The sequence below is a fragment of the Mytilus californianus genome, unplaced genomic scaffold, assembly GCF_021869535.1.
Source record: "Mytilus californianus isolate M0D057914Y unplaced genomic scaffold, xbMytCali1.0.p SCAF_7, whole genome shotgun sequence".
NCBI lineage: Eukaryota > Metazoa > Mollusca > Bivalvia > Mytilida > Mytilidae > Mytilus > Mytilus californianus.
The window spans coordinates 51,794,472-51,859,473 of NW_026262723.1; the positions used below are offsets into that span (position 1 = coordinate 51,794,472).

The 65,002-nt window shown below is 30.8% G+C and overlaps 1 protein-coding gene across 4 annotated transcripts; it reads left to right on the top strand.

Annotated features, from left to right (window-relative positions):
* Positions 1-7,312: 7,312 nt before the first annotated feature.
* On the top strand, positions 7,313-54,437 carry LOC127709734 (pro-neuregulin-2, membrane-bound isoform-like). Of its 4 annotated transcripts, none has more exons than XM_052215406.1 (9): positions 7,313-7,521; positions 18,780-18,990; positions 40,383-40,477; positions 46,461-46,644; positions 47,196-47,257; positions 49,466-49,568; positions 50,139-50,229; positions 51,052-51,120; positions 53,178-54,437. In XM_052215406.1, exons 3-9 carry the CDS (start codon positions 40,420-40,422, stop codon positions 53,322-53,324), a joined length of 714 nt encoding a protein of 237 aa, XP_052071366.1. In that variant the 5' UTR covers positions 7,313-7,521; positions 18,780-18,990; positions 40,383-40,419; the 3' UTR covers positions 53,325-54,437. The 4 variants fall into 4 exon arrangements, with proteins under 4 accessions (XP_052071366.1, XP_052071365.1, XP_052071367.1 ...); XM_052215405.1 differs by lacking the exon at positions 7,313-7,521 and adding an exon at positions 10,982-11,123; XM_052215407.1 differs by lacking the exons at positions 7,313-7,521; positions 18,780-18,990 and adding an exon at positions 31,632-31,764.
* The last annotated feature ends 10,565 nt before the right edge of the window (positions 54,438-65,002 follow it).

Sequence of the window (65,002 nt, forward strand, 5' to 3'; positions counted from 1 at the left end):
AGATGTTGACCAAGTGTTGTTACTTTGCAGCCGATCCATCATCCAAGATGGCCGACAGCGGGGGACTTAGTTTAACATAGGACCCTATGGGAAATACATACAATTGTCTTCTTTTAGAGAACCACTGAATGGAATTGAACCAAACATGGCATGAATGTTCCTTATGAGTTGCTGACCAAGTGTTGTTACTTTGCAGTCGATCCATCATCCAAGATGGCCGCTAGGGGGGGGGGGGGGGGGGGGGGGCTTAGTTTAACATAGCACCCTATGGGAAATACATACAAATGTCTTCTTTTAGAGTACCACTGAATGGAATGAAACCAAACATGGCATGAATGTTCCTTATGAAGTGCTGACCAAGTGCCGATTTACTGTTCAAGATGGCCACCAGGATATTTTATTAAATAACGGGACCAATATTAATCAAAATTTGGCCTCAATCATTATTTGGGTATCTGTTATGATTTTTATCTATCTTTACATGATTTCTAAAACCAAAGTAGAGTCAGGTGAGAGACACAGGCTCTTGAGAGCCTCTAGTTTATTAAACTTTTTGGCTTAAATTTCAACCAAAGGAAGCACAATGTTGCTTATGGGGTATACATCTCTAAGTTGTGAAGTTATTCCAGAGGTTGATGTTTTTTAACTCAGAGTTCTTAAAGAATAAGTTGAAGTTGAGTCTTTGTTGACTGCCAAGTAAATCTGTATTACAGATGATTACAAATATCTTCATATGTATTATCCACAATTCCATTCTCCTTCCCTTTCCAGCTATGTGACTATCATAAAATGGATAACATTGAGAACTGAGATTTTGACTGATACATGTAAGATTTACCAATATACCTGATTAATTTAATGATTTTTGTGCAGTATGATGTCAATAGCCCAAGTAAACAATATACATAAGCCAAAAGAACAATGATACATAAGCCAAGTGAGCAATGATACATAAGCCAAGTGAGCAATGATACATAAGCCAAGTGAGCAATATTACATAAGCCAGGTGAGCACAATGTTCTTGATTTTGGTGATTTTCAACATAACCATAGAATTTGAATAAGTTTTTTTTTTTAATTTATTTCATAGATTAATATGTATTGCTTAACTTGAATTGCTGAACTTTTATAAAACTGTAAATTCAGAAATGGTTGTGATGTTTTTTATTATTTCGGAAAAAGTTAGTGGATGGGATTTGCAAAAATAAAACCTCGCATTCAAAATTTGAAAGCTATAGTTTTATACAGCATTAATTACGGTATCTGAATTCACAGTTTGTGTGCATTGTTCAACAAATTTTATAATAGATGCATACAAAAAATCTGAATCTACAGTATTTCCATTTCTTTTGCACAGCTCATAACTTAATTTGCTTTAATGTGCTTGTTGATTTACTTTCATCATATCAAGGGAACATGTGGAAGAAAATTCCCCCCTCCCCCCCGTAGGGTCAGAACCAAATTCAAGTAGTCTATAACTTGTATTGAAATAAAGAATTTATTGAACATATCCTTGCATATCTTTACAAACAAATCAATTCTGATTACCAGTGGAACAGAAACTGACATACTGTTAGACATATTGAAATCAATTCCTGTTACATACATTTGTCTTTTGAATCATCCGAGATATCATGTGATTCTGTATAATTGATGAAGTTTTCATTGGAAGATGTTATGTTTTGTAAAAGTGCATGATATGTGTCAATGATTAACTGCCCAAGGTCATTGCTTTTATTTATATTTTTTTTCAGACCAGTTGAAGATTGATCAGCCTGAAAGTGAAGAAGAATTAATATTTGATGGTACAGTTCAGGACATCCTATACTATGCAGTAGATTAGTAATGTAAACAAGATTTTGGAAATTTCTTTTGGTTTATAATCCATAAACAATTTTAAGCATTCAGTTAGAAATGAAGTTAATTAAGGGGTCATGTCATCGAGTTTCAAGCTGCCTTTTCAAAATCCAATGAGTTGATGGAATTGATTTACTGTGACTTGACTGTAAGTGTTGCTTTCCACCTATTGCAGTTAATTCAAACTTCTGATCAAATCGCAATTTGTTTTATCAAACCAAACTGTTCAACTGGACAGAAAGTTTTAACAAACTGCTGTAGAACACCACAGTCAAGACGTGAAAGTGCAAGGTGATAAAATAAAGCATACTTACAATCCTATTAGACTTTAAATCCACTTTATTGTTTATTATGAAATTGTTTATAAGAATTTGTATACATTCTTTATTGTAATTTTCATCCAAAAGGTGTTAGGCAGTATTTTTTTAACAAATTGCATTTTGGTCAGAATTTTGAATAAACTGCAATAGGTGTAGAGCAACACTTACAGTCAAGTCACAGTAATACAACATTTTATTGTTTTAAAATATCCTAAAGTACAGAAACAATTATTATTCATTTTAGCTCATCTCGTCAAAAGGGCCAGGCTAGCTAATCTCATCACTTGGCGTTGTCTGTTGTCATCAGTTGACTTTTACAAAAATCATCTTCTCTGAAACTTCTGTGCCAATTGAAACTTAACTTAGTCACAACCATCATTGGGCTATTTAGTTTTTTAAATGTGTCTCATTCCCCCCCTGCCAGCAAGACAGGATCAAAGAATAAGTCAACATGGTCGAAATTGCCCTTAAATGAGGATTTTTGTCTGGCTTCGACAAAGTAAAATAAGCGAGACTTAGGTGTGCTGTTGCCAGTGTAGGCAGCGCTGTAAACAATGAATTTGTTTGTGATTAAGTTAGTTTTATGGGGAACCACTAGTGGTAGATCAGTAATATATAGTATGCTGTTGTATTAGCATTGGCACATCTCATTCCCATTGAGATAATTGGTCCCACCCCCTCAGTCATTGTCTATTGACTTTGAAACTTTTGCTTACTTTACATGTATTAGTTTGTGATTAGGTCAATAGTTTATTACCAACTTATTTGTATTTTTGCTTATTATCTTGAAAACTATAATAGATAGATAGAACGTTAAATTGCAAAAATGATCAGTAAGACAAGTCTTCTAATAGCTTAACTAGTCAGAAAGATTTGGTCAACTCCTCATATTAGTATGGTAGTTGTTCCTAAGTGACACTAAAAGAAGGAAAAAATTATCAGCAGGACAAGATCTTTAAATTTTCTAATATGTTTTAATTGGTCAACTCATAATGTGGGTTATTGCTCCTAAATGAAGATTTTTAACTTTTTTTTTTGCATTTTTGCCTAAACTACAGTAGTTAAAGAAAAACTGTACACAACAAAAATTATAAGCAAGACAAGGTCTACAAATATATCAACATGGCTGAAACTGTCAGTCAACTCCTTATAATATGATAGGATAAAATTAAATTGATATATAATATGATAGACTGCCAATAATTATATATTTATATATCTTCAAAATCATATCAGAGGTAAATTATTGATGAATGTCAAAGGATACAGGTTAAAGTATTAGACAAAAACCTATACTGATCATAATGTTAGGTTTGAGTACTGCATCTCATCACTGGTAAGCTAGCGTCACACTGCTATCAGATGTCATCACTGGTAAGCTAGCGTCACACTGCTATCAGATGTCATCACTGGTAAGCTAGCGTCACACTGCTATCAGATGAATAACAGCAATAAAAGTTTTGTTTGTTTGATATACAGTTATTTTTTGTATGATTCCATTGATGTTGTTTTGTACATCCATCCAATATTCAGTTTAAACTATACAAATATATCCAGTCTGTATTTTCTTTTTTTATTATTTAACAAGAGTCAATGGAAGAAAATAGACAAATTAGAGATACATACATACCATAAAGAATATTCATTGACTAAAATAGTGATATTCAAAATCAACATGAAATGTTTATTGATTCAATAATAAACAAAAAAATCCAAAAAAAAATAAAGTAGTTATGCAATGTGTAGCACATTATATTTTGTCCAAAGTATAATGTTTTTAGTTCAGATAATTGTCTAGATTGGACATTTATAATTTATGACCAGAAAGCTTTCAAGATCAGAATATTAGACTATTTTAATATTCCCTGATGGATTTTGAACTGGAATGGTTAATTTTACTATGTCATAAACAATTAAGCTTAATATTTCAAATTCCTTTCATTTTGATTATTTTAGCATGCAGTGAAAGAAGATTTAGCATAGAACAACCAAGAATTTAATTTGTCAGAAGATAAGTCAAAGACACAACAGACACAAGGTAAATAACTCAGAGTACAAAATCTCTGTTTACTATAGTATATCCTGACAACCTTAGAATTATAAACCAGGAGGTTAAACAAAGTTTTTATGCCCCTGCCATGGCAGAGGGGGCATTAGGTGTTACTTCTAAATTTATTTTTTCTAAACTGAAAAGAACCTCCCACCTCTCAAACACTCCTTGAAAATAAAAAAATCTGATACCAAAAAGATAATTTTAGAATAAATCTGTTACATATGATTTTTTATGCTATGCTATTTAAATATATATAACCTGCTTGATTGTATAGATGTGTACAAAGGAAATCATCTCTGTATTTACCAGTGTTTTCACAACAATAAATCAAGTGTAAATTATACACATATTAACAATGGTTAGTCACTATTGCATTGAATTGTGAAACTTTGTATCAAAGATCTTTACTACTGTGATATTACAAGATAATATTCTTTTATCCTCAAATGATATACATTGTAGTAGGAGTTGTTTCATAAAAGTATTTCTTTGATAAAAGCTTAGTGGGTAGATGTATGGTGGATGCTACTGGTTTTGTTATGAAAATACTCAACTAGAGGTTGAAACTAGCACAATTTTATCAAGGTCCAGGCCTCAAAATTTGGAGTACAATTATCATACTCAGACTCAGAATTCAAATAATCAAAATACTTGATTTGGTGTTTTGAGCACAAATTTTGTACTGGAATAACTGAGTAAAGTGTTATGACTGCAGTCTCAGGACTTGAAATAAAATTCAAGAAAGATTCTAGTTTATTTGTTTGTTTGTGTATAACACCACTTACAGATTCCTTAGCTATTTCATGGCAACCAGTTTATTTTTGTCATTTTGTTGTGGATGCAAGACATAGCGCTCCTTCATTCCATCTTCAGCTTCAGCAAACATTTAAGTTCAGTCTGTGGTTAAATTTTTGTAGTTATCAATAACTTTGTCAAACCTGCATGAAATTTTATGGAACTTGATCAGAAACTTTTTTGTTATTAAGAAATAATGTCCAAATCCAAATTTTGAAAATATATTTTTCAGTTTTCAATTTTTTACTGATAAGTAGACTTCTTTTTTCTTGGCAATTAACATTAACATAGTCTCAGACTACATTTTTTGAACATCAATAAATTTGTTAAACCTTTTAATGGCATGTTTTCAAACTTTGAAATAAGCTTCTTCAAAATTTCAAGAAAAAGCACCTGAAGAAAAAAGTTCAATTTAAAAATTTTGTTTTCCTGTAATTTACTGATAAATGGACTTACTTTTTGGTGACCAACAAAGTTCAACTTTACACTTTTACACAGAAGCAATCACAGGTGAGATACAGGGTCCTGCAGAACCCTTTACAAATTTTTGATTTAGGAATTGGACCTCTGGCAGGAAAACCATCAATCCTTGTCAATTAAGATCGGAGTAAACACCTCACCATGACCAGGGTTCAAAAGCCTCAAGGTTCACAACCTCAAAATTGACAGGCTGGATTAGGCAGTTTCAAGAGAAATTCTGCCAGGCCTTGTGCCTATCATTATGAAATGTAATGAATTTAAAATATTTTGAATATTGCATTTATGATTGTGGAGTTCTATTTGCCTATATAATTAACTTCTGGGAAACATTTTGGCAGGAAATCTTTCAGAGTTGAAGAAAAACATATTTGCATTTGAACCTGAAAATGTAAATAGTTTTCAGACTTTTGATTTCTTTTTGTCCACCGCGCAACGTGTTGCGGGGGACATAGAAATACAGGGCGCCCGTTTGTGCATATGTCCATCGGGTCTTGTTAGCGCTCTCACGTGTACACTTCTTGCCAGATTTTTACGAAACTTATATCATAGGTTTATATCAGCAATGTCTTGGAAGAGTTCCAAAATCAGTGCTGATCATTTATTTTTAAAAGAGTAATGCCCCTTGGAAACATTAATTATATGGAAAATTGCATCGTTAGCGCTCTCATTTGTTCAATTCTAGCCAGATTTTTATGAAACTTATAAGATTATATCAGCAATGACTTGGAAGAGTTCGAAAATCATGGCCGATCAATTATTTTTTTAAAAGTTATACCCCTTGGAAACATTAATATGGAAAATTGCATTGATAGCTCTCTCATTTGTTCAGTTCTTGTCAGAATTTTATGAAACGTATAGAATAGGTTTATATCAGCAATGTCTTTGACACTTTCGAAAATAAGTTCTGATCAAATATTTTTAACAAGTTATGCCCCTTGGAAATATTAATTATAATGGAAATCACATTGCATTTGCTCTGAAGCCTTCAATTCTCTAAAATATTAATAAAAAGTCTTATAGAACCAAAAAAAAAAAAAACTGCTTTTTTTAGTTATTGCTCTTGTACCTTGAATAGATAACATATGTGCAAAAGGGGGACATTGGAACTCTGTTCTTTTATTCAAATAGATTTCATCAGAAAATTGTTAAAAGAATCAGATCTGTCCTATTTTCATGTCCTTGCCAAGTTGTCCCTTGAGTGACCAAGTTGTGATTATGATATTTATAGTGGAAAACAAGTATATTATATTCTGAATATATTTAGATGGAAATTGCATGCAAAATTTTGATACGGGTATGATTTATAATGGTTTATAATAAAAAATTTATCCCATTAGAAATTATACAAAGACTTAGAGAAGTATTATATGAAACCTGTAAAATATGTATTCCAGTGAAAAAATGCTTAAATGGAAGTTAAAACCTTGCCAATATATGATTTTTAATCAAACTTCTAAATGTCACCTGAACTGATCTAAACCAAGAGAATCGTGCCTTCAAAATGTTTAAAACAAGTTTTATTTTAGGAAATAGATTTCCTGTTTAAAAATTGGAGCAGATATTGGCCAAAAATCTGTCACGGAATAAATGTATAAACATTTTTTAAGTAAAGAAAACCTTTTAAAAATTACTTCAGAATAAAAATGTCATATCTAGTAATTCTATACATAAATAGCAAACACCTTCATGATGTCAAATGTGACCTTAAAAAGTATAGAAGAGTAATTATTTTATAAAGTACATACATGTGTAGTCTATTTAATTTATGAATGGAACCACCTAATCTCCTTTTCAATCTATTACCGATGACAAACACCAATGAATACAAACATTTATGAGGTTTACTTACCTGTAAATAGTTGTGGTCAGATTATACAAAATCTCTCCAAAGACAATTTGTCTATGATAATCCTATAACAGGTGTTCATGTGAAATTCTCATACAAAGCTTAGTGGACCTTTGTTTCATGGAATAATGTTTTTTTGTGAAGGATTTATATTGTTAAAGAAATGACCAGGTACCTTAAATATGTAAATATATGTATGTCAGAAGATAGAAGCTTTTATTTTATGTTGGTCATCAGTGTAATTTTTGTGATGCTGATTTCAAAGTTCCTGTAAAAACTTAAGACAGTAAAATTTTATAAAGACATGCTCATATGAGTTTGAGAAACTTATACACTCTTCAGGTGACATTATTGTAGGAAGAGATTGGATTGAGAGAATTTGAAATTTAGAATGAGAACTTGGGAGTACATGTAAAAGGATGTAAATGAATAAGGATACTATGTCGAACCAATGATAATTGATTATCAACATGAGGGAAACCATATGCCTGGCCAGCACCTTTTATTAAAGCATAATCAGGTTTTTCTGCAGAACTGAAAAAATTTGAATTTTGTATATGGAAATTGGATAATGTATATTTCTAATTTAGCTTAAAGCTTTCAACATCTTAAATCATTATAATTTTAGAAAACAAGAATTCAAACTTTCAATTAAAAAATTCAGTTCCTCCACTGTTCTAAATATGGGAGGTTATACTGAATATGAATAAAAGAAGACATTAGGAGGTAAAGCATGCAGTCTTATATATATAGTTGATATTCATTGTTTATGCATTTTCCATTTGCTAAGCACTGGTATTTTACATATATGTAATTTTTGTTACCTTCATTTCAACTACAAATCACATCATTGATCTTTAAAGCATACCATGAGATGTATTTTTTGAAATATTCCCTGGGGTATTTCATGTTTGCCAGATTATCTTTCAAATAACAGGAGCAATAGAAATATGTAATTCTCACAGCATGCATCTAGTTTAAGCAAGATTTTAAGATGCAGGCAAAAATAATAATTCCAATAATGACATTCAATTTTTTAAAGTTCTGTGGTCAATTTGTTAACCTAAACAGTAAATTTCTAAGGTTAAATGATATGGAAAAGAAGAGATATGGTGACACAATAATCCCAACACGAACTTGAAAGAAACCAAAAGCATAGGATCATGTACATCATATCAAAGTCACAATGATGCCTTAAACACAGCAAAAGCTCACAGCCCACTGCAGTTGAAGACAGCCTCTAGCATATTTTCTTTACAAGAAGCAGAAAGGGGTCTAAAATTGGAAAAGTAAAACAAATGTTGTTGTTTGTTATTGATGATAGTAAACCATAACTTAATATAGAAAAATTCTAAATCAAGTCAAAATTATTAGGATTACAAGAGAAAACAATAACTCTGTTATCAGTGCGTTAAGTTTTTTTGACCATACACTATAAGTATGTCACAATATATAGTATAATTTATATAATATACATTTTAGAGATCATTATGGTATTATAAAACTGTTATGTTTCGTAATAAAAGTGACAAACTCATAAAGTTCTCAATCAAATTCCACTGGAACTGATCAATATATGTGATCATGCACATACTTATATTTATACCTTTAGGGGGGAGACTAAAATACTATATGGTTAGAATAGAAAAGCAAGTAACTTTTCAGTGATGGGTCCAGGATATTCTATTAGGGCGCCCTTAGAGACCCATTGAGAAAAGGAGTAAAAAATCAGCAAAGTGAACTAAAAACAAATTTTGGGCCAAAAAATGGTGAAAGTGTTTTTTTAGGTAATGTTTTGTAAATAAGTGGAAACAGGATACAAGACATTCTAAGTTTCAATTCCATATAATGCTTTCTGGAAGGTAAAGTAATTCCAACTAAATAAAAAAAGGGTCTTATAAGAAAATATGATACATCTGTAAATAAGAGGGAGAATATAATAAGGTAGTATTCCTCAGAGCATGTTGAAAATAGGTGAACATTACACAAAGATGATATCTATAACCACTGTATGAGAAAAGAATGAAATTCCTAAAAGAGATTATTTCTCTAATTAAAATGAGGGTAAAAAATATGTGAAAAAATAAAAAGTAGAAGAATAGGGACAAGATACGTAGGATAATAGAGACAGACAAGTAGGAAAATAGGGACAAGATAAGTAGGAGAATAGGGACTAGATAAGTAGGAGAATAGGGACAAGATACGTAGGAGAATAGGGACAGATAAGTAGGAAAATAGGGACAGATAAGTAGGAGAATAGGGACAGATAAGTAGGAGAATAGGGACAGATAAGTAGGAGAATAGGGGCAGATAAATAGGAGAATAGGGACAGATAAGTAGGAGAATAGTGACAGATTAGTAGGAGAAGAGGGACAGATAAGTAGGAGAATAGGGACAAGATACGTAGGATAATAGAGACAGACAAGTAGGAAAATAGGGACAAGATAAGTAGGAGAATAGGGACAGATAAGTAGGAGAAGAGGGACAGATAAGTAGGAGAATAGGGACAAGATACGTAGGATAATAGAGACAGACAAGTAGGAAAATAGGGACAAGATAAGTAGGAGAATAGTGACAGATAAGTAGGAGAAGAGGGACAGATAAGTAGGAGAATAGGGACAAGATACGTAGGATAATAGAGACAGACAAGTAGGAAAATAGGGGCAAGATAAGTAGGAAAATAGGGACAGATAAGTAGGAGAATAGGGACAGATAAGTAGGTGAATAGGGACAGATAAATAGGAGAATAGGGACAGATAAGTAGGAGAATAGGGACAAGATAAGTAGGATAATAGAGACAAGATACATAGGAGAATAGGGACAAGATAAGTAGGAGAATAGGGACAGATAAGTAGGAGAATAGGGACAGATAAGTAGGAGAATAGGGACAAGATAAGTAGGAGAATAGGGACAGATAAGTAGGAGAATAGGGACAAGATACATAGGAGAATAGGGACAAGATACGTAGGAGAATAGGGACAAATAAGTAGAAGAATAGGGACAAGATAAGTAGGAGAATAGGGACAAGATACGTAGGAGAATAGGGACAAATAAGTAGAAGAAGGACAAGATAGGGGAAGAAGATACCAAGGGGGAAATCAAAACACATTAGTAAAAATTAAACGTAAAAGACTGATGAAAATAATAGTCCATTCTCAACAAAGCATAGCACAGAAAGCTAACGATTTAGCAACATGAGCACACCAAAAATTGAGGTTTGACTTTGGTGTTCTGGAAGAATCAGCAGTTAAATAAATGTAAAAGAGGAGACAGACAGAGAAAAAGGAAGTTTCTTGTATATGTTATATTTTTTACTGGTGTGATAAAAAGATTTACTAAAAAATGACAGTATGATTACAAATGATATAAGGAAACAATTATTTATTTATGATGTTAGTGACGCAGTTAGAAAAAATTGAACCAAAAAAGAAATCTCAGAGGTGTTAAAATCTACAGACATAACATGTTTAGTATATTAAACTATCAAAATATAGCTAATAAGTTATGAACTAAATACTATACAGGTAACAACTTTTATTGATACATAGCTTTCATACCAGGTAAATAAAGTTTTACTATAAGATTAAAAACAAACAATCATAGTACACAAAACATAGGTAAAGAGATCCCAGGTGTACCAAGACTGGGTTATTGCAATGACTTTTAGATGTTTGATAAGGGCATGACTTGAATACTGGCCAATTTCAATTTTAGAAAGAAACATTGTTTCAGTATGGAATTTTATAATTGGATGTATAATATATTTCTATAAGGTAAGGTTGTTTTGCACATATTCTTCAACCTTATACTTCTTGGTCAATTACGTTTTTAGTTTACTTAAATCTGTAAGTTTTGAAAGAATCGCTGCAATTAAAATTAAGTATATCATGAATTTCCAAATTTATTTCTAGTTTGAAGATATAATTTGAAAATGTTAAACATTTAAAGGTCAAGAATGAAAGGTTCACCAGTTCCCTTCATAAAACTTCCTTCTTAAGTTTTACAACCACTAAAATTGTGAACAATTGGATTCTTTTATAGTGTATATTACTGTATCTGTATTTTGTTTAAGTGTTACTACATGTAGTATCATCATTAAATTTGGTGGTAATGTGTTCAAAAAGGATAAAATAGCTCAAGAGTTGTAATATCTGTGTGTGTCATTAAAAGATAACCATAAGATAGTAATGTTGTGACACTTCAATTTTTGATAAAATCTCTTAAACTTTACAAACTGTATAAACTAGCACTCAATCTGTGATACTTTGTCCCTGCTTTAATCTATGGAGGTTGATCTGGACCATTGAGGGAGATGAGATATGATAATGTTTAGGATGGTTAAGGATTTTGTGGAGTATATACTGTAAATTCAGATATTTTTGCAATGTTATTATTATTGCAAATATTGGGAGGGAATCTGTTTCTTAAAAAAAAATTTCAGACCATAATTTTTATGCAGCATTTGTTCATTTTTGAAAAATTGCAATAATAGATGCATACAAACATTTCTGAATTTATAGTAACTTACATTTACTTTCACCTTTCTAAAGTATACTTCTTTGTACCTTTGATGTCCTTTGTTCTGGTTTTTAGATTTTCTGTATTCGTACTCCCCAAAAAGTATATGTCTGTTGATCCTGCCTCCAGACTGACCTTAAGTTTTATTGCCATTCCAAAAAATTATGGATTTTAATGCCTCTTTTGTCTAAATATTTATATTATAAGATGTAAATAATGTTTGAAGAAATTATAAAGTACCCAGTATCCTACTTTACCATGATTTTTGATTGACAGAAATATACATCTGTAAATTGATTCCCACCCTGGTTAATCACCTTAAATCTCCATTGAACACCTGTTTTCTAATTTCTTTAATCTTGCACAATGCCTTCAGGTTTCACTGTGTAGGTGTTCATTTATGTAAATTACCTGAATTTTTGACATTTCAGAAATGTTTTTAATAGATGATATATTAGATAACATCAGCTAATAATCAGGTACTTACAGACTAATATATGTGGAATTGAATATGATTTATACTTATAACAGGCTTTGACTTTGTTAAAGTACTGGAACACATCATTTGTTAAAAATCTAAATTCTTTGTTTTGTTTTTAAAATTGACCTTTGCTTTGAATATTGTATTCTGATGTGAAATTTGCCAAAAATCTAATATTTTTTTGCTTTTTTATTGTTTTAAAAAGCTTTCATGATGAATGTTTATCGTCTGTTGGGGTATGGAAAAAGGCGGTTGATTAATCATTTAAATATATATTAATACTGACAAAAATCATTTTTTTGTTCATTTACTGTAAAGCAAGATAATGGTAAGTGTATTTCTGCTACCAATAGCTACAGTAAGATTCAGCATTGGAAGAGGACCCATTTGCAGTTGGTGTCTGTATCTTCATTCATAAAATGATATTTCCATGATATAAGATCAATTCATACTTCCTTAGAATAAGATTGCCATCAGACTGATCATTCATTTCTTGTTAGGGATCTGATTTTAGGAATTCTAAGATGGTATTTAACTTGGGGTGAATATGGTGAATGTTTAATCCCCTGTAAAGTAATATAATCTGAAATAAACATTTCTAATCAACACACTGGATAAATTCCAGTCAAACTATTTTTTCACTTTTTCTCTATTGTTTAACTTTTTGCACTTCAGATTCCTATATGAGACTTCAATGAATTACATATTTGTTTCTCCTCTGTTGCTACTGCAGCTTCAAATCTTATAATTGGTTACTTCTTTCAGGATTCCTATGTAGTGATCTTAAGGTTGAATGAATACAATTATGTTTTTTTTTCATTTTGTGTCTTCATTTAGAATTTATTAAAGGGAAATAAAGCAGACCTGTTATTAAAGCCTTTAATTCTAGGGACAGGGGTATAAGTAGACCCCAGGTTCTTCTGAATCGGTGTTTTGTAGTTTCATCATTTAATGAAACTAATATGTTCACAGTTTTTGTATTTTTATTCCCCAGGTTGGTTAGTTGGAGGCTTCTTTACATCCGCGTAAGGAAAGTTTATTAAATTGATGGCTGCTTAACATCCATTTAAGGAAAGGTTGTTTGATTGATGATAGCTTCACATACTACAAACAAAAGTTTGTTTGGTTGATGATAGCTTCACATACTACAAACAAAAGGTTGTTTGGTTGATGATAGCTTCACATACTACAAACAAAAGGTTGTTTGGTTGATGATAGCTTCACATACTACAAACAAAAGGTTGTTTGGTTGATGGCTGTTTAACATCCATTTGAGGAAAGGTTATTTGGTTGATGATGACTTAACATCCATTTAAGGAAGGGTTGTTTGGTTGGTGGCTGTTTAACATCCATTTGAGGAAGTTTGTTTGGATGATGACTGCTTAACACCCTACTAAGGAAATGTTGTTCGGTTGATGATGGCTAAACATCCATTTAAGGACATTTTGTTTGGTTGATGATGGCTAAACATCCATTTAAGGACATTTTGTTTGGTTGATGATGGCTTAACATCCTACTAAGGAAGTGTTGTTCGGTTGATGATGGCTAAACATCCATTTAAGGACATTTTGTTTGGTTGATGATGGCTTAACATCCATTTAGGGAAGTTTGTTTGGATGATGATGGTCTAACCTCCTACTAAAGAAAGGCTGTTTGGTTGATGGCTGCTTAATATCCTACTTAGGAAATGTTGTTTGGTTGCTGATGGCTTAACATCCATTAAAGGGAAGATTGTTTGTTTACGGCTGCTTAGAGCTATTTTTCTTATGCTTGTAGTTTGAAGGTTTGGTTGGCTTGCTTACTTTGTTTGTATAATATTTGCTCAAGCATTGTAATTAAGATTGACATCTGCAATCAATAGATAGGCGAGGCTTCAGCTTGTATACATTATACTCTGCATTATACTTAACATCCAATAACATTATACAAGCTGAAGCTACTCCTAACTGTTGATTGCAGATGTCAATCTTAGTTACAATGCTTGAGAAAACATTTATACAAGCATTAGGAAAATAGCTCGGAAGGGTTGTTTGGTTGATAGCTGCTTAACATCCTAGTAAGGAAAGGTTGTTTGGTTGATGAAGGCTAAACATCCATTTAAGAAAAGATTGTTGCTGCTTAACATCCATTTAAGAAAGGTAACAATGTTTGGTTGATGATGGCTTAACATCCTACTGAGGAAAGGTTATTTGGTTGATGATGGCTCAACATCTATTAAAGGAAAGCTTTTAAAAAAAAATTTCTATCTTGTTCATTAATAGTCAAGATGAAATAGTTGATGTATGTACATATAAAAGTAAAGGATAAACCTGGAATTATCTTTATTTCTTTATTTCCTTATTCTCAGAAATTACCCTTTTAAAAGGTCATAAATAAGGTCACATTTGTGACATTAAAGGTATACAAGTTTAACCTTTCAGAAAGGTGTTTTGCAGTATCGTTAATTAACGTCAGTTTTTATTTTTGTGGTTTTTTTTGGTGATTTTTAGAGAAAAAAGAAGTTTTTTTTTCAGAGGTATTGGGTTTTTTTTTTTTTTATTTGTGGATACTCTTAGGGTTCCAGTTTCATATTTTTATTCAGTTATATGATGCAAAATGCGACCTTACAGGGAATAGCCTTTATCTGTCACAAATACAGGACTGTGAAAGGAAAATATAACATAAAATAGTTATAAAATAACAAATTATTGAGGTTATATTCGGATCTCATTGATTAGACTGACACAATGCCGTTAATTCTGACTGATTAATTTCACTCTCTCCAATGAATTTGATTACTTCTCAGTCTTCTGTCAGGTACGAGTAAATTGATACCCTCCACTTCATCATCACCTTCAGTACACAGCTACAGTAACTCATAAATTGATGCTTTAATTTAACCATGTTCCAAAGGTTACTGATATATACTTGTGTGTTGGTTGTTTTGTTGTACTGTTTTTTAAAGTGCCGTTTTAGACCCATTCTTAAATGTGATAGTTTATAACATCATATGATAACTCAAATTTAACAACAAAGTTGAAAATGTTTTATTTGCTGGAATGCTTGAAGTTTTGTTATAAAGCACATGTACATAGACTTTCTTTTAAATAAACTAATGGTAATGAAAGGATAATTTAATAGAAAAACAAAGAAAAATGGTCTATCATATCACTTATTTTTCACATGCACCATGAATCTGTGGTGTTTGTTTATCAAGGTGACGATGATACATCTACTATCATCTACGGCACAAAAACCAGAGTGTTAATTAGTAGTCTTAAGTTTTTAGATCAATAATCAATGAATGAAATATGTTTTTTTCAATTATGGATTCATATAAATATAAAAAAACGTACACAGAGGACTTGGTTTAATATACATGCATGCATTGGTATCAATTTCGACTGTCAAAGCTTATCCAGCAATATCTTATTCTACAACAACATATTCATTGATCAGGGCTCGAATACCCATACTGTCAGATTATCTGTATATTATTTCTTCTCCCCTTTTTATCATCCTCCCAAAATTATAACTCATTCTAGCCAATGGAATCTTATTAAGGCACACCAATAAGCAACCAATCAGAGCTAACTGTTGTTTAGTTATTGTTTCAAGATGGCATGTATATCAACTGAAACTAATAGCTAAAAGCAAAAAGGATTCCAATTTACTTATATTTTTCATCAATTTATATACAACTGTACAGGCATTGCAAACCCTTGAAATTTCATATTATAATTGTAAACAATTTTTAAATAAAATAGCACTACAAATTTTTAGAAACAAGGGTCACAGATTGTTGTTTATCTAACAAAGCATAAACAAATGAATTCCAGGTCTTCATGTAGTCATTAGGGTGGGGATGGATGCATTGTATTTTGACTCTAAGTGACCTTTTCTAAACATTGTATTTTAGACCCTCATTGTACTGAACATACAGATCAAAGAAATATGATAATCCTATTTGAATTGATTGCTTTTTCATTGGAATTTATTTGAATACACACAAGGTGTATAAAGTAATGTCAATATTTGTTGAATAATTGTTTAAACCACAGTAAAAATCTGTTACAGTGGTATCAAGCTTCACAAACTTTCATTTCTTTCCTATACCAGTGCCTTATTTGGAGGAGAATCTCTCTTCTTTTTTCCTTTTGTCTGTATGTCCATTTCCTTCCTTCACAGGAGTTTAAGGGTTCTCTGTTCTTTGAATTAGAATGAACAGAGGTTAGAGATGTGAAATTTTCTATATTATTTAAAATGTTATAGAATTTATCAAGATAACTAGTTTTTGTATCCTAGAAAATTCCATAAAAATGAAGAATATAATTATGATTCTACATTTGACTTTAAATTTTAATCAAAAATTGCACTTTTTTTATTGCACATTTTTTATTGCCCATTTGTATTTACATTTATTAGGGCCCCGCCGAATGGCGGCAGCCCTATAGTGATCAGTCTGTCCGTTCGTCCATCCGTAACAAATTGTGTCCGCTCTATATCTAGAGAACCTTTATTATTTCAAAGTTTATACTTGACATGTATATTAACCAACACCAGAGGGTGTGTCATAATGTATGTTCAACTTCCTAGGTCAAAGGTCAAGGTAAAAAACTTTGGTCTTAGTTGACAACCCCATGTCCTATGGTAAAGATCGTGTCCGCTCTATATCTTGAGAATTATGATTTCAAAGTTTATACTTGATATGTATATTAACCAACACCAGAGGGTGTGTCATAATGTATGTACAACTTCCTAGGTCAAAAACTTTGGTTTTAGTTGACAACCCCATGTCCTATGGTAAAGATTGTGTTCGCTCTATATCTTGAGAACCGTTATGATTTCAAAGTTTATACTTGATATGTATATAAACCAACACCAGAGGGTGTGTCATAATTTATGTACAACTTCCTAGGTCAAAGGTCAAGGTCAAAAACTTTGGTTTCATTTGACAACCCCATGTCCAATGATAAAGATACAAATTTACAAATTTTTTACCACACATTATTCACAGCGGGGCCCACAGAGATGGCTCCCATCTCAATGATATCTAGTTTCACATATTTTCATGGTTATTGGCTGAAGTTACATGTGTATTTTTTAAATATTCTGAAATGCAAGTTATAGGCCTAGATTTTCATTTTCATTTTTTGTTCTTCTATATTCATCTCCTTCCATCATAAACAGATAATAACGTTACGTCATTGTCCTGAAATTCATGACTATCAGACTTTCGTCATTTTCTTTCTTTTTTAATTCTTTTTTCATTTGGATTTGTTTATGGCTTGCTCTAAACATATCCGCCTAAAAAAAGGCTAAATTACAAGACAACATTTAATAAATCACATAGAGAAGAGAAGATGTTTGGTCATTTATTGCTAATTTCATAAATAACCTTAGATAGATGTCATAATTTGTATAAAGTACACAAAAGAAAAGTTTGTTTTGTTTCCTTAATTTGTTGATGTAAATGAGAATTAGGTAGGATTTGGCTGTAGTTTGAAAGAAATAATGAACTGAATCTTTTAATTGTTTGAGGCAGATATTTTCCTCTGATTATTCAACATAAAACATTTTTTTCTCTCTCACTTGTATGCATGTATGGAAATTTATCAAAAAACCTGACAAATTGTCAAAAAAAGAGGAGTAGTCATCTTTTTATGTCAGAATTAAGTTGGTCATTTTCCAAACTTTTGTTAACCAGTGTTTACATTTTTGGCATTGTGTTATAAAAAAAGAGATAAAATTTGTTGTCTGGTGAAAAATTATGTATTTTTATTTGTAATTACAAGTAAGAATGCATGTCTGCATTGTTATATTTCCAACAAAAAAAAAGAATAGACATTTAAGTTGCTCTTTGACCTGGAATATATTTTGGTTAAATATGTAGACTTGATTGTTTCCCCAAGGAATGTATATAAAGAATGTTTATATTTAGTCCTTAATGTATATACCAATATAAATTCAACCTATGCATGCCAATAATTCTTCCAATATAATTTTTTTGAAATTTAGTTTTTGTTAATTTATGAAAAAAGGAACTATCCAGGTTTTGGTTGGACTGTTTGGTAATTAATTTTTGGCATGTTTAATTTGGACAAAACAGCATCAAGATTAAAGTAATAAGTAACATGTAGATAAAATATAAATGGTAAATATATGAATAAACAGATTGATAAATAAACAAAAAGTTAGATAAAAGAATTTTTGAAATTGATTAACTTGTCTCATTTATGTCTAGTGCAAGAAAGAGTTCAATTTATACACCTGTTTAAAATGTTAAACTCATAAATGTGGTATTGTCTATCCTTTTGATGTTTATATGTGACATTAATATGTGCTTTAATTAGCAAACTGGATTAAAAGTGATCAAATCATTTGTTAATTAGTTTGAGTTGTTCAATTAAATATATGCTTAATTAAGTAAGATTTGATTTCCTTTTTACAGCTTCACCGTATATAACTATCAGCTGATAAACAAGAAATCTTTGTCATAGCACTGGAGATTACATTTATCATGGATAATATTACTGGAAGTATTCAATGGATGTAAAATTAATAATATATTCATAACAGATTATGTGTGTGGAGTTTATAATATTATAGTTTTAACAAGGATCATTGCATTCAAAAGTGACAACTTCAGTTTGAAAATAAAGGTATGTTCAGTTTAATATATATTTATATGTGTAATTCTTAAATGTATATGAAAAAAACCAAAGAAGACATACCTTTTGTAAAAATAGATTAATTCTGCAAATCTTTGATACATTATTTCCTGTGACAAGGATATAATACATCATAATTTATATGATTACTAATTATTTTGATAAATATATTAATATTAATATATGTATTACATGAGTTGATTTTCCACCGCAAAAGCAGGATATCAATGACACGAAAAATGGAATCTCAGTAAAGAGGTTATATTACAAGAATGGACAAGGGGTTATTCACAAATTAAGTAACTTAAGTTATCATGGTTATATATGGTAAGTAACTTTTTTGGAAAATATTTTTAATGTGATGGGGACTAAAATTTGCTAAATATTTCTCTAAAATTGAATCTTTTGGTATGTTTTTGAATATTTTTGCTGGTGTATAAATTGCCAATGGTGGATATAGTTTTGCAATATTTGAGAAGATAGAATATCTATAACATTACAGATGTCTGAACATGAAATTAGATGGTATGGTTTATACTTAACAACAGTTACTATCATGACTGTTCTATGTAACTGAATACTGAAATATGTAATAAGTCTTTCTTTAGTTGGATTGCTAAACCTTAATGGTACATTTCATTATAATGTTGTAAAAGATATATTATAATATACTATTTTATTGCTATAGTGACAATTTTCTTGAATTTCATGGCTAGATTAAACAAAACATGAATGTTACTACCCACCATAACTATGCATTGGGTTGATGGCTTTCAACCTACTGGTAGCACTCATATAATTCTTATTTCTGTCAACAAATCAAGAACATACTCTATCAAAAACTTTTCAATCTGAGTTTTCTTAAAGTTATTACATCTATCATAATGTTAAAGATTATTCATGAAACAGAAACAAGATCATATGATATATTTTCATTGATTTCATTCAAGTCTAAATCCAGGAATTCAAAAGCAATGAACCAAAAATATTTCCTCAAACTACAAAGTGCACACATGTACTGATAAGACTTCCTTTTGATCCCCCTTTATGTATATCTATGCTGATTCTGTCAACAGAGGGGGACTTCAAAAGAAAATATTTCCGAAGTACATAAATAGCAATAACAAGAAAGGATGATGAGCATGGCAGATTAGAACTTCATCTCAGGTTTTAGATGTGGAGATAAACAGAAAACTCACTGTGCTTACTGTCTTTCCATGTAGTTATTTTTGTGTAAAATATATTCTGTCATTCCAGAGTATATGACCCTCTGAAATCCTTCCTTAATCTATAACTTGAAAGATTTAGGGATCTGGGACAGAAATTTTAGGTCTGTCAGATATGGAAACATTATTGTAGTAAGTATTAGATACGCCTATGAGGGCATTAGCTTGATATGGTGTATCTAATTTACCCCATGATATTTTTGTCAATGCAGAATGATAGTTTTCAATAATTTAGGAGGGGGCCTTTCAGCTATGTGACCATATGTTATTGAAAAGCATGATCAATGCAGGGCATCCAATTTCATTTAACGACATCTTTGTAAGCTTGAGATATAAGAATGGAAAAAACTCTAACTGATATTAAAACAGAGCATTGAAGGTTAATTTAGATAGACTGAATCAAATGACATTTAAGGATTATCCAAAATAGGATTATCAGAAGATGAAGCAAGTAATCTTTATCTTGGTTATCCCTCTGTCAACAGTCTAAAATTACAGCTTTGTGGCAAAATATGAAACACTTAAAAGTCCAGGTATTAAAACATGGGACACATCAAAGTTAGTAAGGTGAAATCTTTACGTCTACAAAGTTGTTATGTTTTGGTGGCAAAATTTGAAATTGTTTCTTTTATTTGGAAATGATTCCATAGTAAAAAGTTGTTTTATTTTAAATTACTAAATGTGAAATATGAGGAGTATCATGTCAATACTGGGAAACTACTTCTTGATTTTTTGTGAATTTAAAAAAAAAAAGCCAATTCAACATTTAACTTAATGTAAACAGGATGCCTATTTATTCGAGTGTGTAGAGATACATTAGTTGAGCTAAATAAGAAAACTATTGGTTGGAAAAAAAGTTTGATAGCTTCACAATTTACAGTATCAGTTACATTAATTTTCTCCTTTCTGTTTTATTTCAATCAGTTATTTATTGTAAAACATTTAGAAATACTTGACATTTCATGTTATCATTGTTTGTCTATTGCACCTCATCAATATCAGTAAATAAAATAACAGTTTCTCTGATGATTTCAATCAGGAAAATAATTTTTATGTTGATAGCACTTGGTTTAGTTTTACCTTGGAACTAATCATTTGCATGTTGAAAAGTCATTTGTCTGTTCATAACAAGATTTGAGAGGTATCCAATTTCAACAATGCTACAGGTAAATATACATACATGTACATATCATTGGTTGACCTGAACAAAAGCTAGCTTGTCTGGAATATTTGAACAAGGGGGATAACTCTACTTATTTTCACTGAACTAGTACACAATTTTATTTAGGGGCCAGCTGAGGACCACCTCCGGGTGCGGGATTTTCTCGCTGCGTTGAAGATCCATTGGTGGCCTTCAGCTGTTGTCTGCTCTTTGGTCAGGTTGTTGTCTCTTTGACATATTCCCTATTTCCATTCTCAATTTTATTTTATAGTATCAGATATGTTGATGTTCAATGAGACGATGACATCAGTGAACTTTTACAGCTCCTTAAATGTATTCTGACCTTTTTAACATTTGAATGGGAAACTCTTTAAAGGAAAAGTCAGTCTCTGAAAACATATAAATTTTGTTTTTGAATGGTCAGATGAAGAAGAAGTTTTTGACAGTCACTTTAAACCGAGTGTGCAGAATAGAATATAATTTTTGAATTCTTGTCAGTTTAGTTGTAAGAAAATCTGATATCTTGTGATTAGTCTGTGGTATCCTCTATTGAAATGGACATACACGTGATTGATTTCTGTATCATGGTAAGCATTCTGAATTCTTATTACATTTTATTAAACATTTCTTTACAAATGATATATTCATTGACAGATAAGCTTAAAGTAAAGAATGAACCTAGCTTGCATCAGCAATTCTTTTTAAAGATGCATCTAATATTTCATTTTAATTGATATAACAAACATTTTTGCTAAAAATTGTTGGAAAATATTACTTTCAATAAGCCATGACATATCATGTTCAATATGTTATGATAAAGTTAAAAATGTCAGAGAGAAAAGTTTACTTTTGTTAATATCAGCTTTTTAGAGGTTATTACATAAATTGTTTATATAGATATATAGTTAAAGGTTATTATATTTTTATAAGACTGGTAGCCTAACCTTTGCTTTGCCATGATAGATTTCTCCACATCTTGTTGAAATTCTTGACTTGAAAATTCGAATTACAAATTGTACTAAAAATTAAAACCTGTCAAATATATATTCATCTATGTAATACTCAGACTGCTTTACTAAAATTTTGGATGCTAAATTTGTGTGAAATCTTCACCTATAATACTAAAAACAGATAATAACAAAACACATCATTTTCAGACGTCAATTGATTGAATGCTGGCCAACTTTTATTTTGGGTGTAAACATTTTAAGTCTAATTTACAAATGATAGACAAATCTGTGTTCCTAATTAAAGATTTATTGTTAAAATTTGAGTCCTAAAAAAATCTTTTGTATGTATGTTTGACTAATTTTAAGAAATTTAATGAATCAATATCTTAAATGTTAAGATACCCTTTAACGAACGTTCAAGTGTTGAAGTTAACTTGTCTTCGGTTTTTGAATACTTTGACAGTGAGATCATAATTGTCTGAACTGCATGTAGCTTGAAATGTTTCACAAAATGAAATTTATACTCTTCATGTGCTTCACTAGGCTGTTAAAGAGAGGAGAAACAAGTCTTATATAAATTAGTCTGAACTTTGGGATCAACTTTTAAAACAAAGCCTTAATCTTGTTGACTTGATAAATTACAATTAATAATGTAAGTGAGAATGCATAAAGTATGAAACATCGGTTTTTTGGACCATTTGTTTTTAAATTTCAATAGCTTTAAGGTAAAGGGTGCAGCTGCAGAATTCAAAGTCCTCTTTATTTAAGCCTAAGTTTAGAGCATGATTTTTATTTTCAGCTAACAATTTTAAGTAAGACATGCTTATTACTGGAAATTTAGCAACTTATAATCAGTTTGTCTTGAAACAAGAAAGGTCTATGAGAAAGTGCTTTATTCAGGGTATTGTTCAAGACCTGCATGACTATAGATGATGCTGTTATTTAGATATGATATGGTCAGTAAGGTCAAACTCAATGAGAAGGGAACCCAACAACATTATAAAACCAGATGTTTTGATCATGATTACAAGTGTGAATGTTGAGTTCTCAAATACTTGTTTTACCTGTCACAAGCTATTATAAGGTGTCTGTCTCAGGAACTTTGTCTCTGTCTTTTATCTCTTATAATGTTTTTTTGTCCTTTAAAGAATTCTGGTATTGATGGAAGAAGTTCTGAATCAGTAGTCTCATTTAAATTTATTCACAACTAAGGATGATTTAGAGATTGACCATTGGTTGACCTCTAGATTTCTTAATGTAGGGTTACTGTCTCATTGGTCTATGTCCTATATCTCTTGTTAATCATGTTTAAAGGTCAAAATATAGCATTTAATGATAAACAAGTGGTCATACCATATGTCAAGGCTTAATTACATAAAGTCTACAATGGTGTTAATGAAATCAACAGAGTCCACCAAATTTAATCTATCAGCCAAGATTAAAAAAAAAAGGGGGGGGGGGGGGGGGCTCAGTAAACTGGGAGAGAAAATGGACTACAAATCTAATTTTTGACCAAATTGGACCTTCTGAGCCCCTAGATCATTAACACCAATTAATACAAAAAGAAAATTATACATGATCAGCATACTCCTCAAGAATTGAGAGGCATTTTACTGTATCCACTCAGCACTAGATAATAAATTAACTTCAATGAATGTACAACAAATGATTAGTAAGTGGTAACATCACATGTCTTATCTTGATTGTAATGATTGAAGATAATGTCTATCCTAAGGTTGTATTTAATCAAGGTAGATTCTTTGATAAATATATTTTTATTTAAAAATGTTCAAGCTTCAAAAAGGTTTATATATTGATCTAATAAGATAATCTGATATGCCTGTATACAGTTGTGTTTGCTTGATATATATTCTGTTTTTGAACTTAAATGAAAGTTTTTTATTTTACCACACGTATAAGATCTCTCACAAATCCACCCTACTTAAAATATAAAACGAATAAAAAAATGATGCTAACATTTCGTATAAAATTTGAGATGGAAAATGAACCATGCACCCCTCATTAAACATTGTCATTACAGAGACATCACACCCAATCCCCATTGAAACTGACAAAAGAGTGACTCTTCCAATAATATAAATACATAGGGTACAGCATAATCAGGCTATCAATACTTTTCATTATTTGCAGATTTTGGGATTTGTGTCAAAAATCTTAGATTGATTCTGTTAAATTCATTACACTTTTTATGGACTTGAGAATTTAGAGCTTGCCATAATGTATAAACACCTGTCTATTATTTAGACTGTATGTTGCCCTCTACATGTCTTGTGATTATTTTTGACTTTGGGTTTATGTCTCATTGATGTATACACCCTATTTTCACTTCAAGCTTTTAACAAATTATGATGAGGAGATGAGCTCCATAAAAGAGTTTTACATGTATTTGAAGATAATAGTAACCACACTTGTTGAGTTTTACCACTGTGATTACAGTAATAAATCTAATGTTTTACATAACATTTAAACTTTAACCAGACAGATTATGTTTGAATTAAAATAGTATATTATGGAGAAAGTGATACTTAATTTTTTTATGTGTAAATCTGGAGCCATGTCTAAAATGATTGGGGTATTACCATGATTACCTTGACCCACAGAAAAGTTACATTGACATGGAAATTGAATGAACTGTGTACTTCATTGATTTGACCTTTAATTTAAAGTCAAATCAATTGATCTTTATACAGATTCAATGGACACAATATCTATTTAAACTTTTTTCTCCTGTGGTGAAAATATTCAGCTTTAAAAATGTTCTGAAATACAACTGTCCATTTTCAGATGTTACAAGTTCAGTTTGCAATTTAGTTGGGAATTATCGTTTTGTAAGGGAAACAAGGACTTAGCACTCTTTTCCAGATGGTAAAGTGTTTTTGGTTTTTATAGTTTTTAGATAAAGCCATATTAAATACCTTATTAAATATCTATTTTGTTTACAGAAACTAACTGTACCATCTGCCCAGTTTAACCACTTTTTTTTAACTGGCATGATTTAAATAATACATGCATAATTTAAATTGAAAATGTTCAGGTTATGAATTATGCAATTTTACTACAATGAAGGATTTGACAATGAAGGATTCAAATCCTTCAAGCTCAGATGACTTATGAAAGATTTGGCTTTACTGTTCAGGCCTTTATGGGTTTGAAGCTTCTGAAAATGGTAAATATTTGGTGTCAAACACACCTACTGGTAATGAATATTATTCCAGGAATGTGCTGTGCATTATGCTTAGATAATAAGAACTTTTTTGGATGTTCACCTAAGGAAAAATTAAACCCCTGACGAAAGAAGTACCTGCACTGAGGATGGATTAAGGAATCTACATCCACATTAAGGTGAAGAAAATATACTGAAATTTAGACCTTCCAAAATATCCTTTTGATTGATAAACTCTTACATATAAATTATATCATTGGACAGTCTAAATTTCCTTATGATAGCTATAAACATAACAAAAAGGTATCTGTTAGCAAAAATTGAAATTAAGTGGGAGAGTTACAAGCAAGGATGGTTTGTTTCAAAGTATTTAATAACACATTTGAATAAATTAGTGCAAGATTAATGTCTATGTTTTTACATATAAAAAACCATTTGATAGGTAAATAAGTATGTAAAGGTAAAAAGTAAAGGCTAGGTTTGACCTAATTATGATTGCAAGATAAAAGGATTACCTTTAGGGTAGTTTCATTATCTTGTAAAGAAACAGGACGAGACATAGTAGATCACAATCTAAACAAATTACAGGAAATATACTTTTATGGTAATGATACCCCTCAGTTAGAGTTAAATTTATTTTAATTTTTTGGGGAAAAAGTCTTGTGTAGGTTAATTATATCAGTCTTAGATCTGGAAGTTAAGCAGGAAATAGTAAGTGACAAGAAAAAGGTATTTATTATCAGTAATTTCTTCATGAAAATAATCAACTATCTAATGATAAAAGAAATGCATAAATTAGAGCATGAAATTTAAATAGAGTTTTAGTGAAACTGACCAGAAGTGTCAAGTGAGCTATTTATACCATTTGGCGGTCGTTATCTGTTAACTTTTACAAAAATCTTCTCCTCTAAAACTACAGGGCCAATTGAAACCAAAGTTGGCCACAATCATCATTGAGTTATCTAGTTTTAAAATGAGTTCGATGATCTTTTCTGCCAACCAACATAGCTGACTGGCTTAAATTAGAACATAGGGGTAAAATGCAAGTTTTGTCTATTCTCTTGAAATACAGTGATCTTCTCCACATTGTTGGAGAGTGGTCATTGTTGGAGATGCAGATAGATCCAAGTGAGTGACATAGGCTCCTGACTTTAGTGCCTCTAGTTTTAATATTTGATAGAAATTTAGTGTTAACATTTTGGTAACAATAAATTAGAAGATGCTCTTAAAAATGAAATTTAAGAAATAGATTATGTACCAGTAAATCTTAAATGTTACCCCTCGAAATAAATGATGTCCAGTTAATGTTGGGATTACAAATAAATTGCATTACAATTTTATATGTAGTGTGGATAATTGAGTATATTCATTTATTGAAGATCACTGCTGTTTTTTATTCTTATGTGCTGTTTTGATTGATATTTACTCATATTTTAATTTGGAAAAAATGTTGATCAAGCTAATACATGTAGACTAATCAGTATTCAAAATAAGCATTCTCACACTGGGTATCGTGATACAATATCCGCAGAGGGATCCCAATCCGGAGGAGCAATTACAAGAAAAATAGAAACAGTAGGCATATAAAATCTGGAACCAATTCCCACAGAAGATTATGAGTAAAAATTTCTAAGGCATATAACTTTTTGTCCCCCTTGTGACACGTTGTTGGGGACATAGAAATATCAGGTGACTGTCTGTCCTATCTTTTCAGCGCTCTCACATGTTCAATTCTTGCCAGATTTTTATAAAACTTATATCATAGGTTTATATCAGAAATGTTTTGGACCATTTCAAAATCAGTGCTGATCAAATATTTTTGAGAGAGTTATGCCTCTTGAAAATATTACTTATATCGGAAATTTCATTTCATTTGCTTTCAAGCCTTCATTTCTCTAAGATATTTATGAAAATTTTAAAGAACAAAAAAAATTATTTTTTAAGTTGTGGCCTTTGGACAGATGAAATATGTGCAACACAGGGAACATTGGAACTCTGTTCTTTTATAAAGATGTGATTAAAATGAGTCAAAATTTTGAAACAATATTTCTGGATTTGTAAGCATGAAATTCTTCCTAAATTTTCATTTTTGACTTCTCCAAACACCATGTTTTCAACCCAAAATGAAAAATTTGGCCAAATTTGTGAAAACTGAAGATACATGTATCTTTTCACTGAAAACAATGAAAATGACTGATGTTCGGTTTCGTAATTTTGATTTTTTTTTTCTAATGACCAATTTGAAATTGACTATAATCTCAGACTTGTAAATTTTGACTTTTATAGTTGAAATCCCAATTGTCGCCACTAAAATGAAATTTTCTTGTCTTTCAAACCATGGATTACTTTCAAGATTAGACTTAATATCCTCTAGTGTTACGTAAATTTTCGCAAAAAACAAGAGATTTTGATATGACCAGTCATAGTTATTAGGTAACAACATTAAGTATTGTTGATTTAAGTAGTCTCTACTAGAAAGTTGACTTTTCCATTCCGGAATATTATACCACCATTCTTGAGTGCGTCAATGTCATAACATGTGGAAGTATACTTGTATACAGGACATTGCATGCAATTACTTCTTGTTAACTTATTTAGTGAATGTGATGATCTTTTAAAATCCAAATAAATACTTGTGTTAGTCCTGTAAAAAAAATAAGAAGATGAAATTAGTCTAAACAAATGATGCTGACTTTAATATTCTCAATTTTTACTCTAGAAGAAATAAAAAAGTATTTCTTTGAGTCATTGGTTTTTCCAATGAATTTTGTGCTTATCCCTATAAGAAGTTGAAAGTATTCAAGTTCCTATCCCTTCACCTAACTACTTGTGTAAGCGTGCACTACTTTAAAAGTATACGGAAACCACCAAGTGTTTCCTATCCCCTCAAAGGTAGTATTTATAAACAAAAATTAATTTTATTTTCATTCATACATGATTTTTAAGGTATGTGTATATCAGTATACTTCTACAAAGAAATATTTAGGACTGATTTAATATTGGATGTTGTATGTGCTGTCTCCTTTTTGAAGATATTTTTACATTAATTTGTAGTGCTTGTAATTTTTTTTTTATTTCACCAAAATTAAAAGAAAAACCTGTTTATATAACAAATAAGATGAAAGAAATTACGAAAATAAATAAGTTAAAAGACTTAAATTAAGATGTAATAAGTTGAATATCAATTCAGAATCAAGTTTTATATCATTATTCCAGCAGAGAAGCTTTCAATATCATTGAATTACTGAACTCTTTTAAATGGCTATTATTTTCAGAAAAATAGAAATCTTATTTCTATTTCAATATCAATTTAACAAGTGATTTAATTTAATATGATATTTAATAATTTTTGAAATAGATATTTGCTATGCCATTCAAATTATTGAACTCACAAAGTGCTAAATATAAGCCAATATGTGGCTTGCAGATTGCTCAGCTCTACATGTATCCGCATCAACTAACGCCCTTTTCAGGAAGTCCTTTTTGAAAGCCTGTGTTTGGTGTAAATTATATTTTGATGAGAGTTACTTGGCTTGGCTTGTTTGCTGCTAAAATGAAGAGTATATGGTAAAAGATATAAGGCCTAAAATTGTTTATATCCTGAACTTACAATCAAGTTTTGTTTGAAGTTAATTTAAGAGACCTTCTGAAGTTGTTAAGAAATCTTATAAAAATCAAACATTACTTGGAAATTGTTATAATATCAGAAAATAAATGCTTCTGGCTATATTGCCCTTCTTTGCAAAAAAACAGTATTACCACCCAGGAAAGGAAAAATGATATCAATCAGGGATTTCAAGGTCAAATTCAGACTTTCACAAACTACTTTCTGGAAAGGGCTACACTACAAGTACACTAAATGTTTTTATATTCATTTTCATTTCATATATTGCTTGATCAATATAAAGCTATTTTGGACTTTAATGCCAATTGAGAAAAAGTACAACATATGAGGCACATGTTAAAATTCTTCAAAATTAGGAAATTACAAGACATTAAACATTGGCTCAAAATTGCCATATAGAAAAATAATATGTACAATTCAGAATATGAAGTTAAACTTTCCAAAAGCTGTGAAAATTGAAAAATTTGGTTGATTTTATAGGGGTTTTGAATTGGTCTGACACTAAAATACAATCTAAAGGATGCACTTTGATTCACAAACGATGCCTCTTTTCGGGAGATAGTTAATATTCATAGATATTTTGTTTTGTTTGCCTACTGGTTACCAGATATAATCTCCATGTTTCATCTCATAGTGATACAACATGGGAATTTTACCAGTATAAATACAGTTGGGTTATATCAGCAGTTAAAATTGAATTCTCAGGAAGACTCAAAGTAAAGGGAGGGGAAGTACAGAATTTTAGTATAACTTTAAACTCTTAGAAGTTTGTGGCATATAAAAGTTGAAAATATGCCGCATAGCCCTATGTTTTGACCTTTGCAAAAAATTGTAGTGCATGTGAACTTTCCGGACATAATGGGATATGCATAGTAAATGTGACATAGTTTTAGCTGTAAATATTCTATTTCATTAACTTATAGTTTCAACTAATTGAATATTTTATTGCACTTACTCAGCTTTTAGTGAAACCGTTACATAAAGTTACATTCTGTGAGGGAAAATTATTACAAACCTTTGTTGATTGCTATTATTGGATGGCACCTTTTTGAAGTGATATTATTGCAAATCATTTAATACGAGGAATTATTGCACACTGTCTTGTTGTTAAGATCTTCAAAAAATATTATGTATTTAAACAAATAGATATTATTACTTCAGTATCTATGACAAACGAGACGATTTTAATTTTGAAATGATAAATTTCCCCAACCTTAGTAGCAATAAACCAACTTCACCTGCATATGGGATATATATTTACGAACTCATTCAGTATTCAAGAGCTTGCAGCTGCTACTCAGACTTTGTAATACGTCACCAGTGTCTGAGCAGAAAGGTAATGAACCAGGGTTATGTCAAAGAACGTCTTGTCCTTTTCCTAAAAAAGTTCATCAGAAGATACCAAGATCTTGTTGATAAATATTCCGTATCAACTTCACAAATAATACACTATGGTCTTGAAGTATAGATTCTAGGTACTGACGTTGTTTATCATCTTATTTGTGTGTTGTAGTGTTCTTTTTATTTGTCTTTGTATATTTTTTAACCTTTACTGTTTAGTCCTTTTTTGGTAATATCCTTTTGGCGTGGCTTGGTATTTATACATCCCTCCATTGTGTTATTGTACTATGGTCATTTTTTTAATTCTTGTCTTTCATTTTTGCATATGTGTTTTGTCTATAGAGTGTCTATATGCCATTTTGTTTTAATTTATTGACATAGTTGTTTGTTTTTATAGTAATTAAGATTATAACACAATGTTGACTGCTGTACGCCCAGTGAGAGGTTTAGCTAGCTAAAAAACCATTTGCTACATAACGAAATGCCTGTACCAAGTCAGGAATATGACAGTTGTTTTCCATTCGTTTGATGTGTTTGAGCTTTTGAATTTGCCATTTGTTAAGGGAATTTACTTTTTGAATTTTCCTTGGAGTTCAGTATTTTTGTAATTTTACTTTATTCAGTAAGAACAGACTCTCAGTGTTAGTAACATACAAATGTACTCTGTGACCATGCATCAGTAAAGTCTAGACTTAAAACCTTTGCACCATGTAATGATTCAAATAGTGGTTGTCATGCAGCTGAAATTTGGATATTGAAACCCTTGACAAATGCATTTTTGTTTTGATAATTAAAAGCTTAATTTTGGACAAATTCTTTGACCAAATAGTTGTGAATTCTTGATTGTTCCTAACACTGAAACTTGATTCCTTGAAAGCAAAGAATATAAAAGCCTTACACATATGGTATGCTTGAAAATAGTATAATGCTATTAAATATTTATTCAATAATTCTATTGGCTTTTCCCCTGAAAATTATAACATTCGGAAGATTATAAATTGATTTTGGTCCTTAAATAACAAATAATAGTTGGCATTAATATACATAGAAACATTTGCCGTATTTACCTTTTTGCTTGAATTATTAATAGGCATTATAATACTGTCCGGTGATGCGCAATATTCATAGTACTACGCTTTATTGTATGAAATAGACACATAGTAATTAAATTCATCTTCTCACTGCTTGATGTGTTTTGCATCTCTCCAAATAAGAACTGGAGATACTTTTAATCTTGATATATAAATGTGTAGCTGGAATGTACTTTTTTACCTAAGGTAGGTATGCTTTCAACATTTTCCAAATGAGATTAGTTTAAAATATCCTTGCTTTTGGAAATTGGTCGGCCTAATATTGCAAGGACTTTACAATTGTTTTTTTGTTTAATCGAAGATAGTTGTTTTTGTGTGAAATATGATGTCCGCTAATCTGATGGAGCATATATACTGTAGCTTTTCTATGAGTGGAAATTTATTTTAAGATTGAATGCTTCTTTTTGTAATTTTATTGGGGTTTAAAAGTGTTAACCAATGCACATTTTGTATGATAAGCACAGAAGCACTGCGCTTCATACTAAAAATATGTGCACGTCCAATACTTTTACAACCCTATAAAATAACAAAAAAGCATGCAATTCATATAGATATAGTTTTTGTTTTTCTACAACTATGAAATAACCAGTTAAATCAAGCCTTTTGTTTGTTTTTTTCTATGCATTGTTTTAAAGTTGTCATGGATAGCACGTTCAGTAATAGATATTGTATTTCATATAGAAATCAAATTTAAAGGAGCATTAGCTACGAGATATAAAAAAATATTAAAATATGATTTTGTTTGTTCAATCATCATGATCATTAAAGTGAAATATTGAAATAATAATTCGCTATTAGCAGTCAGTTTGGTTCAGTTTTATCAAAATAAGGTAAGAAACATCACTGATGAATTATTCACTTGCAAGTGAATAATTTGACCTTGTTGAATCCGTATTCATATGTGACCTTAAATTTAACCCCTTAGCTGGAGATGGATTATGCATGTATTCAGCTATTAAAAGGAAAAAAATGTCAACACAAGGATGAACCATTTGGTTGACTGATTCAATCCACAACATAAGTCATTCATTTACAGGTAAAAATGACCAAAACATAATTTTTAACCTACAATATGAAATCAAACAGACCTAGAAAAATCCAATTGCACGTGGTCACTATCTATTTATATTTATATTTATGTTTATGTTTATGTTGGGTTATATGACCATTGGCAGTCTTCGGAGGTCATATTAATGGTTAATTAGATGACGTCTAGACAAAAATACACACGAAATGCTGATACATATGATCAGTCCAGGTATTGTTAATTTGTTTATCTTAGACTTTTTGTAATTTAGATATACGTTTTATTATGTTATAACTCAAATTTGAGAATTTTAGTCAAATCGGTGATCATGAATTTGATAGCTAATCAAAATTACTGAATTGTATGAAACTTCTATGTACTATAATTATTCTGCTATTTTATGGTGCGACCGAGTTTGCTGACTTACATGTTTCTGTTACTGTCATTCCTTTGCTGACACAATTAATTTTTTGTTGTAGTTGACAATTCCTTTTCAATAAATTAGGATGATACATAGAAGTTGTATCTGTAACATAATAATGGTAACTCTTCTTATAATAACCATAGATATAATAGGCTATTATATCTATGTAATAACAAACACTTATATGCAAGGAGAATTAACCGTCATGGTCCTAAATTGTCAATACTGTATTGCATTTCTTTTTTGTATGCTCATTCAATTATCTCCATGAAAAGCTTCATAAATGAGCTGTAAAGGAATGATAGAGAAATTTTCAAATTTTACTTGTAGCTGGTGACACCATTTTTTCTTTTTATTTTCTTAAAAGCATAATTTAAAACCTATCTACTGGTATTCATATCTAATTTCAAAAATTCTTTCTCATAGATTTTTATTCACAAATTTTTTTTTTTTCATGAACAATCTATGCAAATTTAGGCAAATTTGCATGACTTGTAGCTTGAAAAACAGCACGGTGACCCATACTTTTATTATATTTTTGAAAAAAGCATGGAAAAATCTACATTCTGGAAAAGTATAAGAAAATTCTATCTGAGGAAAAATATACCAATGATCCATCTTAAAGTTGTAGGATTGTGAAGTGTTCAAAACATTTTAACCTGGAAAATTGCAAAACAATTACTGATAATCACATGATAACACTCACTTTGAAGTCTGAATATGCCTAAAAATCATCTTGACTTTAGGACGTTACCGGGATATATTTAACTTGGCAAGTCGACTTGTCCTGATAATAATCTCGGCAAGTCGACATAAGATGTGATTAAGTTGACTTAACGCCAACTGTAAGCCAACTTGTTGAGATAATTATCTCGGTAAGTCAACTTAATTATCTCGGCAACTCAGCTTCACAACGGCAGAAATAATCCTGCATACTTACTTAACATTATTTCTTTTAAGGGTTAAGTTGTTTCAATTATACAAAAAAGTATGTGTAAAATCATGGAAGTATTATATTGACTTTTTACTTCCATGATGTAGATTAAAGAGAACTTCTTTGTTTAGAATGGGAACCAGTCAGCTAGACATGGAACCTGTTGTATGATATCTGTTGTTGGTTCCACTAACTGTCGAAAGGGAATAAATTAAATCTTCTGCATTATCATATGTCCCTTGACAGAACAAGAAAATCTATATTTATTGGATATAACTACACTTCATTAACATCATACAAAATAATATTTCCTGCTTTTTCTCAATCTGGTTGAAATCTGCTGATTAAAAATTTTTTTTGCTTTGCCCTATATATTGCTTGGAGAAAAATCCTTAAATTGTCACATTTTCTACAATCCATATAATTTCTAACCTACTTCAACTTAAGAAAATGGAAAATGCCATATGGAAAGTATGCAGTATCTTCAGACTAACATCATATTCAATCCTTCAGATTCAAATGAAATATTTTAAAAATCATATGGGAACTGCAACCTTTTATTGAAGATAAAATACTATTGACAAAGACACAGTTTTCTTTAAAAATTTTATAATAACGTTAATTGAAAAAAATGAATTTGTGTTAATTGGTTAAAATGAACACGAATCAAATCAGTCTTATGAATTTGACTCGGGGGATTCAGTGTAATTAGTTTCTGTAGGTATATACTAAAATAAAAAAAAAATCTAAATATTTTTTAAAGAACATACTTTTGGTTAGAAAATGCTCAATATTTTGAGTTTACCTGTGCCAAAGGTTGTATGCATTTTAAAAATTCTGTACACCCTGGGTGTAAATAGTTTAGCTGGGGTGGGTTGTTATTTACACCTGGGTAATTAACCAATCAGATTACAAGATTATTGAGGCATAAGAAATAAAAGAGCTTCTTCCTTGATGGATAGTTGTTTTCCAATATTTTGATTTAATTGTTGTCTCATGTTAATCCCCGTCTTGAATATGCATGAAATATTTGCTACTGGATGTTATGTAAAAACAATCTATTATCATGTATATCACCTTATGATATTTTTTCCTGTTATACCTGCATTCCTTATTTACTTGATCAAACAAATGTTGGGGTTTTAATTTTGTCTGTTTCTAGATAGATACTTAATCGTGAAATTTAAAACCTCAACAAAAATTAACCTTAAAAAAACATTGATTTCTCAAACTGAAACTACAAAAATTTATCCCCACAAAATCAATTTTACCACAAAACTTTCACTCCCACGAAAAATAAAAGAAATGAGAAATCAAAAATCTATGAGAGTATTTTGATCTAACTTAAATATGCAGAATATACATATCAACCAAATTAGATAGTTGAAGCTGTCTCTTTGAAAATCACATCATATTTGCATTAAGAGGAATAATTAATGGCAAACATTATTTGAGCTTGGATAAACAGACATTGACTTTTGTAAACTTATAATACAATTGACAAGACTGCATTTGGTGTAAAAATTAAGCTTTCAAACCAAAAATGTGTAAAGCTGCATGTATATAATGGGTTTCTTGCAGAAAGAACCAAAAATGATTTTTCTTTTATTTATTTAATTTATGCATGCTATTCATTTGCTTTTGTACATCATCATTTAATTTTAGCAGTGGTTGTGTTTTTTCTCAAGGTTTCTCTGGTTTTTTTTTTTGCTTTTGGTTCTTGCTTAGTATCATTGTTCTAAACTGATATTGCAAAAAAAGACAGTGAGTTGTCTAGACTAACTGACATTTGCCACAAAGATATTGTAAAAGTAACTGAATATTTATAAATGAACTTTTCCTGTAATGTAATGGGAGATAACTCTAGTTGTCTGAGATTAGTTGTTGGTTTCTACTGACCAGCATTAAAGACATATTGAGGTGGAAAAGAGTTGTTAAGGTTTCTACTGCCACTTGAAAGGGAGGGCATTTTTAGTTGTTATTCTTTAACACGTATAGAGTTTGACAATATATTTTCACTGGACATCAGAGGTGGATTTAGAAGGGGGCAGGGTTCCCTTATGGAGCTACATTTATGTTTAATGTAGACTGTTGACCTGTTCCACTCCAAACATTGTCTAGTTTGGGGACCCCTGGGGACCCCCATTTTCAAAATCTTGGATCTGCATCTGGACATATATATTGAACGCATATTAATGCACCCTGTAAAAACAAAACTGAAACTCTTTTATGGAGGGTTATACAAAAGGACATTTAAGAGACTGTTCTTCTCCAGGGACCCTAAAATTTATATGAAGTGCATACGGATTAGTCAATTTTGCAAAATCAGTACTTTGCTAAAATTCATGTTTTGATCATGCAGTCAGTTTTAAATTTATATAGGCTTTTCATATTTAGTTTCTATATGATGAATTTATATTTTGTACTCAAAACACCTATGATGAATATTAATTAGCATTGATTTCCATACCCATCCTATCTCTTTGATATTGACTGCACCTATTACCTCAGGACCTTCTATGTACCAGTAATGTCTATTCCAGCTATGTTAATTCCACAGTCAGTAAAGGTTAATACAATAAAATGTATAGATTTATTGCTAGAAGGGGAAGGAAGCTTGTAATGGAACAAATAATATAAAGTTTACCGATCAGTTGCCAGATTACATAATTTGATCAACAGTTAGGCCAGAATTATATTATTTGCTTCAAATTTTTATTTCATTTACAGTAATGTTCATTATCACTATTTTGTGTATTTTTCCTTTGGCCTTTTAGTGATAATTTTTCATATCATGCTACTTGCTTGAGATAGAAAATTATCGTAAGAAACTAAGGGCGCATGTGACGTTGTCAATGTAAACATCAACAACATCATAGGCAAAATAGCGATAAACAGATTGACAATGATCTTTCCAACTCTGGATGTTTCTCTGCCACATCTCATCCCTGAAATGTCACCCTTTGATGAGATTGAAGGTGAGGAACACCCTCTGGTTTCAAAAACCATGATAATCTATAATTATTTGTCATCTGACAATATAATAGAAAAACAAAGGATATGGCAGTTTATGGAATAAACTCATTCCTCTTTTCTTAAAATATAAACTTTGAGTTCAGCTCAATTAGTTTAATTATCGCCCTGATATGTAAGAATATCATGCAAATGAAATGCTGTTAATTTGGATATTTTAATTTCTGATTTCAGAACAATGTAAAAGCTGTCTGTTATATATTATGTTGCAGACTAGTATAATTTGAAAAAAACCTCTCCATCAATATAAAGACAATTTGTGTTTGAAAAGAGATTTAAAATGAATGAATGGGATATAAGAAAATGAGGAAAGTCATAAAAAGTTTTAATTCATCCTGAAAACCTGTGTAAAAGGGAATATAGGCTGGAAAATCTGAGAATTAAAGTGTAGTGGCCTTACTATCAATTTCATTCATAAAACTTCTGTATAAGTGTGGGTGGTTGGAATGTTTGCTTTTGAATTGCATGCAACCACAATTGTATAAATTTAGCACTTGGAGATTTCATGTCAAATAAAAAAGATTAGCAATACATTTTATGGCATTGATTTCTCATAGGTAAATCTGTTAATTTATTAAAATACCTGATAGTTATGATGAAAGGTTTTATGAGTATTGAGTCTCAACATTGGGAATATTGAATTCTTGTGATCCTTTGACTGTATCGATGTTTTCCAGAGGCAAAGTTAAGATGATGTGGGGCAAATGTCAATAACAAGAAAGCAACCCAAGACCACAAATAACCAAAAATCATCTACATGTCAACATAAAGTCTGTAACAAAAGACAGGTGTCTATAAAATATGTCTTAATAAGCTATCAGTATGTACAGATTTCAACATGATTATAGAATAAAAGATAATAGTTTTTTTTCACTCAACCTGGACTCATTTTTCTGACTCAGAGATGACCAAAAACAATTTGGGTCCATTTCTATTTAAATTTGAAAATATGAATACATGTTTAAGAGATTTGTAGGGTTAAATGTTAACAAAATAGCAACCAGCCAACACTAATTCACTACATAATAAACTTTTATGACATCTTTACACTAAAGCCATTGAATGTGTGCTGATTGATATTTTGTCTTTGAAACATGGTTTTATTATTTGTTGTTATTGGCTTGGAACTTAAGCTTTCAAGTACTCTCAGATTGGTCTTTAGTGTTTTTGTTAGTTGTTTGATTGCTTTTTATCGATCTGATATGATTTTTTCAATTGATTTTTACAGTTTGTTCTTATGCTGTGCTGTTGCACCACAGTCCCAGGTTAGTGGGAGGGTTGGGCCACAGTAAATATGCCTGCCATATTCTATATGTGCCTGTTCCTTAGTCATTAGCCTGTAATTCAGATGTTGTTGTTTGTTATATATATCATATTTGTTTTTTGTCTGTTGATTTGTACATGAATTAAGCCATTGGTTTTCTCATTTGAATTGTTTTAAATTTTGTTATGTGTGGCCTTTTTTAGCTTGCTATCCAATATGGGTTTTGCTCATTGTTGAAGGCTGTAAGGCTATCTATAGTTGCTAACATCTAAGTCATTGGGTCTCTGGTGGATAGTTGTCTAACTGGCAATCAATACCACATCTCCTTATTTTATATTCTTAAGATTAACATTTAAACAGCCATTAGGGGCAAGTACTTACTTATTAATTTGCAAACTCGAAATTGAGTCATGTTGATGAGATCCAACGTCTTATGTAAAATTCCATAAAAATGCATGCATAATGACCCTAAGAACTAAGGTTATAACTTAACTAATTGCATTAGTTTTCCAGAGAGTAGTCCTAGTCTGATATCGTGGAATTACATTCTTTGGGTTATATAGTTGGCCTGTTTTATAAATTTGAAGTGAAACTTTCTCAGAGAAAATATTCCTGCATACTTATATCCTGTTTCTCATTATCTTCTTCGTGTCCATTTGTACAGAAAAGTTGATTAAGTACAAGTGTTATTTTCCAATATCAGATAAGGATACAGGGATGGATAAAACTCAGTAAATATTGGAACTTCAAATATGCTGTTGTAAGTAATTTTTTCCTTGATTGATTAATTTTGAAAAGATTTGATTGTTAATGGGAGTGATTGAAGACTGATGGGATCTTAGTCATTTATACATTTCTAGGTTTTAGTTGATCTATCATTACCTATACTTGCTGTTGTCGTGAGGCAGCAGAAGTGGAATTTTCAAGGCAAATCAGAAAATAAAAAGTTTGCATTTCTTGACAGGACAAGGAAAAAAGTGTATTGAAATCTTATATGGGAGGGGAACCTATACATCATAACCACTCCCCAAAATCACAGTCTACCTTTGATGATCATAGTTATTAAAGATTAATTAACTGCTTGCCACTTCAGCCTCAGCTGGCAATGTTTCAGTTTCTTTTTAGAACATGAACAAGTTAAAGAAAACAGGTTGAACCATTCCAAACTTAACTAGATATTTGTAGGAGGCTTTTCCTAAGTTAAATTGATGCAAGCATGCTGCATGCAAATCTCTTAAATACTTATTTTAATTTTTGCATCAGCAGCATTTATTATTGCGATTTTTTAAGAATGGACATAACTGCGAGATTAATTGATGGAAAATCTGCATATAGATATATATATATCAAATTCAGAACATGAGTTCTTATCATTGTGGTATTCTTCCGATTGCATTATTCGTATTAATGATAATCTCGCAATAATTTCAGAATTTACAGTATTTCATTCTAACTAGTTGCAACCTAGTAGATAATTGCAGAACATTGGACAAGCAAATTATATAAATGCAAGCATTTTTTCTACTATCATTCAAGCTTAATTTTTTCACTGCAAGATTCTAGCTGCATGCAATTAGGAGTAAGACAATTTTGACTGATACTGAAATAAGAGTGCATGTTGAGTAGTTGGAAACTCTTTATTCAAACATTCCATCTACCTACCTCCTTTTACAGAAGTATAATATATGTAGTCAATATAAGCCATTTGGTCCTACAGATATACTGAACAACTTTGAATATTTCTTTTCTACTGGAATTTCAAGGCTGAATCCTATTCATAAAAAAATTAGCTAATGCATATTTTGGCATAGTTATTTGATATTGAACCACCTCTATAGTTTCTGAGAAGTGTGCTTGTCTAGAGTACAGGAAATTGCGAGTTTGATCTCTGTCAGGATAAAAAAAAATGTAAAATTTTAATACCACATAGGAAGCATTCTACACCACATATTGAAATTCAATTGACATTTGTAAATTCTTGGGAGTCGAAAGGGTTGGATTTTTTTCAGGCAATTGATTTACATAGCACAGGGATATGTCCATTTTAAAGAAAAACATTAGGTCTTAAATCTATTAAAAAGTATAAGGAATACAGTGTTAGTATGTATATTTTTTTTTTCAGGAAGGCTGAATACCAAACTAGACACATGAGTTGAAGAATGATTAAGAATTTACCCTTGGTTATAATACTTGCATTCTATGTTTTGATATATACAGGTAATGTTATGTAATTATACCCTATACAACAAAGTGTTTTACCTGTCTGTCTGTCTGTCTGTCTGTCTGTAATCACTTTGTTGGTGCCTGTTATAGCACCTTCATTTTTTCTGAAAGGAAGATATATGATAAGAGCCAATAATTAAAAAAAATTAGTAAAATTCAATTCTTTAAAAAGTATGTTAATTATAATGATAGATTAAATAGATACTATAAAATTGCCATTTTGTTACAGAAATGTCACTTATGATGTCCCTGTGAAGTCAAAATATGTAAAAGAAGATGTAGTATGATTGCCAATGAGACAACTCTCCACAAGAGACCAAATGACACAGAAATTAACAACTATAGGTCACGTACGACCTTCAACAATGAGCAAAGCCCATACTGCACAGTCAGCTATAAAAGGCCACGAAATGACAATGTAAAACAATTCAAACGAGAAAACTAACGGCCTAATTTATGTACAAAAAAATGAATGAATAACAAATATGTAACACATAAACAAACGACAACCACTGAATTACAGGCTCCTGACTTGGGACAGGCACATACATACAGAATGTTATACAGAATACAGAATACCCTCCCCCTAACCTGGGACAGTGGTGTAACAGTACAATATAAGAACTAACTATAAAAATCAGTTGAAAGAGGCTTAACTCATCAGAGCGATAAAAATACAAATACTAAAAATACAAGTGGACGTGGCCGGGTACTTGTACATCCAAACAACAAAAAGACACTAAGTACAGATCTGAGAGTACTCGCAGTTACTGACAGCTAGTTCAAAGCCACTAACAACAAATAAAAAAAATCATGCATCTATGACTAAATTATCAATCAGTACACATCCAACATCCAATGGATTTAGTGTAATGACGTCATAAACAGTCAGAGAAAAACATGACCTTGTGCAATGCCAAGATACAGGTATTGACAGATTGTAGATCCTTGAATGTGTATATGTATATAACAATAATATTTAGTTTGCTTTTAATTTACTGATAACAAAATCAATATTAGTACCAATAAAAACAATATTTAATGATCTAATAACAGTGTTGAATTGGTAACCTTTTAGAATAAGTTTATTTTAAGGATTGATAAGTTTACCAGGATCGTTTCTAAATTTCCGGGCACGGTAAACAATATTGCCGTAAAAACGAGGATGTGCAATCCCGTTTGAAATAAGTTTTCTACAGGTACAACCAAACTTCAAAACCAAATCTTTATATCTGTGGAAGAATTTAGTAAAGGTAACGAAATCCCTGGCTTAATAATTTACCAGTAATACATAGATTACGTTCGTTTCATGTTTCAATTGAGATTTTGAGGGATTAAGGTAATTTTACCCACAATTTTCCATAACCAGTAGCCTTACCACGAAAGAATTTTTACTTTTCTCAACATTTTCGAGCTAGATTTTTTTTTAGGGTATTAATGTTGCTCACATTTAGATATTTAATGACAAGATCTCAAAATGAGGGTATTGTGGCGGTTTTTACATTTCCTTCTCAATTGTAAGAATTTCAAAAGCTCAAAACAAAATATTTCTTATTTTAAATGTTAAAATTTAAAGTATGTTATTGAAAGATTTATAATACTTTTACAGACTATCTCCTTTAATAATTTTTTGAAATCAAGACCAGTCTAGATGAGAAGTACCCGACAAAATTTTGTAAAAGATGTCTTCAATTTGTTTTTAATGAATTTGAGAGAATCGTAAAACTTACCTTGCAGTATTTCATATTTTGAAGAATAAGTTTTGCAGTGATGTTCAACTTTTCTAGATAAATATAAGAAGATGTGGTATGATTGCCAATGAGACACTATGCTCTCCAAAAAAAAAAAATGAAGCTTAAATATATAGTTGTTCAAAACATAGAATTAAAAATTGAAGATTATATGAAACTGATTACCTTAAAGATGTAATATGCACATTAATAATTACTTTATACACAGAATTTGTCATCAAACAGAAAAAAATATGATTTAGCTTATGTCATCAAACAGAATTTACTAATTAACACATTTATGTTAATTCATCAGTTGCACTTTTTTGCATATTATAAAGAACAGTCATCTTTTCCATTTTAATAATCAATATTCGAAAGTACACACAATCCTTGATCTTAATATCAGTAAAAGAAATAAAAATAAAAATTTAAGCTCAGGCTTCATTAGTAAAACTTCCTTCATCCTCCTTTGCAGTAAGTCACCAAGTTGTGTAACATACAGTCAATGTTCCAGAATTTTAGCTGTCTAATCATTATATGGGTGTATCAAAAAGGTATGACATAGGTGAAAAAGCATATCTAGGAAAAGGGCAGTAACATTCATATTCCCAGGGTAATAAAGTATTAAGCACTTTCAGAAATTAATCATTGAACTGTAATCTGAAAGTCACCTGGCTGGTAGTAAATTGACTTTTCAACAGTACTCCAAAAATCTAAATGTACAAGTTGTAAAGCCATATAGAAATTGTTTTTTAAATTCTAGCTTAAGTAATCTGAAGAATAAGAAATGATTGTTTGCTTAATGTCCAGTGACAACTTTACATGCATATTCAGTATGAGAACAAATAAAGAATAAATTCAGATTCTGCAAAGTTGGTTGATAAGTATGAAAGGCAGACAATAAAGACTTCCATAGAAAAAGGGTAGGTTTAATACAGGCTGAAATTTTGCCTTGCAACATGCCACTTACAAAACGCTCCAAGTTGATGTGAGGGTTATTAAAAGTACAGTGTGTGTGTTTATTTTACATATAATTCAAAGGAAGATATATTGTGTGTCATTTGGTATTAAAATCTGTAGTTTAAATTTTAAAGTGTCAGTTCAAAAACTTCAGCTTGCCCACCTAACTAAAAATGTTCTTTTTTGGTAACCCCCACATTTTTATATCTTATGTTTCTTTCACTCAATCATTGAGTTACCTTGACTGCCATAGATAAATAGCTTAACGTATTCTGTCAATGATAAAGGACTAACTATCATTGAAACTATGGAATACAATGGCCGGCCTTACGTGAAAGTGACTTTCACAATGCTAGTCACATATGAATATTGCATTCTATATTTTGAACCTTAGTTACATTTGGTTAACTTTGTATTTTATAAGACATGAGTATATGATTTGTTTCCCTTTAGAATGTTTAATTATGAATTTATCACTGCATGATGTAACAAAATTCGGTTATTTAATGATTCAAAATTGCCCGCTGCCAACTATAAGTGTATGCAAGTCATCCAGAAAATTTTATGGCAAAATTTATAATACAGTTATCTTGAACCATAATATGTAAAAACCACATACTTCTTCCTGTCACACACTAGACCTCAGATCCTCAATCAGATTATTATGGGCCTTTTATGAATGAGTTACTTTACATTTTTTTTTGTAAAGAACTTCCGATAACAATACTACATTTAAAACCACAAAAGTGTTTAAAAATTTTAAAGCCTTCTTGCATTATTTGTTTTATTAGTAAAGATACTCTAAAAGTTATTTTACAATTGATTACCTAGTTGGTTTTTTTTTCATTGAATCGTAAATACTTGACATTAGATGTAAAGTCAATTTCATTCAGCCAAATTGACGTGAAAAAGATTTTCTTGTTTTGATCAGTTTCAGTATATTGATTGCTGATTCATAAGAATTTTTGCTCATTCATGCAAATGATTTTTTCCACGGCCCATTTATGATCATGACTATAGAGAATTAAGTCAGTTAGATGTAGGCAATATTTTGCTATATATACTATGGTAGTTTTGAATTTGGAAAATATTTTTGAATTTAATAAAAATGAAGATTTTTTATGATTATATACGCTTTTGGATATTGATATTTGTTGAGAAAGTTTTGCTATGTGCTGGAAGAGGTATTGGTTTTAACTGTGACCCCTTCATAGGTAAGAAATTAAATGTGATATAGACACTTTGGTAGGTTTACATATATATATATATTGGTCACATATGTAATGTTTAAAATATTGTTTAGACTATTTAGTTCTTTTACAAAAATTTGAATCAGTTCAATGATTATTGATGACAGAATTTATAAGCTCTCTTGTCATTTTGACTTTTGACTTTTTCCAGAAGTAACACTTGTTCATAGCTTTTTACACAATCATTGGGAGGTAAAAATAACAATTTTTTGGGGATTTTGAGAATTGCTCTGATGTTTCAAAGATTACATGGTAGGCTTATTTGGCTTTATTTCTGCTAAATTGTCCTTTTTAGTAAGGTATAATACACACATGAATAACTAGTTAATTTCCCAGGGGTTCACTGATTACAATTTTTATGCAATAAAAAATAATTCTCTGATCTTTTTTAAACTTTTATAGCACTATTTCACCTTTTATTCTTGTTTTATAGATGTAAGGATATAAAAAGTTTATTTATAGTAAAAGTAAAAGTTAAAGGACAATTTCTGTATTGATTTTTACTTCATATTTTTAAATTTGTAAGTGTATATATAATTATGCCCCTGCCATAGCTCGCCGTAGCAGAGGGGGCATTAAGTGTTACCCTTGTCCGTCCCATCCGTCTGTCTGTCTGTCCTGTCTGTTTGTCTATCCGGTCAGTCCGTACATCCCCAAAATTGGTTTCCGTTCTCTTACTTAAGTTTGCCTCAACCAAGTGTTATAAAACTTATACACAATGCTTATTACCACAAAACACAGTTCAAGTTCGTAATTGGGTGGCCTCACTTTTACCAATCATGAGTTATGCCCCTTTATAAACATAAAAATTGCTGAATTTTTCGTTTCCGTTCTCTAACCTTAGTTTGCCTTAATCAAATGTTATAAAACTTACACACAATGCTTATTACCACAAAACACAGATCAAGTTCTAAATTGGGTGGCGTCACTTTTACCATTCATGAGTTATGCCACTTTATAAACATAAAAATTGCTGAATATTTTGTTTCCGTTCTCTAACTTTAGTTTGCCTCAACCAAATGTGATGAAACTTCTACACAATGCTTATAATCACATAACGGTCTTAACCACGTGTATCCTCCATCTGTATGTTGAAGTTGACTCTGCATATTTACAAGCGGGGCCATCTGTGGCCCATGGACACATTTTCCATTTATTTAAAAAGTTAAATTAAATGTAAGTTACTGTACATGTGTTTTCATATTAAACAATTTAAGATAAGACTTGTTCATGCAATAAATTATTGATTTTAAAAGTGGAAAATGACAAATATGGCCTGATTTCTGGCTGCATGGGATGAAACCATTTAATAAAATATGATGCTTCCATGCACAAAATGCAATAACATATACATTACTGTGGATTCATTATTTGTTGGATACCAATTTTTCGTGGATTTCTTGTGTATAGGTAAACCACAAATTTAAATGTCTCCCCAAAGTACACATTTTTTATAGGATTGTATACAGACATTGGCAAATCCACAAAATTAGATATCCATGAAGAAACAAGTTTTCCTTGATCCACGAAAATTGTATCAATGAAAATAAATGAATCCACAGTAGTCGATTTGTAATGTATATAGTATATCCAGTATTTGACCATAATGTGCTCTAAACAAGGAATTATTTGAATCTGGAATAATTTTGAATTCTGGAAAATTGATGAGAAATATATGATGAAAACTAACCCAACTAAATAGGGTTAGCCATGCACGCATGGCTAAGGTGGGTCAGTTAGTTCATACTGAAATGATAGTGAAAGTAAAATTAACCTTAGCCATGCACGCATGGCTAACCCTATTTAGTTGGGTTAGTTTTCATCATACATTTCTAATCAATTTTCCAGAATTCAAAATTATTCCAGATTCAAATAATTCCTTGTTTCTATACATTATGACAAATTAATCAGCTCCATATAAGAATACATCCTAAATAAATTTAAAAAATTGGTAGCAACATGGAATGTTTCAATAAATGATTGATTGTTTAAAGTAGAATGTCACAAATAAAAGTATTTTTGAATAATTTTCAGAGGGCTGTGGTAGAACTCCTTCTCAACCATCACCACCAGCAACTACACCTCGATCTAGTGAAAATTCTACAATACCAGAAAATCACAGATTATCATGTACAGAGAACGAGACATATCAGACAGCATGTCTGAATGGTGGATCATGCTTTGCCACATATGTAGAGTATAGGACCATACAGTGTGCGTAAGTATTTTTTGAAGACTTTCAAGCAACAGGAGAACTTGTAGTACCAACTGCAAATTGAAGATTCATTCATACTCAAAACTGATATATAATGCATGTCCTGGAAAAATAGTTGCTTTGCTGTTGTGTTTTCAGCTCAAACCACTAAGCGGCCAGATCATAGGGTTATCCATGTTTATCTGTAGTGATTTCTTCTGTCTTTCATTCCAAAATCCTACAGTTTACACTGATGTTTGGTTTATAAGTGTATACATGTGATATAGCCGAGGCATAATTCTCTGCTTTGTTATTTCTTTTCCACATATCCGGTGTTCATTTGATTTGGCAGGATATATAAATAGGCAGAGAAGAGCAATGATTGCTGCACTTCATCTGAAGTATCAGACATAAATCTTTAATCATGAATAGGAAACTTGTATCTCTAATTAAGTTACTACCATCAGCAGAATGTGTACAAACTGTCAGTATGTTGAAGATTTTACTATAAAAAAAAACTTATTTTTTAAAAATGTTTTGTTTGTTTCTTATTGAGTTAGTTGTATGATTTTCAGGTGTCCAAAGAAATATGTAGGTGACCGTTGTCAGATGATAGATCCTACCATTATATTTGGTAGTAAGTATAAATTATTTAAGTTGTTTGTCAAAGGATGTCATTATCATATTTTTTTTTTACTTTTTTCTAAAATACATGGTAACTTTATATGATTTGAAAAACATTAAATAAAGCAAACTACATTACAGTTATGTTGTGATTAAACAGTGGTTGATTCAGGATTTTCAAAAAAGGTAGATCCTGCAGGGGCCTACCTAAAATGTTTGCCAAAAAAGGACGGGCTGTAAAATAGAAATGTGCTGAAAAACACAAATTTTTTGGTCACAAGGGGGGACCTGATAAATAATGATAATTTCAATTTGCTGCACAAATGAGCAAATTTCTAGGCATTAGGCAACTACAGATATCATTAAGCCAGCGTTTCCAATCTAGTATGTCTTTATGGAGGCTGATTCATAAGGGGTCTTCATATTATGCAAAAAATTTAAAATACACTGAACTTAATTGTACAAAAATGCACCTTTGAAAAAAGAAAAATTGAAGCTAAGAAGAAGTGGGTTGCATCATAAGAAATGTGCGAAATAATTTAAACTTCATTTATGCGGTGAAATACGTTACAGTGAATTGAGTATTTATTGGAGTTAAAAACAAATATTTGAAGTTAATGATAAAATTTCTTGAAACAAGCATTAAAAAGAGAAAGTCAAATTATTACAAGCTTCTTATTAATGTTTATATCAGATGCATATCTATCATAAACTGTCCAGTCCAAGAATAATCACACCATTTTATAGTATATTTTTCAATTGATAATTTGTCCCCTCAAAATTATATTTATTTTGATGATTTTAACTAAGAATCCAAATTGACCTTACAATTAACAGTCATAGTTGATTATTGATTTTGTATAGTAAACATCAGTTACTAAATACATCATTATGTGTCAGATATTCTCTTGACCAATTTATCTGAAAAACTATAAAATTGATGAATCAATTAAAGTAATCAAAACTGGGTGGGGACCTCACATGTTGTATTTTAGTTTGGTTCAAACTTCAAAGAAAGATGGGTGACACACACAATTATTTAATTGAACATTTACAAGAAAAGTAATAGCAAGCATGCAACTTATCTAAAATGTTTTTTTTTCATTCACCATGTAAGTTATGGTCAGATGAAGTTCAAGGATATGTTCTGTTAGTCTGTTTTATAAACAGGACTGTATGAAACGATGTGATGAGCTTCAAAACACATATCATATGAAGATAGCATGATGGAAGATAATTCTCCTCACTTGTTTTTATGATTGAATTTATAATGTTAGGTGGTTTAGAACACATACTTACATCGCTTAAAATTTTCATTAATGGAGTGTATACAGAGAAAGAGGAGAAATAAAAACAGAAATATTTATTTATTGTCCAACCTACTTCAGACGCAATACAAGATAAATTGTGGCTTTAAAATTAGTCTGAATATATAGATTAATTACATAAATGTTTAAAAAAAAGTCAGACTTAAGCTGCATTTTTAGTTCTTACAAGCAGAGTGTTTCTTTCAACTAAAATGTATGTTTACCACTAGAAGTTCTGATTTTTTGTTGTTGTAGGGTAGTGTCTCCTTTTATTCATTATTCAAATGTTGATACAATCTATTTTGTATTCTATTTCTCTTGAGCTGGATAATTTTTGTACAGTTTTGAAATAAAACATTGCTTTAATACACAGTTTTGTGTGAAATGGTAACCATTTGATAGAGTTTTTTGTCACATGGTGTATATTTCCAAACTTCCTATATTCTGAGACAATAGATAGGTTTCGATATGACTCAGTTTTGAGTTATTCTCTTGGCAAATATTTTTGAGTTCTTATTTGACTAAACAATTGAAACATGCGGAGCAACCAATTCTGATGAGAGATTCTTGCTAGATCATATTGAAGAATCAAGCAAGGCTAAATAAAATTAAAGTATTTAGAAACCAGGTTTTTCTAAAATCTAGCAGTCAGTATAGCCAGTTGAATTTTGCTGATTAATGAAAGAATTTGTGCACATAGACCTCCATCATGGCATCAAAAGGGAAATAATTCTTGCTCAAATTGTGTCAATTGATGCCTATCTATAGCATGAAATGTACATTGTGTTTGGAGTCTACCAAATAGTAAAATCCTCCTACATATTTACCTGTTTAAACTTCACAAACAATTTGGAATTTATTACAAAAATTATTTACAGTATAGATTTTATCAATAATCTTTTTTTATTTTGTAGGAGAAAATGAAGAGAAAGTGACAAAAGCAGGTTTAGCTGCAGGATTAACAGCTCTCATCTTATTTTTAACAGTATTAATATTTATACTCATTTGGCACAGGCGGTAAGTGCCCTGTACAGTTGTGAGAAAAAAAGCACCTATAGTCATTTTTTAATCTTTAAGAATTGGAAAATTTAAAATGATGTAAACTGGGAAAAAGATGTAAGAAATATTATTAAAAACAAAAATACAAGGCATTAGTGATGATTACAGTGGGGTATGACAACATCTCAAATAGCTTTTGCTTTCACAAAAATGCATGGAGGAAATATATTTCACCAACATGCACCTTTCTTGAACCAATATATTTTTGTTCAAAGGAGTTGTCAATGTTTCCAAGATGGAAATAATTCTTTTAAATTCTTTGAAACAGCTTAAGCTGGAACAATCTACAGTTGGAGATTTCAACATTGTTCATGGCAAACTGAATGTAGAAAAGTAATTGTTTGATATTGTAAAATAAATGATTGCTTTTTAACTCAGATATGACACAGTTCAAAATTTAAAGCTAAATAGAAAATATCTCTGACAGTACTCCTTTTTATTTTGAATAGTGTAATACTGGTAACTATTGCATATCATAAGAATAAGATTATGTAGAATATTTCATAACGATTTGTTCTATTTTTTCAGATACAAAAGAAGAAAAGATAGAGAAAAACAAAACAAAGAAAAACAACTAATACAATATAATAATGGTGATCTCAATAATGGCAATTACAAGGTTAGTTGTTATTGTACATGAATGATTTAAGAGTAAAACCACTAATCTTGGTCTTTACATACTGGTAATTCTACTTGCCTAGTGTATGAGTCTACTGTATAACATGTATTTTACATGTAACTGTATTTAACTAAATAATGTATATATATATGGAAAGAACAATGAATCTAAATGTTAAAACATCATTTGTTTTTTTTTCAGGTTTAATGACTTCATGTATTTTGAAACAATTGTTAGAAGGAGATAACTGATTAATTTTCATGATTTCACTTGCTTACTTAAATATAAGGTGTCAAGAGTGCAAATATTTGTAATGCATTTTCCATTGGGTACCAGTGGTGTTCCATATTTTATTTCTTGAAGAATAAACAAACTACAAAAACATTTGTAGCAGTTCTTTTTACTAGAAATGTTAGCTTTTTATTACATCCAAAAAAATATATGATCATGTGGCAAAAACTGACATAAAATGCCGTTGAAAAAAACCCACCTATTTTTTCATTTAATAAGAAAGGCAATTTTTAATGGCTCCCTCGTAAATAAATTGAACATTTTCCTACACTTTGTTAAATATGACTTTAATTTTCTATTATTTTTTTTTAAATCTAATTGGATAAGCTTTCAATTAAAAATAATTCCTACCTTGTATCATCCAATCAGGCGTCCCATAAGATTTTATTCTGAGTACCATCTTCGCCATTTAATTGAAATGGAAACAAACAATTGCGCTCTTGTAACCATAATGCTTATATAGTGCTAATGTTTTATAATACTAACATGCATTCAGTATATTATATTAAGTTACAATTTTATTTATTACAGCCTGCCTTAACTAGCAGAAACAGAGATAGTTATGTTGAATCAATTCCATTAACTTCTTTACCTTATAATGTAAGTAAATCTACTAGCTTAGAATCTGGAAAACTTCATACCTATGTAATTCTTACTCAAAATGTAACAAAAGCCAATCATGGTGACTATAAGTGATATAATACTAAGGAAATGTCGTATGATTGCCAAATAGACAACTATACACCAGAGACCAAAGGACTAGGATGTAAGCATATAGGTCTTCAACAATGGTCAACACCCATACTGTATAGTTAGCTATAAAATGTCCTGAGATGACAAAATGTGAAACAATCCAAAAGTGAAAACCAATGTCCTGATTTACAAATATTTATAAATTCCAAAGAGAAAACTAAAGACCTAAGCATGTTATATTTTTAAAATAACAAGAAATCGGATAGATGAGAAAATAATCACAAAAATCAAAAGTTGACGCTCACTGGATGGAGATGAGCATAAAAACACATCATATGGAGACTTTTAAGAAAGTTACAGTATATAGAGTTTAAAAGCAAAGTAAAAAAAAAAAAGCAATGAAGATGCAAAAACAACAAGATTTTACAATTTATAAATTATAACACAAATATATATTTAATAGAATGAGTAGATTGTAAGTATATTAGCTTGTTGTCAAATTTCACATATTTTCTTAGTAGATGTATATGTCACTGAAAGTGTGTCTAATAAAATTGCTCAACTAGACTTGCTGTGTATATTAAGGTTTTATCACTATCTTTTTTTCAATGACAATAATCTGTTCTATAAATTTGTAAAACACATGATGAACTTCTTATGATTTCTTTGATGAAAACAACTTGTTATAAATAATTGGGTATTAGTTGTTGTATCCCCAGCTTGTAATTAGCCATTTATTTTATGCTACAAGATGTGTTAATTCAATTGATCATATTGTAGATGAGAAAATTACTAACATTGAATTGGGTGCTTTCTAATTAAAAATACTGCACATGTGTAATGGTGGTAATCAACCAAATATGGAAACCTATTATATTTTTTTCAATATACAGCTTTAAAGGAGCCACCATACATTTGATTTAAAACAAATAAATTGTTACATTTGCCAATACTGCTTTAAGCCTATAAACATTACTACAAGGCCTCGTGAAACTTTCACACTGCTATATTTTTCTAAATTTCAATTATAAATGTCAATTTCTCTTAATTTTTACCCTAAACTAGGAATTGAATGCTTCTTTTTGTAATTTTATTAGGGTGTAAAAGGTTGACCGAAGCACATTTTGTATTAAGTGCAGATGTGCTTCATACTAAAGATGTGCACACGAACAACACTTTTACAATCCTATAAAAGAACAAAACATTCAATTCTAATAATTGCTATAAAAATGAAATTTCAACTAAAATCAAGTGTATGCATTATTGTAACCGTCATGGAAAGCACATGCAGTCAAAAAATTTGCATTTTATTGGGAAACAAATCATAATATTGGAATTTCTTGCGATGGTTGTATGTCAATCAAAGTAACAGAATCTTATGATTAATTGATTGATTGTTGGTGTAAAATGCCACTTTCAGCACTCTTGGCTATCTTGGGGCTCCAGTTTTAATTGGTGGTAGAGGCTGGAGTGCCCAGAGAGAACCACAACCTTCAGCAAGAGAAATGTCAATCCTAGTCAATTAAGATCAGAGTCGAATGCACCTGCCAATTGCAGGGTTTGAACACAGAACCTTAGTGTTGACAGGTCTAGTGATACTGTAGATGAACCCCTTAAACTACTGGATGGAGGCCCCTGGAATCTTATGAAACATACATAGAAATAAGATGTGGTATGAGTGCCAATGAGACAACTATACATGTTTTGTTTAAAATTTTCATGAATAAGATGAAAATATCTTAATTTCAGTTTTCAGAATTTCCATTGATAACTTTAATGATAATTTATTTATCAAAATGTGTTTAAAAATACTGTCCTATCATGCATTCACAACATCTGCTGAATACTTTTTGTCAAGAAAACTCTTTTTGCCTCTGATAAAAGAGTGTAAATACTCATCTATTGGATTTTGTATGAACATTAGACCCTTACTATTTTAATATGGATATGTTTTTTTATTGCAGCAAACAGAAGAAATCCATAAAGAAGAAGAAAAACCGTTACAATTAAGTCAAAACTCTAGTTTTTCAGACAGTGATAGTAGAAAATTATTAGCGTCTATTAAATACATGGATGATGATGACGATGGTGCTTCTCCAGAATTTGTATAGCATATCAACACATATAACATTTCATTTGATCTGAAGCATGTCATGTGATATTCTCCATTTGATTCATTCTCCATTTAATGTCAGCAAGTGAGTTGCACTAGTTTGTCAAAAGCAACAGTAATTTTGCAACTTCATGATTTCATATCAAAGTCATTTATTTGAGGCATTTCAAGCATCATAATTGAGCAACAGCATCAAGGGGGATAATTCATAGATGTTCATGCAGGGAGATAACTGGATATTTGACTAACTTATTGGTATGGAACACAGAAATTCATTTTGTGATATACAAAAAGACATTTGAACAGTGATAGAAAAGTTCCTATGGTTGAATTACATTGCACCAGAAGATGTTATGTTTCTGATTTTAAAGTGAATGAAATTATATTTAGTACATTTTGTATTTGGCTGTTTAGCTATCTGTTTTGGCACAGGTTAGCATTTTGTCTGATTTCTTGATAATTTCATAAATTTCAAATTTTTTTAAAAAAGATTTAGATATGGTGAATGGTTGAAGGTTTTACATACTATGCCAGAATTTAGTCAATAAATTATGCAAAATGAAAATAAAAATAAAAGCCTGCCATTCTCTGTTAAAAAAAAAAGAAAATCATAGGTATGAATTTAAAAATGTATAAAAAAAAAGGAAAATTTTTAGATTTATGCTAAAATACTGACAAATATTTAAAACCTGAAATTACATTTATTATCACATATCTTGCACTCTGTAAAAACATTATTATTTTGACATAACCATGATATGTTCGGTCTGTACAATTTTGAATATCTACACTTGTTCAGACAGAGACTTTTCATCAGTTTCATTTTTCTGTGATTTATGCAATAGAAAATTTTATGATAGCAGCCATTTCATTTTAGTTAAATTCATTATAATTTATTTTCATTATATATTATCATTTCAGTTCATTGTAAAATAGTTTGTCATTGTTTATATTTAACAATACAATGTTTCATGAGGAATTTTATCAATAGCATTTTAATACAAAGTCACTGCCATAGTTTGTTTGTAATTATATGGTAAGATGCATTTATTTATGTCCATTTTTGTACAATCTATGTTTGTTTTTAATAAAAGATCTTGGAAAAAATGATTATCAACATTTTTAGTCGTTAGCTCATCTGACCTGAAGGTCCATGTGGGTAATTGTTATATTATTTATATCATCTTTTGCTAACTTTTATGTTACAATACATTCAGGAACCAAAGTTGTGTGAGATCACAATTGAAATGTGTTAAGGAGGGGTTTATTTCCTCTTATTTTGGAAGTAAGATAAAATCATGAAGACATTCCTTAGAATCAGGGATATACTTTGTGACACAATATTAACAACCAATCAAATGAATTTCTGCTCTATTTCTGTTGTATTATTGATAATGATAATAATAATAACAATTGTAGCCGTTGTATGAAGTCTATACGAGGATATTTTGACCACTGGAACAAATATTATAGTATTTGTTCTTAACAGAATAATGGGTATTTGTTGCAATAGGAATTAACAAATGTATGACATTGTTTATAAGAAAGTTTCCAGGGGAACTTCTGTTAGGAGGAACAAATATACATTGACAATCGAACACTAAAGTTTTGTTATGATCTGTATGTGTTGCTTTACACTAAAACATTCTGCAGTTGAATTTAATAAAACTGTTTATTTCTACTAAATTGGGAACAAATAGAAAAATATTCCCCCAAAAAACAAAAATAAAAATCTCAAAGTATTTACCATATTGAGAAGTGATTCTTTTAGCATTGTACAAAGATTTAACCTGTTTCAGAAGTTATGTGCCTCTTATTGTCATTAAAGACAATGCAACAAAATTAATACATTTGTTTTCTACTCATGAACATCAATAATTTTCTATCATTCTGTATACTAAAATTTATTGTGCCATGTTTGTATAAAGCTTTATAATTTAGAAGGTACAGTGGAAAATCTAGTGACAAAATATTACCTCCCCTGTTAACACTGAAAACTATATCTTTTCAATGTTTGTCCCGTTTTAGCAAGGATGCCATCAATTATAAATTCACAGGAAAAAGCTCTGGTAAATAGTAAAAATAGAAATAAGTTAAAATAAAAACAAAATTTCCATTTAATGTTATCATTTCCCTCCTTAAATAGCAAACGACGAGTACAGCTGGCTATAGGAGCTTGATGTAAAATTGGTTTAAAATGTTGCTATGCAAATAAATCCTTGGAGTACCAACTTCAATTTATATTTCTACTGGCTGTATACCTCTCTGGAACATGCTTATTATCCATATGTATATGCAAATAGATCAGAGAAGTTCAGGGAAAAAATTTCAAAAGAATCAATTGATTCAAAGATTAACACTTTTGAAATTGAGTTACTAAGCAACTTCAAACGGACCTCATCCCGATGTAAACATTGAATGTGAATAGATCAAGAAGACCGCAAATACTTGTACAAAAATTGAGACAATTGGTATGACGTTGGCGTCGTTGTTGTCCGAAGACACATTGGTTTTCACACAGTAACTTTAGTTTAAGTGAATGGATCTCTATGAAATTTAAACATAAGGCTTATAACCACAAAAGGAAGGTTGGGATTGATATTGGGGGTTATGGTCCCAACTGTTTAGGAATTTGGGGCCAAAAAGGGGCCCAAATAAGCATTTTTCTAGTTTCATGACAATAACTTTTAGAACAGTGTATGGATCTCTCTGAAATTATACCACAAGTTTCCATACCACAAAGGGATGGTTAGGATTGGCTTTGGGGGGTTATGGCTCAAACCGTTTAGGAATTAGGTTCAAAAAAGTGAGAAAAAACAAGGGTGTCCTGGTTAATGGACAATTACTTAATTACAAATTATAGTGTAAGGGAGGTAATTCAAAAACTACTTTGAATTACCTCCCTTACACTGCTTTTAAATTATGTATAAAGAATTTTTGTATTGTCTTGAGGTGATTAGCTGTCAATTCATTTTTAGAAGTTACTATTTTAATAATTTTTAAAATGCTGATTAAGGTAAATTAATTTTAGCTATGATTATGTATGTCATTTTCTATATTAAAACTTTGATGATGTATTTTAATGGGTTATTATGGTTGCAAACTCCATTTGAAATTTGAATTGAAATTATGACCATGACTGAGGGAAAGAATTTTTTTTTTGGAAAAAGAGGGGGGGGGACAATTTTTTCTCCTCAAGATTTCAGAAATCAAAAAGAAAATCCTTCAAATTTTTTTTTTTTTTAAAAGTGGGGGGGGGGGGGGGGGGGAGAGGTCAATTTGCAACAGCATAGTGTATTGCTCAAAAGCAAAAAATTGAATATAAATTCAAATCATATAACCAATTCTAAGTTCTTTAAACTACAGTTATTCTGTGTCAGAAACCTATTATGTGTCAAATATTGAATTACAATCCAAGTTCAGACCTGTATCAAGCGCGAATATTGTGTCCATTTTTGCCCCAACTGTTCAGGGTTGGACCTCTGTGGTCGTATCCAGCTGCGCTCGGCAAAGTAATTTATCTTAAAATTGTATAAAAAAATAGTAAAAAACATACCTACTTCATAAACATATTTATCTTTAATTTTTTTAACCTGCACATACAGACTTAAATTGTTATATTCACGAAAAGACAATAATTCTATATTTGAATGTTCAAGTGACAAGGGCAGACCAGTGTACTTGAAAACTTAGATGTGAAAAATAAGAATATTTTGGGAAATTGTAACATGCTAAGTACTTTGTGGAACACCCTGAAAATTGATGACCCAAAAGATCTTTAGATTTTGTATGTACATGATTTTGTCCAATTTTTTTTTATCAATATGCAGCATAGATTAACATTTCTTAGACTTCAGTTTCACAAGCTTTTAATGCAATTATCTCGATATATACTGAACATAATACATCATGTATTTGCATGTATATTTCTAATAACACAGTTTAACAAATAATTTCTTTAAAATGTACAATTGTTGTTTGGAAATAACTTTTGATCAGTATTGTCACTAGCATTGTTTTATTATTGATTTTCTCAACTTTTTCATAAGAAGAGTGAATTTTCTATTGTTTTCGTTCACTAGATTTCCCACTGGGTAGAAGGCCTTGATGCTTCATACCTTGTATGTAGATGCTTTGTGTTACAAAGTCAGCGATAGCTTGAAGAAAATTTAAAGTTTTTTTGTCATGTGAAATTCTCACTTATTATGAGTAATAGGATAACTGTATTTAGTATATGGGATCCTTGCAAGGTCTATATGTCTGACAGACAGGGTTCACCTGACCTCAACCTCATTTCATGGATCAGTGATCAAGGTTAAGTTATCCTGGTCCCATATCTCAGAGAACATAAGCAATGTAGGGGCTGATCCAGCCATTTTAGAAAGGGGGTTCCAACCATATGTCCCAAAAAGCATTGATCGTTAAAAAAGGGGGTTCCAACCCCCGGAACACCCCCCCCCCCCCCCCCCCCCCCCCCCCCCCTGGATCCTCCACTGCAATAGGTCAACTATATTTGGTGTATGGAATAATTGTAAGGTCTACAGGTCTGTCCGCCAGGTTTCATCTGACCTTGATCTCATTTTCATAATTCATTGGTCGATGTTAAGTTTTGTAATAAGGTCCGTTTCTCAGATGATATGAGCTATAGGCTCACTATATTTGGTGCAAGGTGTACATGTCTGTTTGACCTCTGACTGGACCTGATCTTGACCTCATTTCCATGAATAATGTTAAGTTTATGCGGTACTTGTAGTAAAACCTTCATATTACAGACTTTCAACACAAGTTCAATCACAGTAAGTAAAGCAGCCAAGACATATCAGCATGTGCACTCTTGTTATTCTTTAAAAAATTATTTCAACTTAAATCTATGCTGGTTACTCTTTTTGTGTAAAAAAAACTAACATAATTATTATTTTACAACATTTTGATTTTTGGCATACAAATTCTTACAACCAAATAACAAATGTAAAATTTGTGTTAATCTTTCCTAGGTAACAGTCATACCTTTTCTTTTAATAAAATACTATAATTTTATTGGACAAATAAAGTTATACAAGTTATTTTATGGGATATATTTTTCTATGAAGTGCAATTTGTTTTGTATATGGATATCATTTTGTGATATCCTGCGTTTGTTATTACAGAATATTTATATTCAAATCCATGTAATATTAAATTATTTATTTCATGTTAATTTTGTTGTCTCTTTTCCAGTCTGCACCCAAGCAGCAAGGTTGACTTCTCTAACACGACTGGGAATTAAAAGGGTGTTTTTATCAGTTATTTAACTGGTTTCAGTTTCTTTGCTTCTAGTCTTGGTAAAAGTTGATAGACAATTACATTTTATGGTGTTTTCAGATAAAAGTAAATGATTTTTCTACAATATATATATTCGATAACAACAATTTGTCCTACCAGGTATTTTCAATGTAGTGCTGCACACTAAGTTAATTTTTTTATTTGATCTTTCTATTGAAAGTTGGGGAAAGATTTGAGACTTTATTATAGTTAGATCTTTACTTATAGTCCTATAAAGGTTAGCTCAGCTTTCCATTTCCTTTTCCTATTATCGGGTTTTTTGGGTTTTTTTTTTTTGGTTTTAATTTTTTTGGGGGGACAAGGGGGTGGGGGGGGGGGGGGGGGAGAGCTCCCTTCCAAATTCCCAAATAATTTGTTAAATTTGTATGTGATTAAATTTTAAGTTGATAAGACTTTAAACTGTTCCTATAGACTTTTCAAGAATTCCGAACATTGGTTTAAGTTGACTAATTCATAATATGTCTACAAATGAAATAGTTGCTTGTATATGCAACCTATCTTATACTATGACTGATTTAAATGAAACTTTCACAAATTCTCATTGTTTCTGTATAAATGGTATTAATTTTTGGGCTCGGCTGAGTTTTTCTAGTTGTTAAAACATTCTTTCATTGATGTATGTTTTTTTTGTAATTAAGACCAAAATATTTATAAAATAAATAACTTTTGTTACAAATGTTTTTTTGTTGTCACTTTCTTACCTAAAATGTGGAAAAGTTGTATTTTCAATACAGCAGTATGGATGATTCTATTAAAGCTTAATATCCTGTGGCATAAAGTCCTGTCATGTTCAACAGCTCCAGACAGTGTGATCCTGTGGCATAAAGTCCTGTCGTGTTCTACTACTCCAGACAGTGTGATCCTGTGGCATAAAGTCCTGTCATGTTCTACTGCTCCAGACAGTGTGATCCTGTGGCATAAAGTCCTGTTGTGTTCTACTGCTCCAGACAGTGTGATCCTGTGGCATAAAGTCCTGTTGTAATCTACTGCTCCAGACAGTGTGATCCTGTGGCATAAAGTCCTGTCGTTATCTACTGCTCCAGAAAGTGTGATCCTGTGGCATAAAGTCCTGTCATGTTCTACTGCTCCAGACAGTGTGATCCTGTGGCACAAAGTCCTGCCGTGTTCTACTGCTTCAGACAGTATGATCATGTGGCATAAAGTCCTGTTGTGTTCTACTGCTCCAGACAGTGTGATCCTGTGGCATAAAGTCCTGCCGTGTTCTACTGCTTCAGACAGTATGATCATGTGGCATAAAGTCCTGTTGTGTTCTTCTGCTCCAGACAGTGTGATCCTGTGGCATAAAGTCCTGTTGTGTTCTACTTATCCAGAGAGTGTGGTTATACTGGTTTGATTTATTTTTGAACCTCAACTCCCTAAGGTATAGCAGACCAAATCTTATTTTTCTTACATTATACATAGATTTATAACAGTGAAAACAAAAAATGTGACCATAAATTATTGTGGACAATACACCTTATCGCTATTCCCGCTTGACCCGAGAATCTGTCCCGCTCGAACTTTTGACGTCATACAACAATCACTTTTCCATTGTGGCGTCAGACATTTTCTATTATGACGTCAAAATTTTACGGGAACTTGTGTGATGTCCAGTAATGGCGGATAAATAGCGATAAGGTGTATGGAAGCCAGTTTAAAATAGATGTTAAGTGATCCCAAATTGATATTTATATATTTGTGTTTGAAGGAAACGGTATGATAAGGCCATTTTTTCAGTCCCTTGAATTTGAACATAAAAAAGCATCATATACAATTTTTAACCGGATTATATAAAAAAAAAAATGGGTTATTAATTTGGTGATGTACGGCGGGCGGGCAGGCGGTCGGCTGCCAAACAGTGTCCGTGCATTTACTCATGAATGGTTCAACCAATTTTCAAATTTTAATATGTTGTTACTGATGACAAAATGGAGGTCAAATTCGGTCTCACTAATTAGCGACAACAAGAATTTTAGCGACAAGAAGCGTCAACAAGCGACAACAAGAATTATTTTAGCGACAAGAAGCGACAAGAAACTATTTAGCGACAAGAAAACATATTTTTTTTAATTAAAATTAATTATTGCAATAAATGTTAAAAGAATATGCAAAAGAAAATAATTTTAGCGACAAGAAAGTTAAAATTGATAGAAAAAAATGAAACATTATTTATATAATATTTTATCATCTATTATGTATAACAGCCAGTATTACGTTTAATTATTGTATTATGAGATTACTTTTCCTTGTGTTTTAGAACATATTATTTATCTTATAATTTGTTTTTTAAAACTCTTTTCGTGCAATATATATTAAGCTCGCAAAATGAATTATTTGTGCATCATTGTCCTGAAAATATTGACACAAATTGTGAAATACAAAGAACTGAAATCACACAAGAGGAAAAGAAAATTGAAATGTGAATGTTTTCATCTTTTTATTTGTTTATTGCCTCATTAAACGATATTTATCATGTTTATGCATATTGATTGAAGATGAAAGGAAATTAATGACAATCTTGAGTTTTCAACAGGTGTTCACTATTTACAATGATTGTATATTCTGGCGCGTGTAATTGTATAGTCTGACGCGTGTACAAAGTTGAAGGTTTTAATTGGATGTTATTGTAGCAATAAAACTGGGGACACGCGCCTCGTTAATCTCATTTGATGTTCCACATTGTGTGCGGTGCGTCTAAACACTGCTAAAAAGTCCTTAGTGCACTAAGGACTTATAATATGCAACTAAGGACTAGATTGGGTGCTGTAACATGTAATTTTTTTCATATTATGGTAGATATTGATATTTACTGCATAAATTTCAAATTTTATAGAAAAATAATCACAAATAAATTAGTAATTAAGCTTTGTTTAGGCACGTGCCTGTTTTTCTTTGATATGCCGAAAATCAGTGAACCGATTGCCACGTGCCATATAATATAACAACTGAATAAACAATCATAATCTTTTTATTTTAAGTACTTAACAATTGTTTCGAAAAGATTAATGCTTAATATTTTATAATTAAATGTGTTGTTTTTATTTACAATGATTAAAAGGACAAATAATTTTGCTTTTGTTTTATTTCTTTTCCGACAAAGTTATTTGCAATAGGTGAACGACTCTGATGTGCGCTAACTAATATTAAGTTAGAGTGTGGTCAGCTTGTTAAAAGGTTTATGTAGGAGATACCAAGACAAAAGGAATAGATATATGTAAAAGTTTTTTAAAGAATTAAGATGCGTGTATATACAAATGGTTTCACTAAAAAAATATGAGTAAATTCTGAAAAACTATAAAACATGATGTTTGCTTCCACTTTAGATTACTCTTTACGAATTTCGATTGAATAGGGAAAAAATCATGTGGCGTCCTTGTGGTTTATCAAAACAACTAGTTTTCAACCAGTTTGATAGACAATATGAATAACATAGATATAGGAAGGTGTGGTATGAGTGCCAATGAGACAACTCTCAATCCAAGTAACAATTCGTAAAATGAAACCAATATAGGTATAGGTACGGCCTTCAACATGGAGCCTTGGCTCACACAGAACAGCAAGCTATAAAGGGCCCCAAACATTACTAGTGTAAAATTATTCAAACGGGAAAACCAACGGTCTAATCTATATATAGCTGTTTACAAAGGTTTCATACGGTACTTTTTTTTGTCATTGTTCGACATTTGTTTTATCTTAAAGTAAACGAATTTAAATAAAGCATATATCGAACTCAAGTCAAATGATGTTTCATTTTCAAATATATAAAGGAGACAAATGTTTTTTAAAATGTTCCACAGTTTTTAGCACATTATTTACGAAAAATATCCCGTATGTGTTAATTTAGAGCTAAAGATATAATTTTGTCAAAAAAAAGATTATGCTTTGTACGAATTGCTTAGAAAATATGCTTTTACCATATGATACGAAAATAACGATTTTTGGAATACAGGATAATGTGAATACTTTATCTAAATCTATCCCATGTAAAATATGAAAAAAAAAAGATTTTTTTTTTTTTTTTAAGAACAAGTATGTGTATTTTATTGACCAAATTCTCTGTTTAAGATATTGTACGAAATATTTTATGAAATAATGACTATGTGGTATGTGCTTTGCTCATTGTTTGAAGGCCGTTCGGTGACTTATAATTAATAAATTTCTGTGGCATTTTGTGTCTCTTGTGAAGAGTTGTCTCATCGCCAATCATACCACATCTTCCGCCCAAACGGTTCATGTATTATATAAGTTTGGTTGCATGAAGTAAAAATTTCTTTTCATATAGAATTCGTTTTTGTCCTGAAAGATATTGCTCAAACCAAGGATTTTTATACAAATCCTTGCTCAAACGTGTTATTTATATAATAATAAATTTTGAAAATGAACCATAGCAAACGCAAAAGAAATAAACACTGTGCAAACAGTTCATGTTTTAAATACGTCTGTTTACATGATTATTATTTATTAAATAAGTTTTCAAGAAATATACAAATCCTTGATTCTGAAAAAAAAAATTAATAAAATTTAAACAACTTATTCAGTGCGAAATTAAATCAAAATTGATCATTGAAATAATCTGAAACTGAAAAATAATTCATTTATTCGTATCTAACTTTTGGCAATTTTTTAGTGATAAAACTGTAAAATACTTGTTCCAAATTAAGATAACAGTGTAATCAGTTATGTAATTTGACACGTGTCTAACGGTTCATTGATTTTCGGCAATATCAAAGAAAAAACGGCACGTGTCTAAACAATGTTAAATTACTGATTTATTTGTGATTATTTTTCTACAAAATTTGAAATTTATGCATTAAATATCGATCTATACCATAATATGAAAACAAATTACATGTAACAGCACCCCATCTAGTCCTTAGTGGCATATTATAAGTCCTTAGTGCACTAAGGACTCCTTAGCAGTGTTTAGACGCACCCGCATTGTGTGTACTGTTATTACCTTAGGGTGAAGCCACATCTAATGTTGTTCCTATCAAGAACAATGAATTATACTGTTAGAAAGGAAATTATATTTCATGTTTTTGTTTCAATAAATCCTTCAAAGGAAAGTTGACCTTTTTTTGTTTTTGTTTCAGTTTTATAGAGTGTGCATTTCCTTTGCTCTACCAAGCTGACTGAAGCCATTCAACTTTCATGTTTAGTATAAAGTAAATTGTCAGCATTTCAGTATTATTCTCGCAAAAGTACGTGCTCTGTGCAATTGCTAGAATCTAAAACGCAACTCGGTTTACCTTTGATTAATAAATCAGTTACTTTGTACGTCTTTGATACTGCGCGGTATCAAACGAACCCTTTGGTACAGGGTTTCAATTTCCTTTTGGGCAAGGGAAAAAAAGGTTACGACTCGAACTTCGATAAATGCATATTAGAAGTATTATAATTAAACTATAGTGGACACGTCCGTTCATGATATCCCTTGGGCAAGGGTAAATATTGAAACGCACTTATTTTGTCACATCGCCGTGTCAAACTGAATCCCTTGGGATAAGGGTTTTCCTCTTGGGCAAAGGAAATAGTAAGGGAAGTTATACCCTGCAATATTAGTCTTACACTCTAAAAATGGCACACCCATGTGGTAACTGTTCAAAAAACTGCACTCGAATGTGTGTGTTTTGTGAAAAATGTGAAACATGGTTTCACCAAAAATGCCAGAAATTAACAAAAGATCAGTTTCGGATCTTAAGTCAGACTATGGCAGATTAAATCGGAGAAAGAAAAGGCTTTTGCATTGCAAAAATTCTTGACTCATGGGAGAAAGTTAAACGCAATCCCAGAGTCCACCACTTCAACAGATGGTGGGCTTACAATCCCCAAAACAAGTGCATGTGCACGTAAACCTTGCCAACGGAAACGTATTAAAAATGCTAAAACTACAACTTCAAAAAGGGCAAAAATACAGTGAATCTTAGTGGTAAAAATCTACGGCTTATCAAAATGGGACCACCATGTACAAAATGTATAAATATTATGTTAGATAGGAATGTACATATTACTATATAATGACTAAAAATAATTAAAAAAAAAAAAAAAAAAAAATATATGGACCCCAAGGTAGAACCACGTCCTCGTCGTGGGGTCTGGAAACACGCTTAAATAATAAAGATGGCAAAGCGTGGCTGAGAGTTCTACAAATAAAGCATCGAATTGACATAACAAGAGTACACTTAGAGCATAATATTAAGCAAATGAATCAAAATATTATATTCCATTATGCCCGCTCCATATATATCTCCATTCGTTTATTCATACTTTGACTTTGATGAAAACAGATACATACATTATCTTATACATATTCTTCATATTTAAAAATTAAAAAAAGAAGCTCAATCTCTTTCT

Bases quoted from the DNA above. Each gene is read 5' to 3' on its own strand.
- LOC127709734 (XM_052215406.1), top strand. From the start codon at position 40,420: ATGATTAAGAATTTACCCTTGGTTATAATACTTGCATTCTATGTTTTG. The intron at 47,258-49,465 runs GTAAGTATAAAT...TTTATTTTGTAG, and splicing joins TCCTACCATTATATTTGGTA to GAGAAAATGAAGAGAAAGTG. The intron at 49,569-50,138 runs GTAAGTGCCCTG...CTATTTTTTCAG, and splicing joins ATACTCATTTGGCACAGGCG to ATACAAAAGAAGAAAAGATA.